General features: G+C 37.6%; 1 protein-coding gene across 1 annotated transcript; it reads right to left on the bottom strand.

The window, feature by feature from the left end:
• Positions 1 to 57,110: 57,110 nt before the first annotated feature.
• Positions 57,111 to 61,465, bottom strand: LOC149172155 (uncharacterized). Its single transcript, XM_089424217.1, has one exon. It carries the CDS (start codon positions 60,912 to 60,914, stop codon positions 57,465 to 57,467), a length of 3,450 nt encoding a protein of 1,149 aa, XP_089280343.1. The 5' UTR covers positions 60,915 to 61,465; the 3' UTR covers positions 57,111 to 57,464.
• Between the last annotated feature and the right edge of the window lie 10,624 nt (positions 61,466 to 72,089).

Raw genomic sequence — 72,089 nt, 5'->3', positions numbered from 1 at the left:
TAAAGGAAGCTTTGACAAAGTTGCTACAAGAAATGCTTCATAATGGAGAAAAGGTATTAGATGAAACTCATGATGAGAAAAAAATAAATGGTAATCATATAGACTCCAACGTTGGATTGAAGACCCACCATATTAGAAAGATCGATATGAGGAAGTTTGATGGTAAAGACCCGGTAACATGGATACTACAGATGGAGCAATATTTTGATCTCCATAATGTGAAACACACACAAAATGTATGCATTGCAACTTTATATTTAGAGCCTAATCATTTTGAATGGTATCGATGGATTTTTTATTGTAAACCACTTTTCACTTGGTCAATTTTTACAGAGGAAATGATATAAAAATATGACGATACAAAGAGAAACAACTTATTTAGCCAATTGATAAATCTCAAACAAAAGGGTTCAATGGTGGAGAACATTGAGGACTTCCAAAAACTGAATATAAGGGTAAATGATATTCTAGAGGGGCATGTGATTGATGTCTTCATAGGGACTTTAAAGGAGAACATCCAACATGAGGTTCACCTTTAGGAACCTGATTCATTAGAGAATTCATTTAGGTTGGCAAGAAAAATTGAAAGAAAAATTATGGCAACAAGGAAGCCTACCACTTTGTTGTAGCAGTTACAACCACCTTCCAAAATTTTTCCTATGCTTCGTTTTGGAGCCTCCCTTCTAAACCACAAAACCTCATCTTTCTTTGATTATGGTACTTGTGCTTCGATTGAGCTTTATTCTTTTCATCCTAGCTAGTGTTTCTCACTTAGTTAATTTTCTAACCCACAATCTGATCCCTTAACTTGGTCCTTTGCCAACTCTGGGCTTGCCTTAGAGAAATCCACAATTCTCGAGGGTAGTTGGCCTTGCTCTAGGTAATTACACAATCCTAACTTCCAGTGAACCTTATGCTTAGGAATATGTAGTATTGGATTCTCATCAACCTTGATCTGGGAAATTGCGCAGACATGAGAGGCAACCCAGAGCCACTCAACCTAGAAATTGTGTAGAACTCATTGTGCTCAGAAACTGCATAGTGAATGAGCCAGAGAGTTGCCCAGTCATTCCCAGAACTATGCAATATTTTTGGGCAATGCATGGAATTTTTCCCTAAAAAAAGAAAAAAACAAAAAAGACAAAAAGAATCCCTAAAAAATAGGGATCTATTTTTGGCAACCTGAAGGAGGCACTTGAGTTATTTTGGAAATTTCTGCCAAGTTTCACTTTTTCAATGATTTTTGGCATGAGCATCATAAACCCTAACTTGAAAAAATCTATTTAATTGATGTTGCTAGAGCTCATTTGAGCATTCAACCTTGGAGCTATGGAATTCCCGAGGAGATCAAGCAACCTTCGGTGCGATCATCGTTGCTTTTCTTGGTGAGTTTTATTTTTCTAGTCTTTTCTTATTTTTTATGTCTATTTTTTTTTAGCTTATGAGAGCGTTGTTTCACTTATTTCTTTAAAAGGTTGTTGTAAATTTAACTTGGTTTAGCTTGTATAAGTGTTGTTTCGAGTTTTAGATTTCCTTTCCCAAGTGTCGCATGTTTTTCCTATTTTTGCACCAACAGTCATTGTTGCGACTACTCCCTTCACATGCTTCATTTTCCTTCACTTTGGTTTATTCGTGCACTTATTTCACATGCATGCATCAACACTTAGTCAGATTTTCACTCAACATCACACCATCCCTTAGATCTGCTTGTTTTCACACTCCCCATGGGAAGATCTGAGCTCCCCTTGTACGGATCTAACGCTTCACTTCATGCACTGCATTATTTGGTAGATCAAGGCCTCTACCTTGGCTTATGGAATTTCGTAGAGACTGTCTTGGGTTGGCTCCAACTACGTACTGTGTATTTCCAAGAGCTATCCTCCAAGCTTGGCCACCGAGACTGCATTATGTGCAGTCTCTCTCGGCCTTGGCCCAAGATTGAATTGCTCATTGCACAGTTCCAGTCATCAAGCTTCCCAACTGACTACTGAGACAACGCAATGTGAATTTCCCACAGTTAGCCAGTGGCCTCTGTCGGCCAGAATTATGCAATTCTTCCCATCATGAGCCTAGATTTTTGCTTGATCCTGTCTTGAAGTTTCTTTTGTTTTTGAGCTGACATTTTCTCGCCATGAGGGTCCTCTCTATCCCACAGTCACATCAATTGTTGAGCATCTCTCTAGCAGTTACAGTTAACATGGCATCCAAGAGAGTTGCATCAAAGGAAAATTTTGAGAGCAATCTTGGGGAAGCAGTTGAGAAAATATCAGTTGATCTACTAGTTTATGCAGATACTCATTTGTTCATTGAGAAGGGTACAACACTGACATGGCAACAAATAAAAGATACTTTCGAAATAACTTTAAGGAAGACTTGGAGGACCGACAGGTTTATCTTAGTATCCATTGGTTAGTATTATAAAAGGTTTCCTGTAGGTACCCAACCTTCCCATGTTCATACATTTCCAGTCCGATTGTCTCACACACATATGAACAGACTATGACACTAAGCAGTGCTAGTGAGAGAGAGCTTACCACCTTCAGGGAAGAGAACTTTCAACAGATGTATCATTTACTCGAGTTGGTGGAGCACATGGACTCATTTTTTTATGCCACCCATAGCTTTGTGAAAACTATAGATATAGTTAAGCATTGGGTGAAAGAGACGTGAAAGTTTAGACAAACACCCACTCATGTTTACAAGACAAAGTCCCTTGGGAAGGCTTATCAATTCTTGATCATCTTTTCCTGTAGAATATATGGTCAAGACAACACAAAAAAGTTTCCTGAAGGGTGGCTAGTCATACTATACTAGCTGGTGAGTGATGGGAAGCCATTCAACTGGTCATATTTGTTGGCTCATCAGTTTAAGATCCATGTGACTAATGCTTGGAATCAACTAAAGAATGAGAAAGAAAGGTTTTACATGTCTGCATACTTACTGGATGCAATTTGTGCCCAACATCAGTTCCCTGGCATGAGCTAGACATGGACACCGAAAGAAATTATCGTCAACATCTATTGAAAGTTTCTTTCCAACTACAACTATCAAGGAGTGATGGAAAGGCTAAATGATCATTTTATCATCCCATTGTACAAGCTTATCTTTGAGCAGGATCCACCTTGCATGTATTGAGAAGCTCTGAATGATCAAGCATCACTTGCATTCATCAAGTAAAGGGTAATAGTGTCAAACACCAGGAAGCATCAGACTACCCTTGCTGAAGCCAGTTTGGCCTATGTAGGAGAAACAAGTTCAAATGTTAAGTACCTAATGATTGAGAATGAACAACTGGAAAATAAATTGCAGGCTACCGAGAAAGAGGCATAACAACTTTTAGCTCAACGCAGAATGAAATTTATGTATTGGGGGAGATGAGGAAAGCGATACTCAGTAAAGTATCAACACTTGAGGGTACCATGCAGAAGCTCTATGACAGATTTGTCACCGTGTATAAAGAAATTTTCCATGTGCATCGCCTACAATACCAGAGCAAAGGGTTTGCTCAAACTCTCAAGAGCATACATGTTCTCAATGCCCATGTACAAGAGTTAAAAATGCAGTACATAAGGGCCTCACTTGACTTAATAAACAAGATGAAGCCACAGGAAGAGCTAGAGAAAGAAAAGGTCCAGATGTTGATCCAAATCTATGACCAACTCACCTCGTTCACCAAAAACATAAAGCCGCATATGCAGGGTTGTACAATAGTTTGGATGTCATGGTGAGAAAGAATAGGATCCCATCAATCAGTTCCCTCATTGATGCTAGACCCAAGAACCATGTATGGCTAGAGATCAATGAGTACATGGAGCAGCTAAGATGAGAGGCCACTAATTAAGACTTGGAGTTGAATGCACACAACATGTAGAAGTACATTAGTGGTCCTTTCAAGGTCAAAACCATGCTGCACATGATTCAGAATGAGTTGGATACAGGTTCCAAGACCATATACCTGGATTCCATGGAGGCAAGAGTCTGCTTTCAGAAAGACACCATCAAACAGTTTGGGGACACCATCATGCAGTACCAAGCTTGGAATCAATATGTGACCGAGAAGCACCAAGCAGAGGTTGTCGAGTTGGTAGTTCCCCAAACTTTGGAATCATAGTGTTTTGTCTTGTTAGGCCATCTCTATCCTATTTTGTCTCACATGGGTACATGCGGAAAATGTAATATTATTTGTAAATATGTTGGAAGTGAAATTTCAAGTGTCATTAGTGGAATGTGAAAGGTCATCATGTTATGTAATGAGTTACTTATAAATAAGTTGAAGAGTCATGAGGGTAGTCAAAGAGTCACAAAGGGGAATGTCAAGGGCCACCCCACCCTTTGTTATAAATAGAACCTCATAACTCATAGAAGGGGCTTTTGGGAGACACGTTGTTTCCTAGGCTTAGGCTTAGAAAAGGCTTGGAAGTATTATGAAGAGCCTTGGCTTCTCCATAGCATAGAGCGAGTATACTCCTTTGGAGGAGCAAGTATTCTTGACTGTAATGTTCCACTATTGGTGCTTGTGGTCATCAATGGTGTATGTATGGATGGAAATTTCACTTATAATAATAATATCAGAGCCAACACGCTTTCATGCATATGTCGTTAATGTAGTTGGACTGTTGTGGTTTCTTTATCAATGTATGTTTTTTAAATTACTCCTTTGGAGGAGCAGGTGTTCTTAACTGTAATGTTCCACTATTGGGGCTAGTGGTCGTCGATGGTGTATGTATGGATGGAACTTTCACTTATAATAATAATATCAGAGACAACACGCTTTCATGCATATGTTGTTAATGTAGCTGGACTATTCTGGTTTCTTTATCAATGTATATTTTTTAACTTACGCATTTGCTTATGAAATATGTTGTATGCAATTGTATGAATCTTGTTGAATGTGTGTTGTTGGATTAACTCATCACTTTAATTTTTGGACCATTCTGCATTTTATACTGTGATTTCATTCCCCTCGTGTGTTCCTTTCAAGTTGTGTACTATTCTTGGCTTCTAAGGGGTGCACTTCCTTTCCCCATTCGTGTGTTAGAACCTTCATTCATTGCACTTGACACTCCATTGGGTCACACACTTTCTCTCACCCAAAGTTATCATACTTAACTTTGCATGCTACTGTGATCAAGGCATTACACTACCACCCATTGCTGAGACTCCTACTCCAAACAGTTTGAGGTCTAGTTGGGACTTCATATCAGGGAGATCCCCTGAATGTTGGCAGGTCCAACACCGTCAATATTTCTTACACTAGAAGGAGTTCCAGATGACAAGTTGATCCCTTGAATTATGTCTTGAATTCCTCTACATATTTCATGACTTCTGTCCAAATCATAACCTCGACATGTTTCTCTAACTTTTCTTATTTGAAGTGTTGGCAAGCACCACAGATGACTTGTCTAGATATAAGTTCAATGGCGAGGATGGAACAACCTTTTTTAGGCACATAGTTGTGTTTGTTGGCTTTTGTGACTGGTATGATGTACCTACTGATGATATTTCTTGTGGGTTGTTCACTTTCACGTTCAAAGGGAGCGCAAAACAATGGTTTCACACATTTCTCGCAGCCTCTATACACTCTTTTGATCGCTTGTTTAGAGAGTTTTGTCGTGCTTTCATTATTTATGACCATAAAAATGATATCTGACCATAAAGTACTTAATAAAAAAAAAGTTAAAATTACAAAAATCACTTGATGAATCTCTTAAAGATTTTCACTATCGTTTTCTTCACTACTGTTATGAATTTCCTTAATATGAAGTTGAGTAGGAATTTTTGGAGGAAATATTTCAATATCTTGTTCACGTTTATCAGAATTTATATCTTTAGACCCTATCCCAACATACCTTGGTGTTAGAGCTTCTAAATTTGAGATGGACACGGTTGTTGTCCCAAGTCACCCTATGTCCTCTTCTCATCAAACAACTCTAGCTCCACAGGTTGAGGTGGGAGAAGTTGAGAATCCACCTATTGATCTGTCACCATCTCCTCCTACCCCACCTTCTCAGGATTTCTGCGTAGATTTGGATTGTAACCCTAATGGTTTTCATGTGGTCTTATATCCTCATCCTCCATCCTTCAATCCCTTTGATCCTCCGAATTTGAAGGATGACCTCCTTTTGTTTGTACCTTGTCCACTTTATCCTAACATCTTCCACGATTCTACCATTTTTGTTCCATCTTATGAAAATTAATTTTCAGATGACTCTCTCTCTCTCTGATCATTGGTAGAACATGTGCGATGCCAGTTTTTAATTGGATAGCGAAGAAGACAAATTTATCTTCCCTGGTCCTCCTAATCTCTCATCTTACCTTGCTAGAAACATAGAGGGTGAAATTTCTCATTTTCCATCATCCCCTCCGTACGATTCGTCAGACCATGAGGATACCATTATCCATCATCTTGAATTTTCTAATCCTGTTTGTCGTGATATTTTCATTCATTCATCTAATCACAATGCTGATTTTCCTACTGTTGATCTTTCTAAGCCACTAGTACTTGATGATCCATCTTCTGATGAATTGGAAAGTCCTCAAGCTATCGAGGCACTTTAACCCAAATTGATGGTTATGTCAGGTTCTTGTTAGCCTTGAGGTTAGTTCCACTTATGATAAAAAATATGTTGAATCTCTCCATGATCCTCATCACTTTGTTGACCACACTGAAAATCAATCTATTTCACATTTTTTGCATCCTCCACTAGAATCACACGATCCTATTGCTCAAGCATTGGAGGAGGCATACATAGCAACCATTGTTGCGAAATAGAAGTTCTCTTCTTTCTTTATGTTTGCACATTTTTCAAGTTCAAAGGTGTGTACATGCTTGTCTTCCACGCGTAATGTGATAGGACACCATGATACATCCATAGAGTGCCTTTCATGTGGTTTTCGTCTTTACTTTTATGTGGATTCATTAAATCTTTGAACATATTGGTTTATATTGTTGTATCTTTCTTGTATGTTGGTTTGATTCCATATCTTTCTTGTCAACCATGATCTTACCTACATGGGCCAACCAATGTGCTGATGGTTGCATTGGAAGTATCACTTTATGTGAGTTGGACTATGCTCATCTTAGGTTAGGAGTAGGAGTAGTGTTTGCTTTTCTAGTTTGTTTCCTGATTTGCTTACTTTATTTTTCTTTGTCTTTCTTCTTCCCTTTGTTTGTTTGGTTTTGGACCTGTAGGTTAGTTTTCGCGTGAAACCGTGTTTGGCTTCTTCGACAAGCAAGGTGAAATCTAAGAGTAACTTGTACAACTATAAACACTAGGTTATCTATCTATTTCCTCTCTTTATGTGAATCTTGCATTTCTTCTAGCTGATGATAGCCTGATGGAAAAAACATTCCTTTCAGAGAGATTCATGGTGAAATCACGATGTTTTCACTCTTAAATAGTACCACCTACTCTAATTGGTTTTCTATTTTCGGTTAAGCCTTGTCAACTCATTCAAGTAGAGTAAGGAGAGTGGGAAAACCTTAACAAGTATGTCAAAGGTATGTATAAATATCCTTCTCTGAAGGGACAACCTCTTCTTCTGTCAATATGTCAGGATCCATCTTTTGCCTCATGAAATAAATAAGTGCCTATGCACAGTTCTTTGAACAAATAAAAAAATGAAAAATAAAATAAAAGGAAAAAAAGAGAAAGGCTTCCTACATAGAGAGGTGAAGCAAGTAACTCTTCCCAAATACTGTCCAGGCTTGCTTCCAGTGGAGAAATGCTTGTATTCCTAAAGTGACTCCGTCAGGGTATTGTCCATGCCTAGTGGAAGTAGAGAAACTCCAGAGATAAAACTAAAACTCTAGCGGTCTATATTACTTGTGCATCTATATACCCCTCATTCCCAATCAAAACAACTTGGTTTGACTTGGCTTGGTATGTGTGCTTCTGATAAAGAGAATTGTAGGGGATACATATTTAACTCAAGCTAAGTGAAGAAGCTATGACAATCGAAAAATTGAACAATACTTTCAGAAGAGTTAGACTTGCTTTCCATGAGACAAGGTGCATACAAAGAGATGGAGTTATACCAATTTGTTTCCAATGTTGTAGTGGCTATAACCAACCTCCAAAAAAAATTCTATGCTTCATTTTGGCGCCTCCCTTCTAAACCACAATAGCTCACTTACACTAATCCAGGTACTTATGCTTCGATTGAGCTTTATTCTTTTCATCCTAGCTTGTGTTTCTCACTTAGTTCATTTTATAACCCACAAGTCAATCTATTGACTTGGTCCTTTGACAATTTTAGTCTTGCCTTAGAGAACTACGCAATTCTTGAGGGTAACTGGCCTTGATTTTGGGAATAACCTGACTGCTAGTGAGCCTTGTGATCAAGAAATACGCATTATTGGATGGAAACTAGCCTTGAGCTGGGAAATGGCACAAACATAAGAGGCGTCCCAGACCCACTCAGCCAAAAATTACATAGAACCCACTGTGCTCACAAACTGCGCAATACATGAGTTAGAGAGTCATCCAGTCCTGTCCCAAAATGGACAATCTTCCTGGGCAATGCATGGTAGTTTTTCCTGAAAAAAAAGAAAAAAAAATCCATAAAAATAAGGGATCTATTTTTTAGCAACCCAAAGGAGGAACTTGAGTTATTTTGGAAGTTTCCGCCAAGTGTCACTTTTTCCTTGATTTTTGGCATGCGCATCATCAACCCTAACTTGACCAAATCTATTTAATCAATGCTGGTAGATCTCATTTGCACATTCGGACTTGGAGCTATGGAATTCCTGAGGAGATCAAGTAACCTTCGGTGCGATCGTCGTTGTTTTTCTAGGTGAGTTTTTCTTTTCTAGCCTTTTTCCGCTTTTTCTGTCGCTTTTTGTTGTTTAGCTTATGAGAGTGTTGTTTCACTTGTTTCTTTGAATGAATTTTGGCATTTTAACTTGTTTTAGCTTGTAGAAGTGTTGTTTCAAGTTTTAGATTTCCTTTCCCAAGTGTCGCATGTGTTTTCCTGTATTTGCACCAGCGGTCGCCATTGCAACTACTCTCTTCACATGATTCATTTTCCTTCAATTTGGTTTATTCATGCACTTGTTTCACATGCATGCATTAACACTTAGTCATATATGCACTCAGCATCACACCATTCCTCAGATAAGCTTGTTTTCACACTCCCCATGGGCAGATTTTGGCTCCCCTTGCCCAGATCTCACACTTCACTGCATGCACTATGCAGTCTAGGAGCTCAAGGCCTCTACCTTGGCTTATGGAATTACACATAGCCTATCCTAGGCTAGCTACAACTACGCACTACGCAGTTCCAGGAGCTAGCTTCCCAACTTGGCCACTGAGACTGCGCAATGCAGAGTCTCTCCCAGCCTTGGTCCAAGACTAAACTTCCGATTGCGCAGTTCCAATCATCAATATTCCCAACTGACTATTGGGACTACGCAATGTGCAGTTCCCATAGTTAACCAGTGGCCTCTGTCAACCATAATTGCACAAGTATTCACATCATGAGTCTGACTTGTTGCTTGATCTTGTCTTGAAGTTGCTTTGCTTTTTAAGCTGACATTTTCTTGCCATGAGTGTCCTCTTTGTCCCACAGGTACAACAGTTGTTGAGCATCTCTCTAGCAGTTACAGTTAACATGGCATCCAAGAGAGTTGCATCAAAGGAAACCATCGAGAGCAGTACTGGGGAAGCCTTTTATAAGATATCAGTTGATCTACTAGTTTATGCAGATACTTAGTTTTTCATTGAGAAGGGTAGAACTCTGACATGGCAACAAATCAAAGATACCTTCACAGAGAACTTCAAGGAATATTTAGAGGACCAACTGATTTATCTTAGTATTTAGTGGTCATGCTTATACAAGGTTGCATGTAGGGGCTCGACCTTCCCATGTGCAGACATTATCGGCTAGATTATGTCACACACAAATGAAAATACTATGACATTGAGCAGTGCCAGAGGGAGAGAGATTTCAACCTTTAGGGCAGAGAAATTTTAGTAGATGTATCACTTACCTGAGTTGGTGAAGCGCCTGGACTCATTTTTCTATGCCACCCATAGCTTTCTGAACACTAGACATATCTTCAAGCACTGGGTGAAAGAGTCATCAAAGTTTATACAAACACCCACTCATGTTTACAAGAAAAAATTCCTCAGGAAGGCTTATCAATTCTCGTTCAACTTTTTCCTGCAGAATATATGGTCAATAGAACACAAAAACCTTTCCTGAAGGGTGGGTAGTCATACTGGAATAGTTAGTGAGTGATGGGAGGCTATTCAACTGGTTAAATTTGTTGGCTCAATGGTTGAATATCCACGTGACTGACACTCAGAATCCACCCAATAATAAGCAAGCAAGGTTTTACATGTCTGCATACTTACTGGATTCAATATGTGCCCAGCAACGGTTCCCTGGCATGAGCTAGACATGGACACCGAAAGAGACTGACGTCAACATCTATTGCAAGTTTCTTTCTGACTACAGCTATAGAGGAGTGATGGCAAGGATAATTGACCATTTTATCATCCCATTGTACAAGATTATCTTTGAGCAGGATCCACCTTGCATGTCCCGAGAAGCAATGGAGGAAATAGTAAACATTGCATATTGGTATTCCTCACTAGGTGGAACCTTCATCAGAGTGTTTGTAAGAGAGAAGCCTTTACATGATCTACCAAGGTATGTCACTGACAAGATGATCATGCAAGAGGTTTCATATCACCTCTCCACAGGGTTGTCAGTAGGACTACATAGGAAGAATAAAGCACCATGGCCCGCTCTTCCTTTTCGGATGAGATTATACGAGATTAAGATATTGAAGGATGCAGATGTTGAGGCTAAGGAGATAGTGAAATTTGATTTGGGCACTAAAGACTTTAATCCATATTATCCATATGGTATTTGAAAGGACCACTGTGCGAGGGTTTATTTTCCATTGATCCATGGGGCATGTTATTGGCCAAAGGAGGACCCTTGGAGGTACTGTTACAATGACTCTAAACTCCAGGATCCGGTTAGTATAGAAAAAACTTGGAAGGTTTCTCTGTAGACAGAAGCAGCCCAATGTTGAAAAATGTGCAACAAGAAATGTAAAAATAGAACTTGCTAAAAATAGCAGTTTGGCCAATGGGGTCATTGGCCACCTTGGGTCCCTGGTCTATCTATAGGAAGTAAAAACGAATTTGGTCTTACCAGTAGTTTTAAATATTAATTAATTAATCTCCATGAGTTAAATAGTTATGGAAAATTAAACTTGAAGTCTTTGTGAGATCATGCAATTATTTTCTCTCATGATTTAGGAATTTATCCCTTGATTAAAGGAGATAAGGTTCAGCTCTATATTGAGAGGATCGGTTGACTTAGTTTAACTTAGTCAAGTCAGTTAGATTAATTTAACAAGTTGTTAAATTAATGAGATATAGTTTGTTGATGCTTGCATGCATGTGACAACTATTATTTTCATATAACTGAGTGTTCTCTCATGAATAACTAATGCATGGTAGTTCAGACAAAGACCTAGTTGATATCAGATGAGGGACAGTGTACTATCAGATGCTAGGATATTTCTAGTAAGTATTCCTTGCATGAGGACGGAATCTATTTTCTTCTATGACTATGTAGTTGGACCTGAGGTGACAACAAGTATGATCAGGCCAACTTACAGCCTATATATTCAAGCCTAGGTAGTCCATGATTTTCATCTTCTAATTACAGAGAGAGCGGGATAGCTATTGAGCTGATTCTTTTTGTATGTTGTTGAGGATCTCCACTTGATTGATAATACAGCGTTGGGGTTTTATGCTGGTGTTTTTCCCAGTGATATATTATGTGTTATGTGTGATTGATTCCTTCTTATCAGTTATATGTGTTCATGCTTGATGTTGCTCATGGTTGATTAGCTTCTGAAAAGTTTATGGTAGATGTAGATCTAGTATTATGCTTTAGTACATTGCATATATCAGTTTGATCTACAAGTAAAATTTCTACATGATATCAGTGAGCTAGCTAATTTTTAGAGAAAATTATACATGGTATCAGAGTACAGGTGATCAAGGAAGAATAGTATACAAGAAGGAATTCAAAGTTTATTATTTGGGATATAGATCTCAAGTTCTTATCACATCTATTTCACCAATGGTGTTCTATGGTTTGAGGCTTGAGTATGCCCTTGATGGCAGCTCAAACTATATAGCTTGGAAGAATCGCATGGAGGCAGTATTGGAAGATAACGGCCTTAAGGACTTCATTGATCAAGAAGTCCCTAAGCCTACTGATAATACTCAACTGGTGGAATGGAAGAAGTGTGTGGCTAGAGCTAGGATAATTCTCTTGGAGGGAGTGCGAGATCACATTGTCTTGAGCCTCCATGGGAAGGAGACTCCACATGCAATGTGGAAAACATTGAAGGATTTATATCAGAATAGCAGTGATCATAGGAAGCTAGCACTGAAGGACAAACTTCAAAAGATCAAGTGTGAAAAGGATGAGACAATCTCTACGTATCTGACCAAGGTCATCACATGCAAGGATGAGCTTGCAAATGTAGGGGTCGTGATAGTTGATGATGATATGGTGAGTCTAGCACTCCTTGGCCTTCCTAAGAGCTAGCATAGCTACCATGACTCAGTTAATGGAAGGGAGAAACTGCCAGATTAGGAATGACTATGGTCAGATTTGATGCAGGAGGAGATCAGACGAAGCACCAGAGACGGTTCTTCATCCTTAGAGGATGAGGAGAACTGTGCCTTAGCAAGTAAGGCAAAGAATGGGAAGGAGAAGGCTTCTCTTTCTGAATCTAGTTCTTCCAATGGTGGGAAGAAGGTTGAAAAATCGTAAGTGTGATGCTTTCTTTGTCATGAGGTGGGCCATTATGTTGCAAATTGTCCATAGAGGAAATCCAAGAAGGGATCCAGGGAAGGATCTGAAGGTGAGGCACTTGATTCACAGTTTGAGTTGGATTTCACACTCTTCACATGCATGGTTTCATCCATGGTGCGAAGTGGTTGGTTTCTTGATAGTGGAGCTTCTTTCCATGTGACTAGTGACAAGAGTTTGTTCAGTACTTTGGAGGAGAAATATCTCCAGATACTCATTACAATGGATAATGATGAGAAGTATAGTGTCTCAGGTGTAGGCACCGTTATTTTTCAGAGGGAGCATGGAGCTCGCCTTACCTTGACCGATGTCAAGTATGTACCAGGACTGAAGAGAAACTTGGTGTCGATCGCAATGCTGGAAGACAGAGGCTATGATGTAGTCTTCAGTAAGGGAAAAGTTTTCCTTAGACACATCATCACTAGACAGGTGAAGCAGATTGGTTCATGGGTCAAGAACCCGTATGCTCTTGAGGTTCAAGATGCATGCAAAGCCTTGAGTAGCAAGGCAACTAGTGGAGACTTGGTGGTTGAGAGGGAGGGTATATTACCTCTCAACATGCAATGCCAAAAGAAGTCTCAGACGATTGTGGAGGAGCCACAATTGGTGCAACAGCTTCAGGAGGTTGTGGAGCAGCCACAATAGGAGAAGTTGAGAAGAGATTGAGTAGAGACATCTACTCATGCAGAGAGCTCCAGTAGGGGGAAACTTCGAGCCAGGTGGGAAGAGGGATCACATGCAGCCATACCTCCAGGTAGGAGGTGGGGCAATATAGAGTGATCGTCCCAAGGAGGAGGGGTAGGATCCTTGAGGTACCCAACCTCTTGGATGAGACCTTGCTATGGAAACCCCAATGTGGAGTAGCAAGAACCGACTGATTGGGTAGAGACAGATGCGGATGGAGCGGCAGAGAGAACTACAGTGCAGGGAATCCTAGGACAACACATAGCATGCAGGCTGCAGCAATGCGAGAGGCACAAGTGTGTTGCACAGTGCTAGGTGGCACAGAGAGGTGTGCAATGGTGCAAGATGCATGGAGATGTTGCAGTAGCGCAGATGTTAGAGAGGGAGCACTTGTCAGCAACAGGTAGAGCTTTAGCATCAGAGTATGTTTCTAGCCCAACAGAGAGGTCAGTTGGGAGTGTTTTTATTCCGAGAGTTTCAGGAGCAATCGGACTGGGTAGATGTGTTGCATGCAGAACATTCCAGAGGTACAGGATCGGGTTCGAGAGGAAGCCTTTCTTGTTGAGAGGGAGTGTTGAAAAATGTGCAACAAGAAATGTAAAAATAGAACTTGCTAAAAATAGTAGTTTGGCTAGTGAGGTCATTGGCCACCTTGGGTGAGAGGTGAAACTGCTAAAAATAGCATCTTCTAAAAATAGAATTTCTGGGTCCCTTCCTATTTATAGTAGTCCCTGGTCTATCTATAGGAAGTAAAAACGAATTTTGTCTTACTAGTAGTTTAAAATATTAATTAGTTAATCTCCATGAGTTAATTAGTTATGGAAAATTAAACTTGAAGTCTTTGTGAGATCATGCAATTATTTTCTCTCTAATTTAGGAATTTATCCCTTGATTAAAGGAGATAAGGTTCAGTTCTATATTGAGAGGATCAGTGGACTTAGTTTAACTTATTAAAGTCCAATTAGATTAATTTAACAAGTTGTTAAATTAATGAGATATAGTTTGTTGATGCTTGCATGCATGTGACAACTATTATTTTCAGATAACTAATTATTCCCTCATGAATAACTGATGCATGGCAGTTCAGACAAATACCCAATTGAGATCAGGTGAGGGATAGTGTACTATCATATGCTAGGATATTTCTAGTAAGTGTTCCTTGCATGAGGAAGGAAGAGGGTGACTAGATGTAGAGCTTGCTTAGTAGATTGAGCAATTGATTGAAGTGACAAACTTGGAGTTGGAACAGGAGCCATAGAATGAATATATTGACCTTATGCCGAGAGCGATAGAGGTTATCTCTTAGTATCCACCACCTCCAGTATCAGAACCAATCTCGAGTGAGCAAGGAAATACCATTCTCCTTGATGATGTTCTGGTCATGGATGTGTACAATCTATCATTTGACAAGTTGTAGAAAACGATTGTACATGCATGGAAGAATCACTTTCAGGATGATCACGCATCACCTGCATTCATCAAGGAAAGGGTGATAGTTTCAGACACCAGGAAGCATCCAACTGCCCTTGCTAAAGTTCATATTGGCCTATGCAGGAGCAACAAGCTCAAATTTTAAGTACCTAGCAATCGAGAATGAAAAACTAACAAAGAACTTGCAGCCTTCCAGGTAAGAGGTAGAACAACTTCGAGAATCAACGGATAATGCATTTTCCGCATTGGGGGAGATGAGGAAAGCGATACTCACTGAAGTATTAACATTTGAGGTTACCATGCAGAAGCTCTCTGATGGATTTTTCATTGTGCATAAAATAATTGTATGTGTACATGGCCTACAGTAGTGGAGCAAAGAGTTTGTTCAAACTCTCAAGAACATACATGCTGCCATCCCCCATGTACAGGAGTGGAAAATGAGGTACAAAGGGGCCCCACTTGACTTAGTAAAGAAGATGAAGCCACAAGCAGAGCTGGAGAAAGAAAAGGTATGGATGTTAATCTAGAACTATGAGCAGCTCACCCCATTCATCAAAAGCATATAGGCCTCATATGCATTGTTGTACAATAGTTTGGATTTCTTGGTGAGGAAGCACAGGATTCCATCAATCGATTCCCTCACCCATGCTAGACCCAAGAATGAAGTCTAGCTAGAGATCGATGAGTACATGGAGAAGATAAGATGAGAGGCCACCCAGGAAGACTTGGAGATGAACGCACACAATAGGCAGAAGTACATTAGTGGTCCTTTCAAGGTCAATGCCATGACACACATGCTTTAGAACAAACTAGATATGGGTTCTAAGACCATATACTCGGATGCCATGGAGGCAAGTGTCCACTTTCAAAAAGACACTACTAAACAGTTTGGGGACACCATCACGTAGTGCCAAGCTTGGGATCAATATGTGAATGAGAAGCACCAAGTGGAGGTTATCGATTTGGTCTTTCCCTGAACTTTGGAATCGTAGTGTTTTGTCTTGTTATGCTTTCTCTAGCCTATTTTTTCTCACATGGGTACATGTGGAAAACGTAATATTATTTGTAAATATGTTGTAAGTGAAATTCCAAGTGTCATTAGTGGAATGTGAAAGGTCATCATGCTATGTAATGAGTTACTTGTAAATAAGTTGAAGAGTCATGAGGGTAGTCAAAGAGTCACAAAGGGGAATTTCAAGGGTCACCCCACTCTTTGTTATAAATAGAACCTCATAACTCATAGATGGGGCTTTTGGGAGCCAATATTTCAGCTAGGCTTAGGCTTAGAAAAGGCTTGGGAGTAATGTGAAGAGCCTTGGCTTCTCCATAGCCTAGAGCGAGTATACTCCTTTGGAGGAGCAGGTGTTCTTGACTGTAATGTTCCACTATTGGAGCTATTGGTCGTCAATGGTGTATGTATGGATGGAAATTTCACTTATAATAATAATATCAGAGCCAACATGCTTTCATGCATATGTTGTTAATGTAGTTGGACTATTATAGTTGCTTTAGCAATGTATGTTGTTTAACTTACACATTTTCTTATGAACTACTTTGTATGCAATTACAAAAATCTTATTGAATGTGTTTTGTTGGATTAAATCATCACTATAATTTATGTACTTTTCTGCATTTTATCCTATGATGTCATTCCACTTGTGTGTTCCTTTCAAGTTGCGTACTTGTAGGTTTTAACCCCGTACAGAAATTACCTACATATGAATTCTAAAACATAGAAAATAAACAATAGCGAAAGCATAACACATAAAACAAATATACACAGATTTTTTCCCCTGGATCCCAAAATTGGGACTACCAAATTGATTTTTCATTATGTTCCTTTCAATGTTACAATACATATATATACATGCTGAAACATCCAATACCATGGACTAAAAACCATCGCACCCAAAACCATGTGCGAAAACCATGCACAAAACCATAGGTAGGTCCACCCACTTAATATAGGGTCCAAAAAAAAATTCCCAGAGGTGTTGCCCTAGATCTCGTAGAGGGGGACTAACCGCCCCCCTCAAAACCCCCCTCCCCCACCCACTACGCAATCGGCGCAACGAAGGGGGGGCTCTAACCCCCTAGTTTAACTAGGGAAGCTAGTTGTGGAAGAATATAACACAACCCAATATTCTCCCACTTGGTGTTTTCTTTCCACAGGAGACCACAAGAGAGCTTAGTCATTTATCCAGCCCTATAACACCCATTGTTTCTCTACACCAAGAGAACTTCTCAGAGCTCACAGATTTTGTCAATGAATCTGCAGTATTCTTCAAAGTGTCCACCTTTACCAGCAACACCTTTTTGCCTTCTATCATATCCCTCACAAAGTGATACTGAACATCAATGTGATTTGTCTTCGAATGATAAGTAGGGTTCTTTGCCAAGAAAATTGCACTTTGGCTTTCACAGTTTATCCTTATAGCTCCCTGTACTAACCCTATACTTGAACAAAATCTCTACAACCAAATTTCTTCCTTGCTTCCATGAGTGGCTGCCATGTATTCTGCCTCTATACCCCATACTTGAACACAATCTCTACAACCAAATTGCTTCCTTGCTTACATGAGTGGCTGCCATGTATTCTGCCTCTATAGTTGATAGTGCCACTACAGATTGTTTCTTACTCATCCAACTGACTGCACCTCCAAATAGATTAAACACATACCCACTTGTAGATCTTCTTTGATTTAAATCTCCAGCCCAGTCTGCATCAACAAAGCCATGAATATCCAACACTCTGTCCAATCCTGGTCTTCCTTGGTAGCACAAACCATAATCACTAGTGCCATGCAAATACCTGAAAACCCGCTTCACTGTTGTCCAGTGCTCCTTCCTTGTCTTGACATAAACTTGCTCAATACTCCCACTGCATATGCAATGTCTGGTCTAGTACAGACCATTGCATACATCAAGCTACCGACTGTACTTGCATATGGAACACGAGACATGTGTTCTTCCTATTCTTTTGCCTTGGGACACTATTCAGTAGATAACTTCACACCTGCAGGAATAAGAACCTTCACCGGTTTACTATCCTTTATATTAAACCTCTGCAGTATTATCTCAACATACTTCCTCTGGTTTAACCAGAGCTTCCTCTTTGCCCGATCTCTTTTAATTTCCATGCCCAAAATATAGTTTGCAGCACCAAGATATTTCATGTCGAATTTGGAGAACAATTGGGTCTTCAAATCCTGGATAATTTATTTTTCATTTCCAACCAACAACATATCATCCACATACAAGACCAGATAAATAACACGGTCACCAATTAATTTAAAATACACATAGGGATCTGCTTTGCTTCTGGTGAAGCCAAGTCCTCGTATAAATGTATCAAATTTATGATACCACATTCTTGGTGACTGTTTTAACCCATACAGAGACTTTTTTAACTTGCATACCAGTTCTTTCTTACCCTTCACCGCAAAGCCTTCAGGTTGCTTCATGTAGATCTCCTCTTCTAGATCCTCGTGAAGAAATTTTGTCTTCACATCCATCTGTTCTACCTCAAAAACAAAATCAGCAACAACAAATAAAAGTAATATAATAGAAGCCACCTTGGCAACTCGAGAAAAAATACCACCAAAATCAATTCCCGACACCTGGGAATAACCTTTTGCTACCAACCAATATTTGTATTTCTCCACCTTTTCTTCTGCATTTTTCTTCTTCTTAAACACCAATTTTCTACCAATGGGTTTCCTTCCAGCCAGCAACTCCACCAGATCCCAAGCCTCATTTTTTTGCAAAGATGCCATTTCATCAACCATGGCCTCTTTTCAAAGTTTTTCATCCTTTGAATCTACTGCTTCCTTCACAGTTCTGGGATCATCATCAGTAATAGATAAAGCAAAATTTGAACAGAAAGCAGATGGACTATACCTATCTGGATGCCTTCTTTCTCGAACTGATCTTCTCACAACCAGAGTTTGTGGATGTTCATCTTCTGATTCCTCTTCTGTTGTAGAGTCTGATTCTTCCTCCTTTAGCTCAAACTCTATTTTCTCAGGTTCCTTTGGTTTGAATTCATGTTTAATAACATATTTCACCTCTCTGAACACAACATCTCGGATGTACACAAACTTCCTTGCTATTGGGTTCCAATGTTTATAGCCCTTTAAACCATCCTTATACCTAATAAAGATGTGCTTTTCATATTTACTATCCAACTTTGTTCTTTTCTCCTTTGGAATATGTACATATGCATCACATCTAAATACCCTCAGATGTGAAAGAAATGGTTTATTACCAGTCCATACCTCTTGTGGATTCTTATTCTCCAACACTGATGAAGGTGATCAGTTGACCAGGTAACACGCAGTCTCCACTGCCTCTGTCCAAAATTCTTGTCCTAACCCGGCACCAATGAGCATGCTTCTTTCCCTTTCCATAAACATCTTGCTCATTCTTTCTACAACTCCATTTTGCTCAGGTGTGTATGGAGTAGTCTTTTGTCGTGCTATAACACACTTCTTACAGAATTCTTCAAATTCCTTCTTGCAAAAATCTCCACCATTATCTATCCTCAGCACCTTTATCTTCTTCTCTGTCTGGTTTTCCACCAGAACCTTAAATTATTTAAACCTATCAAAGACTTCAAATTTCTTCTTAAGGAAATATATCCATGTATTCATTGAGAAGTCATCTATAAATATACATAGTACATAGACTTACCCAGTGATGGAACCTTCATAGGTCCAAACACATCACTGTGCACAAGCTCTAATATTTGTTTCATCCTCTTACCACCAGAGGAGAAAATCACAAAAATCAAAATCCAGAGAGATATTAGTCATACCTTTACCATGAAATATTTAAAGACCCTTCTCTCCAATATGTCCAAGCCTTTTATGGCATAGCATGGTCCTTTCTCTGGAGACTACTATATTCTCTGCTCCACTTTCAGGAACCACAGAACTATTGCACCCATCAACAACAATGCTACCTTGCAGCTTGTACAGAGTTCCAACCCGAACTCCCCACATCAATACCAGTGCTCCCTGAATCATCTTGCCGGTATCCTTCTCGAACACTATTTTTACACCTGCATCATCCAGCTTGCTTAAGAAATCAGATTTCTGGCCAATGCAGGAATATGCAGAACACCCAGAAGTGTTCTAATCCTTCCACCTTACAAATTCAACTTAACTTTTCTATGACCAATGATTTTAGCCTTCCTTTTATCCCCCAACAAGACATCACCATCATCATATTTCTCATAGTCGTAGAACCACTCTCTATGGGGAGTGAAGTGAAAGGGTGCACCTGAGTCAATAAACCATGTCTCATGATCTACATGTGTACTTGAAGAAGCCAAGTACACATCCCTACCTTCATCTGAGGTGGTTTTTTCCTCTACAAAAAGAGCATCATCAAATCCCTTTCCTTCGTCGGGAGCTTTAGATTTATAGTCCCTTTTGTAGTGCCCTTCCTTTCTGCATTTCTAGCACACCTTTACAGGTTTTCCTGGAGATTTAGATCTCCCACTCGATGACCTATTTTTGTTTCTGTTATGGAACCTTCCTCATACAAACAAGGCATCACCAATATGGTTCTCCATATTTTTCCGTCTCATCTCCTCTATCAGTAAGGATGAGACTATTTCATCAAACTACAAGGCAGTTGCATCGCTACCTATTGCAATAACCAAACTATCCCACAAATCTTGTAGAGAACAAAAAAAACTGATGCACTTATCTTCATCTGAAATTTAATATCAACAGATAATAACTGACTTACCACAGTATTAAATGCATTCAGATGTTGTGTCACCGAGTATCCATCTTTCATCCTCAGGTTATACAACTTTTTCCGTAGGAACAATTTATTCACCAGAGAGTTAGATTGGTACAAAGTCCCTAATTTGTCCCACAAAGCCTTATTCGTAGCTTCCCCTGATACATTCAACAATAATGAATTTGAAATACACAATCGTATTATGATCTTTACCTTTTGATCCAACTTCTTCCATTCTTCATCGGACACTCTCGTTGGTTTAGTACCTAGATCTACTGTGATCCACTGTACTTTATCTACCAACAGATCTTCCATATTGAGTTTCCATAACTCAAAACTCTGATCAAATTTCTTGGTCTCTATCTTTCCACTTCTCGCCATCTTCTTTTAGCACCAAAATAGATCCCACAAATCTCCCACTAAATAGGGTCTACCACAGGCCCGAGCAAAACCCCTTAGCAACAAAGGCATCCCCTTGAAGCCAAAACAGCTCTGATACCAAATGTAGATTTTAACCCCGTACAGAAATTACTTGCATACGAATTCTAAAACACAGAAAATAAACAATAGCAAAAGCATAACACATAAAATAAATATACATAGAGATTTTCCCCTGGATCCAAAAACCAGGACTACCATATTGATTTTTCATTATGTTCCTTTCAATGTTACTGTTATCTCAAAATCAGGCTCTGGAAGGCTGCAGACCAGGAAGACTTCAAGTAACTATTTCAAACCGACTTTAGGCTAAGGCTTAGCCTCCTCAACCTGAGAGGGCTCTCTCTTTATGGGTTAATGATTTTGATTAAAGATAAGATGGCTAACTCTTATAGAACAACTGTGAAAAATATGAATAGTGGAAACACATTAAACAAAACTATCCATTGGGCTTATGGAGTCAACAACACCTTAATATAACAATGAACTCAACCTTACATGGAAGTCAGGGCATTCAGCATTTAAACATTCAGAACATAAACTCATATGGGACCACACAGTTTATAAATGTATACAGGAAGTTAGAGCACATTCAGTGAATTCTGAGTGATTATACATCCATACCACTGTAAAAATTAAGAAAAGGACAACATCACATATTCTGAACATAAAAAATCCTTCATGAATCCTGAGAAGTAAAGTTCAGCATGTATATTCCTGAAAATGAGTTTTACATAAGCCAAATACCAGTTTTTTTCATAAAATTTTCCAACCCTGATTACATTGTTGTTTCAGCTATATATAGAGCTCTTATTCTAACTGATCGAGATTCCTCCTCCAGCATGAGGGGAATTCGAAAACTACTTCTATTACTGACACCTATTTAGCTTTTAACCGCCTATTAAATGTAACAAACTTCCACTAGACCTTCCAGATATCTAAATCAAGTAGGACTCTAATTCCATAACAGTCTTGGTCTACAATCATCCTCGTTCTTTGACATCTGGTCCCCTTCTAGTTTGGCTGTGATGGGTCTTCAAGGCTCCATGTTTGTCTTCAATGTCACATGTTTTCCAATACCCTGAATCATAGGAAACTGCCCCTGTGTACCGGTCTTTAGTTTGCCTTAACATGTCCGGATCCAACGAAGTATATCCTTTATCTTTTAATTACCCAAAATGGAGCAGACTGCCACGTCCTTGATGTGTTGTCCACCGTTTTCATGCGTGAAAGCCAAAATTCTTGCAAACTGTTTCACATATCCTGAAGTGTGGTAAATATGCTCACTTTATGATAAAAATCTAAAGTTGGATTCGAATGCATATTATCTCCACGTGTCTTGATCTGGTTGAATCTTAATAGCTTCAGCTGATGCCCTACATACCTTGTATACATTCCCCTTTCAAAATTCCCGCTTATAGTTCAAAATTGTTTGATTTACGTTGAAATCATCACTTTCAGCAGTCTCGTAGCGCGCTACGAAACTGCTGAGTTATTTAAAACAGCTTGTTTTTAACCTGAGACCTTTATTAAGCGAGTGCTTGATTGCCAAAAACTTCTTTAGACTTTCCAAAGGCCGAATAGGGATTTAGATTTCTTCAGAAAGATAAGATCAAGCAAACTTATCAAAATTTTGAAATGGAATCTTACTTGAAATGAAAACTCATTTAGCAGGTCCTTTAAGCTGGCTTAGCTATGCCTTCAGATCTTCAATTTGTTTCTTCATAACCTTATTCCCAGCTCTCAGTTGCATATTGATTCTTCTGATGTACTTGGCTTCTTTGATTGTTGGTACTGTCTAGGTGTGAAATTGTGAATGGCCATCAACCACTGAATTCAACTGGGCTTCTACAGTTTCATTCCCTTTCCATAGAGCTTTATAATATTTTGCGTGTATGACTGCATGTCTTCTAGCAGCTTTCTTCAATTTGGAGATCTCATGCTTAGCTGATTCTAATTGGCTCTTTATGGCTGCTATATTATCTTCTTTAGATGTGATGACTATTTTGCCTGTGTTTTTCTTTTGCCAACATTGTGACCCTTCCCCTGTTTCCTCTGTTCTTGACAGTGTTTCCTGTACTCGCTGGAATCTCCTTGTCATAGGTATTCTAGGTTTAAAAACAAACTCTTCAGTTGGCTCATCAAATTTAAGCCTTTTTTAGGCCTTGGCTTTCTTGGTGCTTTCTTGTTTTGACTGTATCAACTCAATTTGGACTGGTAGAGACTGCTCAATGTCAATAGCCTGTAATAAGGCATTTAAACTTCCCTTGGACACTGGACTTTCTTCGACTGCTACAGCTTTACCTTTTTCCTTATTCATCTGGCTTCTTGTCCTTATCCTTGAGACTACTTCAGATGTGCTTGTTTCAGGTACAGTCTTTTTACCATGAGCTTTTTCCTTAGTTGATTGCTGAGGTTGATCTTGGATGATGAGTGGCTTCACTTGTTTTCTTACTTGTGAATTTGGAACTCTTTTAGCTCTTGCTTCTATTTGGAGCTCAGCTATTGTAGAATCTCTAACAGGTAGAGGAGTGAGGCCAGTCTGGCTTTTGAAGCCAGCCGTAAAAATGAATGAATTCCAATCTCTGTCTATCTTTTGGAGCCCATTTAAAACCAGTAGTTTGATCAAACCATGATGAAACAAAGAGGTTTCACAATCCTCTTTCCTCAGCTATACCTTATCACACATATTACTCAAACTACGGAAAACATAAAAAGGTAAGTCTATGGAGACCTTCCCGGTGAAATGCAAAAGGAGTTTAAAATGGTAAGAGTAAACCTTGTTATATCTTCCTTCACAAGTCAGATATTTCTGTATGCAGGTGAGTAAATGTGCATAATATTCTTTGACATAACTCCTGGGCACTGCCTTACTTAAATCTTCATTTACAAATTCATCCTTCAAAAACTCCTTGCAAGGATTCATGTCAAACTTGAAATTTTTAAACCATTGCTCTTGTCCTCGTGGGATCTCTGTCACAGTAGATATCACTTCTGGCGAAACCTGCAATTCTATCATGGCTACCTTTGAATTCAAGCCTGTGAAGTTAAGTGCAAATTCTTTGGTTACCTGTGCGTGCCCTCCTTGTAACATTTTGCAAGACTTCCAGCACCCGGCCTTTTTAAATGCTTTCTCCGCCTCTTTATTTCTCAGCGTTATATCTAAGCCTTCAGGCTCAGTCCTTAGACATTTGCCGGATGTGTGCTCCTTTTTCTCCATTGATTCTTCCAAATCTTCGCAAACAATGACTACCAGCTCCGGTTGGAATTGCGATTCAGCTTCTATTTGAATTCAGCCTCGCTTGATTATCAGCCTCGCTTGATTATCTTTGCAGTTGAATTTTAAAATTTGCCGTTTAAAATCTTTCAAATTTTAATCTTGCAGATTTTTCATTTCATGCAAGACTTACGACCATCATTAAGTTTTATGCACGATGGTCTTTCTTGGAAATGATGATTCATGCGTATCAACAGATCTAGTGGTGGTGATAGTGGCAATGAGTGGTGAAATGTGATAAAAGGGGTACATGAGCTGACATGAGAGGACACGGCCTATGACTCACCTAACGGATTTGACATTTCGGGAAAGATTCACTACGAAATGTACGAATCCATGATTTCGCAGCGCGGTCAGTTTTAAATTTGAATGATGCGCTGCGAAACTGCCTAATCATGATTGCGCTGCGAAATTGCCTAATCATGATTTCGCTGCGAAATTAAAAAAAGACACGGTGGCTGACATAAGATAACAGGTGGCTATAAAACAATGGTAGATGGAGGGGAACCAATGGGAGCTGAGAATAACTTGACTCAAAAACTCTTCAAAACTTCAGATTCTAAGGGAAGAAACTTAAAACAAAAATAAACTAGCACTGACCTTGTCATCGGGCTAGGATGAAAAGTTACATATATCAATTTTAATTCTAAGTGATAATAGTGGCTCCACTTGGGATAGTGTGCTCCTGTAGTACACTAAGAAATCTTATGTCCAGTGCTTTGTCCAATTTATGGAGTTGACAAGCATCCTTTTCTAGCTTTGTGAGCCTTCACCTCGGGCTTGAGCTTCCTGTTCAGCTTGTCATTTATTTGCAACAAAGAAAGACTAATAAAACGGTTATGTACAATGTTGTGAGAAACTTGGCAGAGATTTAATCAATTGTAATGCTTTAGGAACCTGCCATTAACAGGTCCTCCAGCATACAGTGTTCCATCAATCTCTTGTAGAATGTAGGTGTTATTCCCATGGAAAGCAGAAATTTGATATGGCCCTTTCCACAAATTTTCAAATTTACCATGTTTACCTTTCTCTTCAATTCTAGCTTCCCATTTCAAGACCTTATCATGGATCTGGAATGTAACTTCTTTGATCTTTTTGTCAAATGCTCTCTTCATCCTGTTCTGGTTTTGTTGATGACTGTCAAACACCTCATTTCTTTTCTCTTGCAAAGCTATTAGCCGATTGATCCTTCGTTGTATAGCATTTGGTTCCTCTTCTAGTCCTTGAATCAACTTCATTACTAGTACTCCAAGGGATGTTGGAAATATAGCCTCTGCCCCATATACTAGCTCATATGGTGATGTTCCAATGGACCCCTTTGTGCAAATCCGGTCAGCCCACAAAGCATATCTCAGTTTCAAATGCCAAGCTTTTTTATTTTCTTGCAGCAGCTTCTTAATGATTCTCACAAGGCTCTTGTTTGATGATTCAGCAAAACCATTTCCTTGTGGATAATAAGCAGTGGAATGTCCAAGGGAGATGTGATACTGATGACAAAAATTAATCATCCTTTTAGACTTGAAAGCTTGAGCATTGTCTGTAATGATCTTCATTGGGCAACCAAACCTTGATAATATATTATTTTCTAAGAAAGAAATAATCACTAAATCATTTGCTTGCCTTGTGGGTATTGCTTCTATCCATTTTGTAAAGTAATCGGTGGCTGTGAGAATCCAGCGATGTTGTCCTGATGAAGGAGGATGGATTTCCCCTATAAAGTCTAATCCCCACTGCTGGAAAGGTGCTTCAACATAAATAGGAACCAAGGGCAGTGGCATAAACTTTCTCTTTCCTTCAAACACTTGACATTCATGACATGTGGCTATATTTTTATAGATATCTCTAAACATAGTTGGCCAAAAATAGCCAGCTCTCAAGACCTTGTTTGCAGTGGCTTTCCAATAGTGATGTCCTCCACAATCCCCTTTATGAAACTCATCAATTACTTTATCAGCTTCTTCTTCAATGAGGCAGTTTAATAATATTCCTCCTGCATCTTTCCAAAAAAAAATTGGTCATACACAAAATATCTGAGAGATTTCAATTTGGTAAACCGAGCTTTGGATTTTGAAAGGTTATTAGGAGCTCTATTATGCTGCAAAACAAATTCTATATCCTTATACCATTCTGAGATCAAGAATTTCTCATTTATTTGGACCAATTCCTCTTCATTTTCATAAATTTCTGAGATTTCTGTGCTTAAATTAATATCAATACAGTCCAAATTTGATTGAGTCAACAATTGGGCTAGGCCTTGACCCTTTACCAACTTTGTGGGTTTGATCTCAATGTCATACTCCAACAGTTTTGCTATCCACTTTCCCCTTTTCCATCTGGATCAGCTTGTGTAAGAATATCTTTTATAACAACATTTGGGACGTAGGCAACAATGTGAGAGTGCAAAACATAGATTCTGAAATCCTTAATTGCTTTCACCAATGCATAGGCTTGTTTCTCTAAGATATTATATTTCAATTCAGGATTGGCTAATGTCTTGCTAAAGAAAGAAATGGGTTTGTCAGTACCTTGACTTCCTTTTTGCAGTAAAACTCCAGCAATTGTGTCTTCAGAAGCGAATGTGAAGATAAGGAACTCCTTGGTAAAATCTGGGCTGATAAGTACTGGTGCTTGAGTAAGTGCCTTCTTGATCTCTTCAAATGATTTCTTTGCTTCCACTGTCCATTTAAAATCTGCTCCTTTCTTTAACATCTTTGTTATGTTCTTGACAACTTCAGCAAAATTAGGGATGAACCTTCTAACAAAGTTAACTTTCCCAAGAAAGGATTGAATCTCCTTCTTACTCCTTGGTAGATCTAATTTTTGAATTGCACTAACTCTATTAGGATCAATCCTAATTCCTTCTTCAGAAATAATATGACCAAGCATTTTGCCAGAAGTTAAAGCAAAAATACTTTTGGTTGGGTTTAGACAAATACCAAACCTCCTACACTTCAGTAGGATCTTTTCAAGGTGCTTTAAGTGGTCTTCTTCCCTTTTTGAAAAAACTGTGATGTCATCAAGATAAACCACCACTGATTTGTCCTTTTCTTCAGCAAAAGCAATATACATTGCTCTCTGGAAAGTGGCTCCCGCGTTCATGAAGCCAAATGGCATTTTTGCATACATGAATGTTCCCCATGGTGTAGTGAAGACCGTTTTCTCCTGATCATCTGGGTGAACAAGAATCTGATTGTACCCTGAGAAACCATCAAGCATAGACATCCTTTGTGAACCAACAATGTTCTGCAGAATGAAATCCATTTTGGGGAGGGGGTAATTATCTTTCAATGAAGCTTTGTTTAAGTTTCTGAAGTCTATACAAATTCTGATCTCTCCATTCTTTTTTCTGACTGGTACCAAATTAGCAAGCCAATTTGAGAATCTGATTGGAACAATAATTTTAGCATCAAAGAGCTTTTTCACTTCTTTTTCAATCAGTGGCATTAGAAGAGGATTAATTCTTCTTAACTTCTGCTTAAAAGGCTTTTCATTCTGCTTTATAGGAATGGTATGCTGTATGATTGAAGAGTCATATTGTTTCAAGTCAGCATAACTCCATGCAAAAACATCAATGAATTTTTTCATCATCTCAACATATTTAGTCTTCATATCAGCTGAAAGGAATTTTGAAATCTTGACTATCTTAGACACAATCGAGTCTCCTAAATTGCAGATTTCTACTTCTTCTTCATTAGCTTGTAGCCTTGGTGCTTTGAACACATCATTTTGATCAAATAATTTCTCAAGGGGAATGAGGCCTTTAGGAATTAAGTTGTTTTGTAATTGTAAGACTTCATAACTTTCCTTTGACTCTATTAACATATTCTGCTGATCTATCTGATTATGTTCAAACTCTTCTTTTAATTCAATGAAGTTCCTTATATGTTGATCATCCTCAAAAACTTGCCAATTTTTTATATTATCTAGTATGACTGGTCTATGGCGAACCTCCACTTCATAATTTTCAGAAGAGTGTTTAGGAATGATAAAGAGACTGGCAGAAACAGCAAGAGAATCTGCAATAGAGTTTTGATCTCTAGTTTTGATGCTAAAAGAATAGGATTGAAATTTTTCCAACATTTCCAACACTAAGTTTCTGTATGCTCTCATCCTTGCATCCTTAGTTTGATATGCACCTTCTACTTGTTTAATTACCAATTCAGAATCTCCACAAACAGCAATGTTTTTAGCTTTCAATTTTATCAACGCTTCCAAACCTAAAATCAGAGATTCGTACTCAGCCATATTGTTGGTACAATCAAAGTTTAGTTTGTATGAGAGAAACTTACTTTCTTCAGTTGGACTAGTGATCCAAATCCCAGCTCCTGCCCATTCTTTTCCTGCTGATCCATCAAAGTATAATGACCAGCAGCCCATGATGTCTCTTTCATCTCCTTGCTGACCTTCTTGACACTGATTTTCCACAGGTTCATCTTGTGATTCTCTACCAACTGATTCATTGAAAAGGATAGCTGATCCAAGACCAGTATCACATGAATAAATAGGAAAATTATGAGGCTTGTCCTTGCTGCTTACCATGTAGGCCATCCTTGTCTCGCGATACAACCTCCTTTTTTCACCAAACACTGGGATTGTAGCATATGTAAGATCCATCTGCATTGTGCCCTTGATTTTTGCTGCCCATGACCTTGAAAGAAGCATTCCAAACTTCGGTGGAATGTCTGCAACAACAATGTCCATAACAATTGTTTTTGCTGGAATTTGTGTGAGCCCCACAACAACATCCTTTATCAAACCAATGCATTGGACTCTTTTTGAATCAAAGGAAAATAAATCCTTATATGGCCTAGTTACCTCTAATCCCAGTCTTTCCATGATTACCTTAGGCATGAGATTATGTGATGCCCCCGAATCTAACATAGCATTATGTAGAGTCATATCATGAATGCTAATGCTTATGTAGAAAGGGGGAAACTCTTCATTTTGTTCATCCTCAAGTCTTGGACCCAAACAGATAACAGGATTATCTTCTTGTACATTTAGGATATCAGCCACTCCTGGTTGTGAATTAAGCATTTCAACAATTTTGCTTCTGTATTTGTCTACCTTGAGAATTTCATTAAAAGGGATTGATATCTTAATTTTTGCAATCTCGTTCTCAAGATTAAAAACAGAAGTAGTCTTGTCAATTTCTTTAGGAGGAGAAAGAATTTGAATGTCATTTTTGACAAGGGGAGAATCATCCTTACCTTCAACCACCTTTGAGTTTTCCTTTTTATCTTCAACTGTCATTGAGGTATTCTTCTTAGGCTGTGCTTTGTTTGCTGTAATAGGAACATCTCTATTCCTAAGATTGTACTGCTTTTACATCTCAAAGATAGCGTGCTGATAGCCCTTTAAAAAATCTGAAGGCTCTTCTCCTGATTTTATCATACTGGACTCATCATGTTCCTCCTTAGTCAAGAAAATCCCTGACACTTCTTCATCAAAACAATGGATTGATTCCTCAGGGACTTCATGCTCATCTTCTTCATCTACCAAATTTTGTTAGAAGGGAGGTCTCACTGGAGGATCTGAATGCTAATTTATGTTGTCTCTTGGCCTTTGCTGATTCTGAGGTCTTCTGTACTGAGGGTTCCTGAATTGAGGTTCCTGCTGTGCTGGAGGGGCAGAAGTATTCCCAAGAGCTAGTCGATCCATCAATTTTTCCATGGTTTTCATCATTGTTTCAAACTTGTCTTCTGAAGCAGAGGTAGAAGGTTTCTCTTCTTCCTTCAGCTTAGCCTTTGCCATCTTTGATTTCTTAGCAGCCATCATATTCACCTCCACCTTAATTGCATCATTTTGCATGTCAGCAAGAGAGGCAGACTCCCTTTCTCTGAGTAAAAGAGAGAAATCTGAATCAAATGATTCAGCATATCTCAACTGTGCCAAAGCTCCAGGAGGTTTCAAATGAGCTGGAATAGAATTGTATATTTTATTAAACCTCTTAGAGAAGTTTTGGACAGTTTCCTCTGGAGCTCTTCTAAGATTGTTATATTCAGTAAGGGCTTGGATAGGGTTGGTTCTGTTTCCCCATTTCCTTAGAAAGCTATCTTCAAATTCTACCCAACTATGAATGCTTCCGGCTCCAAGGGTTTTAAACCATTTTCTGACTTCCCCAATGAAAGTTTGAGCAAACAATCTTAGTTTTACATCTTCATCATCCACTTCTTCCCTGTCAACAAAATCATTGAACCTATCCACATGTTCCTCTGCTGTAATATCTTCATCTCCTCCCCATGTTGGAATTCTGGCAACATATTTCCTAGGAAGATCATGTAAAACAGCAGGGAGAGCTAGTGGAGCATACCTAGCAGGTATAGCCATAATGAATGGAGGAGCAGTGATAACAGGTATTGTATGAACGGTGGGACCAGAACTAGTATGAGATAGTGTCTGAGGACTATTTGGGCTAGCAGAGGCAGAGGATAAAGTATTAGTACGAAAAGGACTATTTGGACTTTGCAAACCACTGACAAAGGAACTCCAATTTGGGAGGGGTAAACCAGTTTTGGATTTGAGCAGAACTTCAAAAGGATCAAGCTCTTCGAGTTTATTCAAATCTTCTTCTTCTAACAGTAATTATGAAGTAACAACCTCCCAAAACTCTTCCTTATCTTTTTGTGACACTAATGATGAAGTATCAATGCCTCTTTTTTGTAAATCTAAAATAATTCCAATAAGTTCTTCTTCGTTCTCAGACCTCAACAATACCTCATGAATTTTATCATCTACAATTTTATCTTCAGGACTTCTAGAAAATTCAGGGAACAAAGATTTCGAAAAAGATGAAGTACCTGGTATATCAGGAAATCTTTGCCTGCTCCTTGAGATGGTGTTTGGATTATCCACAGGAGTAGGTGGATCTGGGTCAGGACTACTCCTTGTATATCTTCCTCTCGAAGCCACCTTTTCAACTTTAAGATTGTATGGAGTCACCAAGGTAGAATGCAGTCTCGAAAACCTTCTGAGCTCCTGCTACCTTCAGAAGTTCAGCTTCATGATTTCGGGAATGAATAATCTTCAGACTCCCGGCAGACGCACCAAAATGTTATCTCAAAATCAGGCCCTGGAAGGCTGCAAACTAGGAAGACTTCAAGTAACTATTTCAAACCGACTTTAAGCTAAGGCTTAGCCTCCTCAACCTGAGAGGGCTCTCTCTTGATGGGTTAATGATTTTGATTAAAGATAAGATGGCTAACTCTTATAGAACAACTGTGAAAAATATGAATGGTGGAAACACATTAAACAAAACTATCCATTGGGCTTATGGAGTTAACAACACCTCAATATAACAATGAACTCAACCTTACATGGAAGTCAGGGCATTCAGCATTTAAACATTCAGAACATAAACTCATATGGGACCACACAGTTTATAAATGTATACAGGAAGTCAGAGCACATTCAGTGAATTCTGAGTGATTATACATCCATACCACTGTAAAAATTAAGAAAAGGACAACATCACATATTCTGAACATAAAAAATCCTTCATGAATCCTGAGAAGTAAAGTTCAGCATGTATATTACTGAAAATGAGTTTTACATAAGCCAAATACCAGTTTTTTTCATAAAATTTTCCAACCCTGATTACATTGTTGTTTCAGCTATATATAGAGCTCTTATTCTAACTGATCGAGATTCCTCCTCCAGCATGAGGGGAATTCGAAAACTACTTCTATTACTGACACCTATTTAGCTTTTAACTGCCTATTAAATGTAACAAACTTCCACTAGACCTTCTAGATATCTAAATCAAGTAGGACTCTAATTCCATAATAGTCTTGGTCTACAATCATCCTCGTTCTTTGACATCTGGTCCCCTTCTAGTTTGGTTGTGATGGGTCTTCAAGGCTCCATGTTTGTCTTCAATGTCACATGTTTTCCAATACCCTGAATCATAGAAAACTGCCCCTGTGTACTAGTCTTTACTTTGCCTTAACATGTCCGGATCCAACGAAGTATATCCTTTATCTTTTAATTACCCAAAATGGAGCAGACTGCCACATCCTTGATGTGTTGTCCACCGTTTTCATGCGTGAAAGCCAAAATTCTTGCAAACTGTTTCACATATCCTGAAGTGTGGTAAATATGCTCACTTTATGATAAAAATCTAAAGTTGGATTCGAATGCATATTATCTCCACGTGTCTTGACCTGTTTGAATCTTAATAGCTTCAGCTGATGCCTTGCATACCTTGTATACATTCCCCTTTCAAAATTCCCTCTTATAGTTCAAAATTGTTTGATTTACGTTGAAATCATCACTTTCAGCAGTTTCGTAGCACGCTACGAAACTGCTGAGTTATTTAAAACAGCTTGTTTTTAACCTGAGACCTTTATTAAGAAAGTTCTTGATTGCCAAAAACTTCTTTAGACTTTCCAAAGGCCGAATAGGGATTTAGATTTCTTCAGAAAGATAAGATCAAGCAAACTTATCAAAATTTTGAAATGGAATCTTACTTGAAATGAAAACTCGTTTAGCAGGTCCTTTAAGTTGGCTTAGCTGTGCCTTCAGATCTTCAATTTGTTTCTTCATAACCTTATTCCCAACTCTCAGTTGCATATTGATCCTTCTGATGTACTTGTCTTCTTTGATTGTTGGTACTGTCCAGGTGTGAAATTGTGAATGGCCATCAACCACTGAATTCAACTGGGCTTCTACAGTTTCATTCCCTTTCCATATAGCTTCATAATAGTTTGCGTGTATGACTGCATGTCTTCTAGAAGCTTTCTTCAATTTGGCGATCTCATGCTTAGCTGATTCTAATTGGCTCTTTATGGCTGCTATATTATCTTCTTTAGATGTGATGACTGTTTTGCCTGTGTTTTTCTTTTGCCAACATTGTGACCCTTCCCCTGTTTCCTCTGTTCTTGACAGTGTTTCCTGTACTTGCTGGAATCTCCTTGTCATAGGTCTTCTAGGTTTAAAAACAAACTCTTCAGCTGGCTCATCAAATTTAAGCCTTTTTGAGGCCTTGGCTTTCTTGGTGCTTTCTTGTTTTGACTGTATCAACTCAATTTGGACTGGTAGAGACTGCTCAATGTCAATAGCCTGTAATAAGGCATTTAAACTTCCCTTGGACACTGGACTTTCTTCGACTGCTACAGCTTTACCTTTTTCCTTATTCATCTGGCTTCTTGTCCTTATCCTTGAGACTACTTCAGATGTGCTTGTTTCAGGTACAGTCTTTTTACCATGAGCTTTTTCCTTAGTTGATTGCTGAGGTTGATCTTGGATGATGAGTGGCTTCACTTGTTTTCTTACTTGTGAATTTGGAACTCTTTTAGCTCTTGCTTCTGTTTGGAGCTCAGCTATTGTAGAATCTCTAACAGGTAGAGGAGTGAGGCCAGTCTGGCTTTTGAAGCCCGCCATAAAAATGAATGAATTCCAATCTCTGTCTATCTTTTGGAGCCCATTTAAAACCAGTAGTTTGATCAAACCATGATGAAACAAAGAGGTTTAACAATCCTCTTTCCTCAGCTGTACCTTATCACACTTCTTACTCAAACTACGAAAAAGATAAAAAGGTAAGTCTATGGAGACCTTCCCGGTGAAATGCAAAAGGAGTTTAAAATGGTAAGAGTAAACCTTGTTATATCTTCCTTCATAAGTCAGATATTTCTGTATGCAGGTGAGTAAATGTGCATAATATTCTTTGACATAACTCTTGGGCACTGCCTTACTTAAATCTTCATTTACAAATTCATCCTTCAAAAACTCCTTGCAAGGATTCATGTCAAACTTGAAATTTTTAAACCATTTCTCTTGTCCTCGTGGGATCTCTGTCACAGTAGATATCACTTCTGGCGAAACCTGCAATTCTATCATGGCTACCTTTGAATTCAAGCCTGTGAAGTTAAGTGCAAATTCTTTGGTTACCTGTGCGTGCCCTCCTTGTAACTTTTTGCAAAAATTCCAGCACCCGGCCTTTTTAAATGCTTTCTCCACCTCTTTATTTCTCAGCGTTATATCTAAGCCTTCAGGCTCATTCCTTAGACATTTGCCGGATGTGTGCTCCTTTTTCTCCATTGATTCTTCCAAATCTTCGCAAACAATGACTACCAGCTCCGGTTGGAATTGTGATTCAGCTTCTATTTGAATTCAGCCTCGCTTGATTACTAGCCTCACTTGATTATCTTTGCAGTTGAATTTTAAAATTTGCCGTTTAAAATCTTTCAAATTGTAATCTTGCATATTTGTCATTTCATGCAAGACTTACGACCATCATTAAGTTTTATGCACGGTGGTCTTTCTTGGAAATGATGATTCATGCGTATCAACAGATCTAGTGGTGGTGATAGTGGCAATGAGTGGTGAAATGTGATAAGAGGGGTACATGAGCTGACATGAGAGGACACGACCTATGACTCACCTAACGGATTTGACATTTCGGGAAAGATTCGCTGCGAAATGTACGAATCCATGATTTCGCAGCGCGGTCAGTTTTAAATTTGAATGATGCGCTGTGAAACTGCCTAATCATGATTGCGCTGCGAAATTGCCTAATCATTATTTCGCTGCGAAATTACAAAAAGACACGGTGGCTGACATAAGATAACAGTAGGCTATAAAACAATGGTAGATGGAGGGGAACCAATGGGAGCTGAGAATAACTTGACTCAAAAACTCTTCAAGACTTCAGATTCTAAGGGAAGAAACTTAAAACAAAAATAAACTAGCACTGACCTTGTCATCGGGCTAGGATGAAAAGTTACATATATCAATTTTAGTTCTAAGTGATAACAGTTACGATACATATATATACATGTCGAGACATCTAATAACATGGACCAAAAACCATCGCACCCAAAACCATGTGCCAAAACCATGCACAAAACCATAGGTAGGTCTGCCCACCTAATATAGGGTCCAAAAAACAATTTCCTCGAGGCACTACCCTTGACCCTGTAGAGGTGGGCTAACCGCCCCCCCTCAAACCCTTCCCCCCCCCCTGCTACGCAGTCGACGCAACAAATGGGGGGCTCTTCCCCCCCTCTATCCCCCCAATTTAACTAGGGAAGCTAATCATGGAAATAATATAACACAACCCAACAGTACTATTACAGGCTTCTAAGGGGCGCAATTCCTCTCCCCCTCCGTGTGTTAGAACCTGCATGCATCACACTTGATTCTCTTCAAGGTCACACTCTTTCTCTCACCCAAAGTATTCATACTTACCTCTAAGAACCATCATGGTCAAGGCATTACACTACCACCCACTACTGGGACTCCTACTCCAAACTGTTTGAGATCTAGTTGGGACTTCATATCAGGGAGATCCCCTGCATGTTGATGGGCCCATCACTATCAACACACTCACAACTATAAAGATGGAAGTGTTTCTACTCCTAGCCTTCCACAACCTATAAGGTTGACACCACAACAATTGAAAGAAAAAAGAGAAAAAGGGTGTTGTTACAGTTTTGATAGAAAATACACTAAAGGTCATAAGTGTGATGAGAATAAATTATTTTACATAGATTTTGAAGAGGAGGAAGAAAAGGAACAAGAAACTTCAAAATAATAGGAATCAACCCTAGATAAAGAAGAAATGAGTCTGACCATATCTTGTAATGCATTGACAAGAATTACCACTCCTCAAACTCTCAAGAGAGAAGGACATATCAAGAAGAAAAATTTAATAGTGTTGATTGATTCGGGTAGTACCCATAATTTTATTCATTGTAAGATAGCCAAGGAATTTAATTTCTTCCTATACCTAGCACCAGAGCGTCAAGTGATGGTTGCAAATGGATAAACTATAAATTACTTTGGAAAGTGCCATAATATCAATATAACCATGAAGAATACGTGTTGAATAGTCCAATGCTCTCTATCCCAATGAGTGGTGTTGATGTTGTACTAGGAGTCCAATGGCTACAATCTTTGGGTATGATAGCTTTTAATTTTCAAGAACTTTCCTTGAAAACTTTTTGGGAAGGAAAGGAAGTTGAATTTAGGGGTATCACAGGGAAACTAGGAAAGATGATTAGCTCTAATGGCATGAAAAATATTCTAAAGAAAGAACAATGGGGCGTAATTTCACAATTATGCTCACCAGAGGTTCAAACATCGAAATCATCTATTTCTCCATATTTCCAAAAAGTCTTGGACAATTATTCTAAGGTATTTGAGACTCCCAAATTCCTCCCACCTGTTCGTGATCATGATCATGCTATTCATTTGATTCCAGGAAGTGTTCCTCCAAACATCTGGTCTTACAGATATCCCTATGTCCAAAAGAGTGAAATTGAACAAATGGTTGTAGAAATGTTAGAGGTCGGTATAATTCAACCTAGTCAGAGTTCTTTTTCCACTCCAGTAGTATTGGTGCACAAGAAGGATGGATGATAGTGCATGTGTCCGGATTATAGTGAGCTGAACAAGCTCACTATTAAATATAAATTCCCCATTTTTGTCATTGATGAATTATTCGATGAATTACATGGAGCAATTTACTTCACCAAGTTGGATCTTCATTTAGGATATCATCAAATTAGAATAAATACTGAAGACATTTTGAAAACAACATTTAGAACTCATGAGGGTCATTATGAATTTTTGGTCATGCCTTTTAGCCCTACCAATGCACCATCTACATTTCAAGGTTTGATGAATTCCATTTTCAAACCCTTCCTTAGAAAATTTGTGTTAATATTTTTTGATGATATACTAATCTACAACAAGCCTTGGAAGGATCATGTTGACTTGGTTCTCAAATTGTTGGAGGAGAAAGAATTATATGCAAAAACCTCCAAATGTTGCTTTGGAGTATAGGAGGTGTGTTATGAAACTAGCTCAAGAAAAGATAGAAAAGATAGATCAATGCCTTAGAATTCAGCCTCTTCGAGGGGGCAACCTCCTTTACATTACATAAATGAACAATTCTTCGATGATACAAATGACAAAACCTTCTTTCTATATATAGGAGTCTAAGGAGTCACAATATAATCTAGCCGACCTAACAATAATAATATAAAGCCACAAAAATAACAATAGAGGGATTCTATGGGGCACAGAAGTAACAATATGGGGGTAATAGGGGCACAACAATATAAATAAGGGGTATAACTACAATAGTAATGGGGTAATCACTAGTATTATAGGGGCCTAACATGCCCCTCTCCTTCAAAAAGCGTTGTCCTCAACGCTTGAGTAGTTCTTGATGCTTCTGTATAAAATTCTTGTCCTCCCATGTGGAATCTTCAATGGGTAAGTTCTTCCACTTGATGAGATACTCTGAAATTGATCGATTTCGTAGCTGTCGGGTTCTTGTTTTTGTGACTGCTCCAGGTTCCAATATGATTTTTCCTGCCTTTTCAATATCTGGCAATATTGTTTGAATTGGGATCTTTTGCAAGTTTTGAATAAGTGGCCATACTTCTTTGTCCTTCTTCCATTCATCCCTTGCTTCATTTATCCAATCTGGTTGGATAATAGAAATAGCACAAAACAATGCTTCCACATGCTCATCCTTGAAGAGTCTTCCCATTCGGTAAGGTTGCCATTTTTTAAGTGCATGTAGTATTGCCAACGTTTCCTTCTCATAAATAGCTTGCTTTAGATGTAGCAGTAAAAATACTCAATCGCTTACATCAAAACATTTTTCACTGTGATGTTGATCTACCTGTTGTTTCATTTGATTTTGCACCGAAGTGGCGCTATCCTTTAAAAGTTGGAGAACTTGTTGTTGATGCTCGATGTGATCTTTCACTACTTGAACCTTTTTCTTCTTGATATGTCCTTCTATCTTTAGATTTCTAGGAGTGGTAATTTCTTCCAATCCTTTACAAGATATGGTCGGATTCATTTCTTGACGCTTGATGTGATCTTTCACTTCTTGAACATTTTTCTTCTTGATATGTCCTTCTGTCTCGCTAGTTTGAGGAGTGGTAATTCCGACCAGTGAATTACAAGATATGGTTGGATTCATTTCTTCTTTCTTGATGTGATCTTTCACTTCTTGCACCTTTTTCTTCTTGATATTTCCTTCTATCTTGAGAGTTTGAGGAGTGGTCATTCTTGCCAATAGTTTACAAGATATGTTCTGATTCATTTCTTCTTTCTCTGGGGTCGGGTCCTGGCATATATCCTCTTCTTTTGATGTTTTTTGATCATTTTCTTCCTCCTCTTCATAATCTATGTAAAATAATTTCTTCTCAACACACTTATGACCTTTAGTGCATTTGCTATCACAACTATAACAAAGCCATTTTTCTCTTTTTTCTTCCAATTGTTGTGGTGTAACCCTTGTAGGTTGTGGAAGGCTAGGAGGAACAACACGTCCATCTTTATAGTTGTGATGGGTAGACTTCCTTGTTGCCATAATTTTACTTTCAAATATGTCACAAATCCCTTTTACTCTTTCCAATTGTTGTGGTGTTGCTCTAAAGAAGGTGTTTCTCTTTGTATCCTCATAATGTGCTATCATTTCCTCTGTGAGAATTGACCACGTAACACGTTTTTTTATGAGAACAAAGCCCTTTATACCATAAAAACTAATCTGGTTCTAAATATGAAGATGCAATACATACCTTTTGTAACGGTGGTACACCATTTAGATCAAAATATTGCTCCATCTGAAGTATCCAATTTACCGGATCCTTGCCATCAAACTTCCTCATCTTGCTTTTTCTTGATTTTAGGACCTCAAACTTGAAATGACTGTAACTCTGTACTTGCGGATATTTAAGTTCTGAAATTGGTACCTGTAGTAGCCCTCTGTGTCCTCTTTCCAATGCCACCAGTCTGATCCAAATTGGATTCCCCAAAAAAGAGTTATGCACAATCTCCCAAGATGACCTAATTATAGACCTTTCCAGAAGAGCGAACTTGTATGAAGTGCCACGTGTCAATTTGTCGACCTATGGATCTGAAAAATGCATACAAGAAACTACGGTCCGTCCTCTTTCTGTACCTTCTTACGAAATTTCAATCTGATCCTCAGAGAGAAAGTTATGACGATTTTGCCCAGGTCACCTGTTTTGAATGTAATTCAGGAGTCTGCAAAAAGACCAACTTCCGCAGATCATATCTCCAAAAATATCATGCGAAAAGCTCTGAAATTCGGACACAAGGTTCTGCGCGATTTCTTCTCAAATGGGTTTTTTTGCGACTTCTGAAACGTCATAGAAAAAAAGTTATAGTGAAAATGCCACGATGACCGGTTTGGAATAGCGAAACCCTAGAATCCAAAGCTCTGATACCAAATGTTATGAAACCAGCTCAAGAAAAGATAGAAAAGATAGCTCAACGCCTTAGAATTCAGCCTCTTCGAGGGGGAAACCTCCTTTACATTACATAAATGAACAATTCTTCGATGATACAAATGACAAAACCTCCTTTCTATATATAGGACTCTAAGGAGTCACAATATAATCTAGCCGACCTAACAATAATAATATAAAGCCACAAAAATAACAATAGAGGGATTCTATGGGGCACAGAAGTAACAATATGGGGGTAGTAGGGGAACAACAATATAAATAAGGGGTATAACTACAATAGTAATGGGGTAATCACTAGTAGTATAGGGGCCTAACAAGGTGGAATATCTAGGTCATGTTTTATCTCATGAGGGTGTTAAGGTAGACACTAACAAAATTAAATCCATTAAGGAATGGAAAATCCATTCCTATAATACTAGTGTATTTTTTTAAATTTGCATAAGTTTTGTTTACAAAATCAATATGAAGTAATTCAAAGTGCATAGTAAAGCATATGTATCATGATTTGGTTTCAATATTCCTTGAAACAAAAAATGGATACTTCCAAAAAGCAACCATAAATCGCTACTATGACACATGAAGAAGAGGAAGAAATGCAACATGATATATCAAAATTATGGGACCAAGTGCAACAAATTCGCTCTCGTAAAGAGTAAAAAAAATGAAACGAAAGCTAATATGGATGGTTTAAAAGAAGAAATTGAAGGTTTAAATGATGGATTAAAAGAAGACATGGAAGGATTGAAGGAAGGTTTGACAAAGTTGTTACAAGAAATGCTTCCTAATGACGAAAATGTATTCCATGAAACTCATGATGAGAACAAAATGAATGTTAATCATGGTTTTAGAGACTCTAACTTTGTATTGAAGACCAACCACATTCCAAAGATCGATATGAAGAAGTTTGATGGCAAGGATCCGATAACATGGATACTATAGATGGAGCAATATTTTGATGTACATAATGTGCAACACACACAAAAGGTACATATTACATCTTTATATTTAGAACCCAATCAGTTTGTATGGTGTCAATGGAATTGTTCCCGTAAACTGCTTGTCACTTGGTCAATTTTTACGGAGGAAATGATATCACATTATGAAAATACAAAGAGAAACACCTTTTTATCCAATTGATAAATCTCAAACAAAAGGGTTCAATAGTAGAGTACATTGAGGATTTCCAAAAAATAAATATCTGGGTAACTGATGTTCCAGAGGAGCATAGGATTGTTGTCTTCATAAGGACTTTAAATGATAACATCCAGCATGAGGTTTTCCTTTGGGAACTTGATTCATTAGAGAAGGCATTTAGGGTGTGTTGTAGCAGTTGCAACACCCTCCAAAATTTTGGCCTGCATCAAATTTTGGAGCCTTCCTTGGGTTTTTCCTTGATTTTTGCAAGCACTCGGGCTCATGCCATGAGCTCGTGTTGAGTATTTTCACCTCCTCTCTTGATTGTTCAACAGACATCTTTTTGCATGTTGGTCACAATGTCATGCTTACAGTCATGTTCTAGCCATACAAAAGGTCTGCCTTCATGTGTTCAAGTTGTGTCCACTATGTAAACATTCATCGCACTCACACATGAAGTTGTATGCATTGTCACACAAGTGTCATCACAGTCATTCAATGATCTATCACAAGTGTCGCGCTTGTCGCTCACATCGTCGGTTAGTGACACTGAGTGTATGTTGTCTTATTGGTTCAAGGTGTCATGTGGTCAAGTCATGTTGAGTGTGTGTTCACGAGGTCATGCATGTACAAAGTCAATCATTCACACACTTGGTCATTTTGTTGAAGCTTTGTTGACTGGGCCATCCTCCAACAGTTGGACATCCATTGAGCTGCATTGTGCAGTTTCATCTCTCAATGATTATCTACTTATACCTAGACTTGCGCAGAGATTGAGGTTGCCTCTTAGGCAGTCTGCACTGCGCAACCCTAGAATCGACTTGACCGACTGTCACCCAGAATAGCACAGAAGTTTCCCAGCAAGCCATTTCAATCTATGTTTCCCACAAGCACATCAACCGAGCCTCTAGCTGGTCAACCAGAGAGTTTGACTGGGCAGTGACCCCAAGACTCACTCCCCCAAAATATTACGCAAAAGCTACAAAGCATGCCCACTTTGTTGACTGAAGAAACTGTGCAGACATGCCAGACAGACACCCTATGGCCGTCACTATCTCCCTAAAAAAGTTACATAGATTTTCCAGCCAGTCACCAAGTCATTTGGCCTACTACTAGCCCTGAAAACTGTGTAGTGTTCATGAGCAATTCCCCAACTTCCCAGCATCCCACTCAGCTTAGAAATTACACAAGGATGTCCAATAGGCCAGCCTCCCAGCATTGCACAATATTTTCCAGTAGCACTCATGCAGCCTGCTACCAACTCCCCAGAAAAATTACGCAGATTTTTTCAACATCACTCCTACAACCCCCAGCCAACTCCCTAGAAAAATTGCGCAATTTTTCCAAGAAACCTCCTACAACCCACTGCATAAATTGTGTTGTTTTTGCTGCCAGTCCCCCTCTGTTGCCTACATTACTTCCCTAAAAAAATTGCATAGATTTTCCCTCCAGCTGAGCTAGATCCCCCCGGATAGTCACTGCTAATCCGAATTGTCCATCTCAGTCTCCTAGTGACCTTTGCACAATTTTCACTAGCAGTGCCTAGAGCCCACATCCCGGCTTGAAATATGCCTTGCACAGTTTCAGAGCCTTGTCCTCTCTCACATTCACCTACATCCGAAAGTGAACAAGATTGCATCATGATAGACTAGGATATTTCTAGATTTGAAGTTGTCTCGTCATGAGTGACTGCACATACAGGTACATGGATGATACATGACGTGACAACGAATGGGATGAACAAGGAGAGCATGCGAGGAGATTCATTCATGAATGGATGAACAAGGAATGCATACGAGGAGATTGTTTCACGAACAGATGAACCAGGAATGCATGTGAGGAGATTCGTTCGCGAACAAACGAACAAGGAATGCATGCGAGGAGATTGTTTTGTGAACAAACAAACCAAGAAAGCATGCGAGGAGATTTGTTCATGAACGGACAAACACATGAAGCTACCAAAGTACAAGCGAAGGAGCGACATGCATATGCAACATCAAGTGAACACCAAGACCATCGAAGACTCCGCACACCTTGCCATGTGGAGGTGAAGCTATGATACACCAAGAGGACATCCATCACTTAGTAGCATTGTAGCTTGACATGCACGCCACCAACAACATGAACATATTAGCACTATCATGTTGAATCATGTCATGAGTCATCTCGGCCACATCACTATTGTGGGCCACACTGTTGTAATCAATGTAATGTAGCGTGGAAGTCCAAGAGACCCACATGTAAATATGAAGAGTCATGTAAAGTTGAAGAGTCATGTAAGTCAAACAGTCATGAGGGAAGTTGAACGGACACAAGGGCCATTTTTACCTTTTTCTATAAATACCCCTCATTTGTACATGCAAAAGACTTTTTCACCTTGGCTCCTCCCATATAGCCTTAAGAGTCTGTAATATTTCCTTTGAAGAGTGAGCAGTGGCTATACGCCCCGCTATCAGGGTTAGTGATGTAATGGTGTATGGATGTGTCTTAGAAATTTTACTTAATTCAGAAGCTGTTAAAAGGCCATCACGTTTTCACACATGTATTGTATTCATTTGTAAGTGAAACTATTCTTTGGATGCTTGTAATGCATGTTGTTTTAACCTGTATTAAGACAGTTGAACTATTTCGGTTGTTTTAGTAGATATGCTATTGGAAATGTGTTGTACCAGTTGTTAATGATGTCTCGCCCGTGTGGGCTATCCCGCTGGACACTCGATAAAATTTTTATAATGCCCATCACACTCGTGTGGACTATTATGTTGGGTGTTATACGTGCTATCTTTTCACCCTGTGTTTATGACTACCACATCCATGAGGACTACTCCACCGGAAGTTGCGCATTTCCTATTGTGTTGTGTGCCTCTAGCAGAGTTGGGACTATTCCCTTTCAACCTGAGACTCACTTCCACCCTCTCCCTATGCAATGATAGAAATTTTACACAAGCGGCACTAAGCACTCACCAGGCACGCGAACCTCATTGTTCGAAGACAAATTACTACTCTCACATGTTGACAAGCAAGAGCTAAGGCATATCTTTAAGATAATGGAAACCAATCCATCATACCAGATGTGACTCCTACACCAAACGGTGTAAGGTCTAGTTGGGACTTCATACCGGGGAGATCCCCTAAATGTTGGTGGGTCCATCACCGTCAATATGGTGGAAAGAAAAGTTGAAAGAAAAATTATGGCAATAAGGAAGTCTACCACTCACAACTATAAAGAGGGACGTGTTGTTTCTCCTAGTCTTCCACAACCTACAAGGTTGACACCACAACAATTAGAGGAAAAAAGAAAAAAAAAAGGGCTTTGTTACAACTATGATAGAAAATACACTAAAGGTCATAAGTGTGCCGAGAAGAAATTAATTTACATAGATTGTGAAGAGGAGGAATAAAAGGAATAAGAAATATCAAAAGAAGAGGATATACACCAAAAACCAAACCCAAAGAAAGAAGAAATGAATTCGACCATATCTTGTAATGCATTGGTGGGAATTACCACTCCTCAAACTCTCAAGATAGAAGGATATATCAAGAAGAAAAAGGTAATATTGTTGATTGATTCAGTTAGTACCCATAATTTTATTCATTGTAACATAGCCAAGGAATTGAATTGCTTTCTATATCCCGTGCTAGAGTGTGAATTGATGGTTGCAAATGGAGGAACTATAAATTTCTCTGGAAAGTGTCATAATATCAAGCTAACCATGGGGGAATATGTATTGAATATTCCAATGCTTTCCATTCCAATGGGTAGGGTTGATGTTGTACTAGGAGTCCAATGGTTACAATCTTTGGGGTCAATATCTTTTAATTTTCAAGAACTTTTCTTGAAATTTTTTTGGGAAGGAAAGGAAATTGAATTAAGGTGTAATGCAGGGAAACCAAGGAAGATAATCAACTCTAATGGAATGACAAATATTTTGGAGAAAAACAATGGGTTGTAATTGCACAATTATGCTCACTAGAGGTTCAAACATTGATTTCATCTATTTCTCCATATCTCCAAAAAGTATTGGACAATCATTCCAATGTATTTGAGACTCCCAAAGGCCTCCCACCTATTCGTGATTATGATCATGTTATTCGCTTGATTTCGGGAAGTGTTCCTCCAAACATCAGGCCTTACAAATATCCCTATGCCCAAAAGAGATAAATTGAACGTATGGTTGCAGAAATACTAGAGGTGGGTATAATTCAACCTAGTCAAAGTTCTTTCTCCGCTCAAGTATTATTGGTGCACAAGAAGGATGGATCATGGTGTATGTGTTCAGATAATAAGGAGCAACACAAGCTCACTATTAAATATAACTTTCCCACTCCTATCATTGATGAATCATTGTATGAATTACATGGATAAATTTACTTCACCAAGTTGGATCTTCATTCAGGATATCATCAAATTAGAATCAAGACTGAAGACATTCCAAAAAAAACATTCAGAACTCATGAAATTCATTATGATTTTTTGGTCATGCCTTTTGGCCTTACTGATGCACCTTCCAAATTTCAAGGTTTGATGAATGTCATTTTCAAGCCCTTTCTTAGAAAATTTGTGTTAGTATTTTTTGATGATATACTAATCTACAAAAATTCTTGGAAGGATCATGTTCAACATGTTGAGAGGGTGCTCAATCTATTGGAGGAGAAATAAAAAACCTCCAAATGTTTATTTGGAGCAAAGGAGGTGCAATATTTGGGTCATATTGTATCTCATGAGGGCGTTAAAGTAGACCCTAAAAAAAATTAAAGTCATTAAGGAATGGAAAATCCCCACAAACCTAAAGCATCTTTGAGGATTTCTCAGGTTGACAGGGTAATATCACAAGTTTGTTAAGAATTATGGGAGAATAATAGTGTCTCTAACAACATTACTGAAAAAAAAAAAAAAATGCATTTTCTTGGACTCTAGAAGGAACTAAGGCCTTTGAACATATTAAAAATGCAATGTGCCAAGCACCGGTCTTAGCTACACCAGACTTCACAAAAACCTTTATTGTGGAATGTGATGCCTTAGGAAATGGAGTTGGTGTTGTTTTAATGCAAGAAGGAAAACCCATTGCTTTTGAAAGTTGCCCAATCAAGGGAAAGTATTTACACAAACCTATTTATGAGAAGGAAGTGTTGGCAATACTACACCCACTAAAGCAATATTGACCTTAGCTAATGGGAAGACACTTAAAGGTAAAAACAAATCACAAAAGTCTTAAATACTTTTTGGAACATAAATTATTTTTAAAAGAGTAGTAAAAAGAGTGATCACAAAGATGTTGGGTTATGATTTTGAAATCATCTACAAAAAAGGGAAGCAAAATGTTGTTGTAGATGCACTCTCAAGAAAGGATGAGGATGTGGAAGCATTGCTCTGTGCCATTTCTATTATCCAACTTGATTAGATAATTGAAGCAAGCGATGAATGGAAGAATGGCGAAGAGGTGTTGACACTCATTCAAAAGTTGCATCAAGATCCCAACACATATGATACATTTATTTGGAAAAATGATTCATTATGGTACAAAGATCGCTTATACTTTGTAAGAATTCCCAACTTAAATCAAATGTTTTTTTGGAATTGCACACCTTCCCTTAGGAGGACACTCAGGATTTTTAAAAACTTACATGATCCGGATCTCGGAAGGAGTCCCCCAAGATCTAAAATAAATTGAAATGTCAAAAGAAAAGAGGAGAACACACAATAACAAGACCAAAAAGATTTTTTTTTTTATTAAAACAAATAATAACTCTAAAGACTACATTGTGGTGGATAATCTGTCCTTTTACAAAATGTGACTTGTTACTTATACAATTTTTTGGTTACAACACCAAAGGTAAATTCCATGGGTGGATGTCACTCATAATACCATGGGTAAATTCCATGAGTTGATAAATACCATGGGAAGACGAATCTAAGGTGGATGCCACTTAAAATACCATGGGAAAATATCATGGGTGAATGAATACTATGGGTGGATGTCATTTTCTATTCGAATAATTCCTCCCTCCTTAAGAAAAATGGTCCCCATTGCGTGAAGTTCCCTCCTAAGAAGCCTATGTTGAATATGAAGAGCCACTAAAGAGAAGGGTTTTGTGTGGTTAACCCATAACTGTGATGAACGAAGATCCGAGGATAGAGATACCTTGTAATTCTTATGACCAATTGTGATACTGACATTGTGCGGCCTAGCAAATGGACTTCCCTGAAGTGGGGGTTTGTGGATGACCCATAACCATGACAAACGAAGATCCGAGAATAGAGATAACCTGTAATGCTTATGACCAACTGTAATACTAACAGTGTGCGGCCTAGCAAATGGACTTCGATGACAAAGATTTTGTGCAGTTGACCCATAACCGTGATGTTGAATGTTGATGAAGTAGCAGGTGCCTACATAACCTAGGGTGGGAGGGCACGTCTCCAAAGAACCCAAGTCGGATGTTGTTATACTGAAACTAATGAATGTGAAGCAGGTGCCTACTAAAGCAGGGTGGGAGGGCACATCTCCAACGGGAGCCCACTCTGAATGCTGCTCCAGATATAAGAACTAATTTAAAATGGGCATAACTTAGTGAATGTAACTCAAAATATTTATTATAACTTGTTTTTGGAAATAGAATGATCATTTTGCATCGTCTCGTGCGATTGAAATCCCTATCTGAACACTCTAGAAACTCATATTTGTGTTGCAATTGTCTCGCCATCACAAAAATTCTAAAAAAATAGTTGATTTTAAATCAGCGATATCTCCTTCATCCGAACTCCGATTAGACCAAATTTTTATTTTAAGTTGGGTGATTTTCAATAGGAGCTCAGATATACACTAATGTTTTTGAAATTCTGCACAAAAAATGCAAAAAATGATAGGAGAGTCATCGTCCACGAATTGTCGTCCGAAAAGTTTCTGCAACACAACTGATTTTAAATCGTCGATATCTCCCTCATCTGGACTCCGATTTGGCTGATTTCTTTTTTGAATTTGGGTATTTTTTTGCAAGGAATCTAGATCTATCACATTTTTGTTTGTAAATTTTGCACCAAAAGTTTCAAATATGATCTGCAAACTTGTTGCCCAAAAAAATCCTGCAAAAAAATGAAAAAAAAAAACTTCCTGCTTTGCCCAAGAAAGTGCTTTGCGGAGGTCGTAGCATGTGCATGAAGTGTTTTGAAGATTCCTACAAAACTTTGAAACTAAAATATGTGTCAAACCCTCATTCCTATGGATTTATAACCTGAATCTGATACCATTGATCCATATCTTGGGGGGAGGCACCCAAGATCTAAAAAAAAAAAAAAATGTCAAAATAAAGGAGGAGAGCACACAATAACAAAAGCACAAAGAGACTTTTTTTTTGTATTAAAACAAATAATAACCATAAAGTCTACATTGTGGTGGATAATTTGTCCTTTTACAAAATGTGACTTGTTACTTATATCATTTTTTAGTTACAATACCATAAGTAAATTCCATGGGTGGGTAAATACCATGGGTGGATATCACTTATAATACCATAGGTAAATTCCATGAGTGGATAAATACCATGGGAGAATGAATACTAAGGGTGGATGCCACTTACAATACCATGGGTGGATGTCACTTACAATACCATGAGTAAATTCCATGCCTGGATGCCATTTTCTATTTAGATCATTACCACAAAGTAAGTTTTTGGGATGACCTTAAATCTGATATTCAAGATTTTGTGGCAAAATGTTTGATTTGCAACCAAAATAAAGTTAAGACAATTAATACCACGAGTATATTACAACCTTTAGTCATTCCAAGTCAATGTTAAGAGGAGGTCTCAATGGATTTTATCACAGATTTACCCAAGTCTGAAGGAAAAAGTGTCATCATGGTGATCATTGATAGACTTAATAAATATGCACACTTTTGTGCATTATCTCATCCTTTTAAAGCCAACATAATTGCTACTGCATTTGTGGAAATAATTCAAAAGCTACATGGAAAACCAAAGATTATTGTAAGTGAAATAGATCCCATTTTCACTGGAAATTTTTGGACAAAATTATTTTCTTGTCATGGTACTCAATTGGCTCATAGCTCATCTTATCAACCTCAATTTGACGAGCAAATTGAGATAGAGAACAATTGTTTGGAATGATATATTCGTTGCTTTTTATCTTATAAACAAACACAATGGGTCAAATGGTTACCTCTGGCTGAATGGTGGTATAACACTTCCTTCCACACTGTAGCAAAAATGACCCCATTTATGACACTTTATGGATATCATACACCGTCCATCACATCATCTTTAAGAGAAAATTATAAGGTTCAAGCAGTGGAAGATCACATTGAGCATCAACAACAAGTTCTCCAATTCTTAAAGGATAACCTCACTCTGGCGCAGAATCAAATTAAAAAACAAGAAAATCAACATCGCAGTGAAAGAAGTTTTGATGTAGGCGTTTGGGTATTTTTAAGGCTACAATCATACAAACAAATATCCCTCAAGCAAGCTAAGAAGGATAATAAATTATCACCCAATTATTATGGTCCTTACAAAGTGTTGCAAAAGATTGGTACTATGGCATGCAAATTAGCGCTACATGCATCTTCCCAGGTACACCAAGTTTTCCATGTTTCATGCTTAAAGAAGGTTATTGGTGACAAGCTCTAATTCAAACAGTATTGCCAGAACTTGATGAAGAAGGGAAAATCATATTAAAGCCTGAAATAGTCACAGAAAGAAAAACCCAATATCTACGAAAATTGATCAATTTCAGAGTATCTCATTAAGTGGAAGGACTTATTCGCTGAAGATTCCACATGGGAGGATGAAAATTTTACACATAAGCATCCATAACTACTCAAGCATTGAGGAAAATGCTTTTTTGAAGGAGGGGCATGTTAGGTCCCTATAATACTAGTGTACCCCCCTTATTGTTATTGTTGTGCCCATGTAGCCCCCATATTGTTATTGGTTTGCCCTGTAGAAGCCCATTATTGTTATTGTTGTGCCCTTACATTATTATTGTTATGTAAGCTCTGATTATATTGTGACCCCTTAGACTTATATATATATCAAGGAGGTCTTGTCATTTGTGTTATCCAATAATTGTTCATTTATGTGATATAAAGGAGGTTCCCCCCTCTAAGAGACTAATTTTCAAGTCGTTGATATATCTTTTCTTCTGTTTTGTGATTTGGTTGCATTACAACTACTCCAAATTACCAACCATATCACTCATAAACAAACTTTAACAAATGTGTCTTCCTTCATATATCTACTTGACCTTCTCTTGGAGATACTACAACTTCTTTAGATGGACTAATCATGCTCACACGACACACACTTGCTCTTGCAAATGACGTCCATGGTCTCTCCAATATATAGGGTCTCTAATGTTTCCTTAGGAGCTCCTTTTCTCCATCAAAGGTGTCCACAACAATTAGAATAAACAAATGATATATTTGGGTTCTAAGCCCACGACTTTGGGTCCAAAACCCACGGTTTGGATACTTTGCCCACAAAGTGAGTTTTCTCCACACAAACCTAGTACCCAAGTCTTGTGGGAATACCTCCCATGTTACACTATTTAAAACATCATGAAGTAAGTGTTTTGATGCTTATTATGGATTGATGTTATCCATGTTTATTAACCATTTAATTTATATGGTTGCATAATTAATCAATTTAATTAAAAGCCAAAAATGACATAACTATTTTTGAGATAAATAGCAACCTTAAATATGTGACAACTACTAAAAATATTCTATAGAAATTAAATCTTTATCATCTACTTAATAATTAGTGATAATTTCCCCGGATGCGGGTGATGAGGTGGAGGGCATGGAGCCACACGCCGGGAGGCCGACGCCACTTGCCGCGCGAAGGGAGCCACGTGATGGAGGGGACGGAAGCTTAAATAACATAAGCCTCTGCCCAAGAAGTCTTAATGACCATTAATGCTGGTTGCAGGGGAGAGTGTAGAGCATTCATGGCGCTCTGGTGCCGAGGGAAGGAGGAGGAATTTAAGAATGAAGTGGGAATGTGGCAGAGACATTCTGGGCAAGTTCAGGTTCTGCGGAAGAGTGGGAACATTCTCTGTGCTTGGACGCTTCTGGAGATTTTGTTTTGGGTTTGTAGTGTGGACAGCTTCTCTGCTCCCATGGCGAGAACCAGAGAGAGGCAGCCATGTCGAAGGGGACCTGGACGTGGGGCACCTTCTCGCTCCCCAGCAATGGCAGAAAGGCAGCATCAGTGTTGCTGCTGTTGCAGTCTTCGTCGGGCAGGAATTCCCCATTTGCAAGTTTCTCAATTCCTGGACACAGAGGATCCGCATGAGAAATCGCCAAGGCAGACTGAGAGCCCAGCATTTGGCTCTGCAGTATTCAAGTTGGGCAATTTCAATGCCCACGTTTCCATCTTCTTTGTCAGAGATGAAACGATGGACCTTGAAGGGGCAGATAAGCATGTATTGCCCTCAGAGAACCAGAGGGACCAAAACAAGGTTCAGGGGGAAGAAACAAAAGGCAAGGAGCCTCTCCAGAACATGGCGCAGGAGGCGTCATCCTCCAAAGAGGCAGCGGACGAGGACCTGGACTTTCCCTTTGGCTTCGGGTATCCAATTGTGGAGATGGACCCGGCTGACCTGGACGACCTGGACGACCTGGGGCCAGGCGCATAACTGCATCACTCGCTTGCCGTTCAGGTCAGATTTTGTTGTTTGGTCTCTTGGTCTCTGTCGCTTGGTCTCTGTCTGGTTGGTTGCTCATGTTTGTTTTGGTCAATGTCTCTTTGTTTGGGTCGAGCGGGCAAGCTCTGGTTTATTACGTAATCTTGTTAAGGTGCAGGGTCGCCCCTGCGTGGGCAAGGTCTTCCGGGTCTTCGCCCCTGCGTGGGTGGTGGTTTTTGAGTTTCTGCCCCTGCGTGGGTATGGTTTTGGGTCTCTACCCCAGCGTGGGTATTGTTTTTGCATCTCAACCCCTGCGTGGGCTATGTCTCTGATTAATCTCGGGTTTTTCTGGAGGAGGATATTGGCACTCAGAGCTCAAAGCAAGCCACAGTTGGCTACATTGTCTCAGTGCCATAGCTGGACTGAAAACGTGCTACACTGTTTGTAATTTCTCCTTGTAAATAATATAATTTCTTAGAGTAGTTTTATCGATAAAAAAAAATAATTAGTGATAATTAAAATAAAATTACATAAACCTTATTTCAAATAAACACACCTATCAAAATAATTAAAAATTTTAATTAAATAATAATTTAAATAATTAAATATTAAAAAAAAAATATATATATATATATATATATATATATATATATATATTCCAAATAAAATATTTTAGTACATATTTCATTGGATATATCTACTAAATTAATTGTAATCCATGTTGACCCATTTATATTAAATATCGTAATACAAAATACCATTCACTAATGTGACAAAATGCCAAAAAAATAATAAAAAATTTACAAATTTTTTTGTTCCTAACAAATTAGGATAAAATTTCACTCATTTACCACCATACAACTACTATATGTAGTAATATGTAACCTTACTATCAAATTATTGGTGCACTTTTGGTAATGATTACATAAATAGTCCTATGCAATGTTGTATTCTGATTGAAGTGACTTGTGACAAACCATTTCACTTGTGAAGTGAGAGTAGGGCCATGCACTTTCAAAAGATGTGCTTTTACAACTAAAGAACTCCGCACTGCAGAAATTCTCCTGTATCAGACAATGCCTATTATGTCCTTTTGGGGTCATAAAATAATCCAAAATGTAATTCATTTACTTATACTGTACCCAAATTCTCTCCTACTCAAGTTCAGTCAGGGTCATGGTGGCAAGGAATGTAATTTTTATTAGGCAATCATGTTTAACTTTGTTGTTTGAAAAGTTTGTGTATATACATTTTTGTATTTGAAAAGTTTGTGTATATACACTTTTGTAAGTTGAGATATTTTATTGGGTGTAATTTAAATGTTTTTTTAATATATTTTTCTGATGAGTTTTTGTTTAATTGTTTAATAATAACTGGAATGACAAATTAGTTAACATATTTTATTGAGTGTAATTCAAATGTTTTTTAATATATTTGTCTGATGAGTGTTTGTTCACTTGTTTAATAATAAGTGGAATGGAAAATTTGAATTCTTAAATCTGTATAAATTAAGAATTTCAAAATTTATTAAGTGTTTAAAAAATTTTAGGGTTTTGAATTTATTAGTTTCTTAAAAGATTTTTAATATATATATATATATATATATATAACAAAAAAAAATTCACTAAAAATTATATCACCTCACCTCACCCTAATGATAAACATAAAATTAACTACACCTGATTATATGTTTGGCCCTATAAAATTTAATTTTATTGATGTTTTTTTAAAACGTTAAGAGAAGAAGTTTAATTATTTTTTTAAAATCAAAATTTCATAGATGAAATTATTATTTTTATGAGTTTGAAATATTTTTTAAATACATAAACAATTTTTATTTATTTTTATTAATGACAATAAAATGCATTGAAATTTTAACTTTTATTTTATATTAAAATAGTATTATTAAGCAAAATATTTTGTGGAAACTAATTTTTTATTTAAATATTATCAATATTTTATAGTTTTTTTAATGGTGGAAATAGATTCAACATCATTAGTTTCTTCATTTAAATCTTGTCAATATTTTATAGTTTTTTTGATGGTGGAAATTGATTCAACACCATCAACATTGTTTTTCATTTAAATCTTGTCAATATTTTATATTTTTTTAATTGTTTTTTCATTTAAATCTTGTCAATATTTTATAGTTTTTTAATGGTGTAAATTGATTCAACACTATCAACACTGTGTTTCATTTAAATCTTGTCAATATTTTATATTTTTTTAATGGTGGAAATGGATTCAACTCCATCAAAACTCAACCCACTTAAAATGACCCAAAATTCTGAAAATTCTGGCCACATTCCAAATTCCGAAGATTAACAACTATAACCTAGATTTCTAAAATTTTGGCCGGATTTAATCAAAATTACACCTGAATTTTCAGAATTTTCATTGTTTTCCGGGAGAAAACATCTCCCGGCAGAATTGAATTTTGAATCTTCATCCGTGTCTCTTCCCGTGTCTCTTCCCTTGAGTGCTCTTTTTTGGGAATTCGCTGAAATACAGAGACCCCATGCAGCAATGACTACCTCGTGAATAACCTGCCTCCATTGGTTTTGGGTATTTGACTAAGACTAGTTGGACCCATGGTAGTTGGTGCTTAACTACTCAGACTGTCCACTTTGACTGACATTGGTTTCATTATTCTGTCCAAAATGGACATGTTCTCAAAATCAAGTACACTCACCTGATTTGTGTGGGTCCTCTACCTTGCATGATTCCTCGAACATGGGAACACTGACATGGGCTCCAGAGGCCAGAGCCAACAAATCATAGAAGACTGCACCTTTTTGGTCATAATGCCGAAGTTTGAATCTGGTTGGATATCCGATATCCTGCTCCTCACCTTAGCCTTTCAAGCCTGGTCCTAAATTCTTTTCTGGGGCATCACATGAAATTATATTGTAGACAATGACCTTAAACCACAGGCTGTTTTCGTTGCAATATCTGATGATTATTTGAAAATGACTTTCTCTGGTACAGGTCCCGAAATGGTATTGTGAAGCCTGAACAGTCCCTGTTCCCTGTTCCCTGTTTGCAGATAAATGTCATTGTTTGGATCTGAAATTCTTTTCAGTTTCCAAGAATAGGTGATCCTTTTCATATCAGCCCTCCTTGCCACTCCCCGTTCCTCTCGTCCTAGAAATGCCTCAAGAAACGTGCCCAGAGGGTTTCCATTGCAAAGAGCATACTTCCTTAGCTTAAGTGTTAGGTATTACACACCAAAATTTCCTGGGACTTGTACCAACCCTTATCAGCCTTTTTCCTTTAAAACCATGCCACATGGATGACGTACACAACAGAGACTCAGAGAAAATAATAACTAGTGGACAACTTAACATTTTGTCAACCTCAACAGTGGAACTTCATTGATTGTCTTGGCCTATGCCTTCTTCTTCAATGACATAATGCAAATTCAAGGTATGCAGGAAAGTAGAGAAACAAAATGGGCACCTACGAAAATGCCAAAGATTAAATATACTTATTATGTACCATCTTTCCAGCAATGCAATTTTAGCCATTGGACACAGTTGATCCTTTGCTATGGAGATGTGGATTTATGGAGCATGCTTCCTTTGGCTTAAAGGAAAGGTATCTATTCCACCAAAATTTCTGTGGTACCTAAATTTCCCCAGGAGTTAGACCCATTCTCACTGACCTCGTTCCTTTGAAACTTATACCATGCTGATGAGACAAGCCACAGCTAAGTGGACAGATTAACGCTCTGTACCTCAACAGTGAAACAAAATGCCAGGTTAGCATTGCCAGATTTCATATTTTTCAATAAACATATTGCAAATCCAATGTCGGCAGAGAAGTCAAATGGGTAATGTCTGAAAAGGCCAAAGATAAAGATATTTATTATGTACCATTTACGTGACTAATTTTACTCACTGGAAGCAGTTGATCCATTCGTATACAGTCTGGGCATATGGAGTGACCCCGATACTCATGCTCAAACCAACTTACTGCTTTATCTTAAATTGCCTTACACATTTCATTCATAGACCCATAATACCAGAATGAAATCATCTCATGACGTGAAAAGCTCTTCAAATAAGGTTTAAGGTCTATTTCTGTTCTTTGTTGAATGTCAAATTCTTACCATACTCATGTTCTAAATTGCAATTCTATCATTATCTTAAATTCATCTCAATCTTAGTTTTATAGCAGGATCAAAAGAAACTGGAGCTTTAAACTTTTTAATGCTTAATAGATTGGGTTAAGATGAATTTACAATAGTTTATTTTGTTCCTATATTATTTTAATTATTATAGTATACTTTTTTAATGTTTTCATTTCTATTATTACAATAGGATTTTGTTTGTTCACCTTTACATGGCAGATTTCAACTTTCATTTCGATCAAAGTCATATTATATATATCCATATTAAAATGTTGAATGCAGCTGGCTTATATTGATGCAATTATTAAATATTACAATTTCTAACAAGAGGTGGATGCCCCTTTGGCATGGTGTTGCAAGTTATTAACAGTCATTTGAGAGCTTTCTAACAAGTAACAGAAAACAATTTGAAATACCCCCAGTTTGATGGAAAAGCCTGGAACTTTATAGATCGAGTTAGCTTGTTTATATGGTAGATATCGTCTTCTCTGGCCACAGAGGGGAGACATTTGTGGGTTAGGTCTTTACTATGTTATGCAAATAATAGTACCACATGTACATTTAATATGCATGGGGTAGCTGCTTGAATGGGCACAAGAAACCTGAATTTCCTGACAGGATGTACCTTGAACTTTAACTGTCAATGAATTGGTGCCATTATCACTGCAAGGCAAATACCTAAACTTGACACTGCTCTAGAATTTTCAGATTGCTGAACACCATTTCCACAGATTTTATTGAGTTGTTGAGGTTCGGAGTTCAAACATAACTCCATGCTTATTAAGCACCCACAGCCTCACAGTGGTTTGGGAAGTCTTCATTAGTCGGTTACCCTGGTAGGTCCACACAGACTGGTTACAAAGATGTTAATTGTTGAGTCCATCTGTGCGGGATGCCTCACCTCCAGCACAATATATGATTGTGGGACGCAATTCCTGATGTTAAGACGTGGTTCAGGTGTGACCATGCTAATCGAGTAAACAATTTCAGTTGATGCCATAGGTGATATTTTGTCCAAGCATGTTGGATAAACATCATACGCGAGTTCAAGTGAACAGGTCTACCTATTACATGCACAGGTCAGGTGCCACAAAATGATATGCACTTTCTTAAGCGTAATGGTATTTGAAGAATGCATCCATTTCAAACGAGGGAATAAGCCCATTCAAAAGTGTGAACTGCAATACATGCTAATTGATAGAATTGAGCACAGAAGAGAGGTAGACAACAATGTTAACTTCCAAGAACATTTTTGTGAAACAGATGAACATAGGATCATGAACAAAGAAACAGAAGACTCTGGTCACCCCTAGCTGAGGAAATCACATGAGATCACAGAAGGATGATCACAAATTCATGCCAAACCATGGATGAAAACAATTGAATTAATCTTTAGCACTTTAACTTACAGAGTTACAAGTGATATGGATACCATGTCAACAATGAAATGAACTAAAGCAATCAACAGTTAAAACATATCGTCAAATTAGCAAGACTTGGTCAATTGCTCTGTATCTTCATGGCGTTTTCTTGGTAACACGTGAATACTTTGCCTATACAAGAACTAATTTTTGACAGAACAGAACAATGATACATGGAAGGTTTACACTGTAGAACTTTTCTCAACAGCAGATCCGAGACATTGAATAAAATACCTTCAGTTCGTGACTTGAAAAGTTATCTGAAACCTCTCAATAGCCACAACAGGTTATTCAATAGGTAAGGATGCTGTATGACCACATTGGAAAAACATTTGAACCATGTGGCTGCTGATGCATCAAGCACTCTCAAAAAATTAACAAAGTTACAGTTACGTAGGTCTAGAAGAAACTACTCAACAAATGTGTACAATATCGAGTGAAGTAATCAGTGTGGCTATTCTTAAATTTTACTTCTGTACCTCACTACCTTGGCCAGTGTCTCTTGGGCTGCAAGTGTTTGGGGATGATCATGTCCCAACATCACTGTCCTGATACTGATACAGGTCCTGCATAATTCTTCACCCGCATCAAATTGTCCTCCCCTTAGCATTAACTTTGCTCGGGTTTCCAGAAGTAAGGCCTTCAACAACGTGACATCCTGCCAGACATACTCATCCACATGATAACCAGAATTAGCCCCTTTTTTACAACACAAAGATCTGTCACACCAACCCTCAATCTGTGACACAAAGGTTTTCTCCACTTCCTCCAGTGCACTGGTGCACAGCTTTAGGAGTTCCATGGAAGCATGGCATCGAGAAAATACTGTAAAGGCACGAACTGCAAGTGGAAGAACTCCTCTCTTTATGAACAAAATCAAGTCCATCACTTTGAATTCTACAATCACTGGATCATTCCCAAAAGAAAATAAAAGGAAGCAGGCTGCCCAAAAATGTTCGGGGTGAACAGAAACAATTGCCTTCTTCCTGATTCCTTGGACCATAGCTTTGGCAGCTGGAACACCTCCTTTCTTCCGAGCATATAGCTGAATTATTTCATGAAAATGAATCCATCCCTGCCTGCTTGTTTTCTTTGCAATGCCAAATCGAAGTAACAAAGCAACAGCATCTGCCTCCCATCTCTTAGTTTGAGAAGCTAAAAAGCAGCAACACAAGAGTCTGAGGCATTTCTTTGGCAAATACATCCCACTTCCGTTGGCAGAAACCTTGTGGGCTGCAGAGGCTAGTAGGGAGACTGGAATTGGAGCAGGTGCAAACCACCCAGCAACCCAAACCATTCTAGAAGCCAGACTCCGTGGTCTATTTGCATGGTTAAGAATAGAGAGAATCACCCCTAAAAGTTGCACAAGGAATGGATTATTCTTCAATGTTGGATCATCCCTCACGGTCCATGTTAGTTCTCGTAAGGGTACCTTGTTGATAGCCTCCAACAGTGCAGAGGGAGTAATTGAAAGCTCTGAAATGAGTGTTCCAACAACCCCCAAACCAAAAGTCAACCGACCCAACTTCTCCTCTATGGTTCTCAATGCATCCAACTCCTGAGAAGGAAAATCCTTTTTCCCCTTCATCAGAAGCATTGCCTGAACTCCAGAGAGAGACGATAACTCTAGAGGCTTAAAATTCATTACATGTGGAAGCCGAGTAGTGATTATCACATGGGTAGCTGCATTAATACGAGGAAGCAACTCCAAAATGTCTCTGCCATCCCACCAATCCATCTCACTTTCCAAATTGTCAATAATAAGCAAATAAGGTACATCTCTTAACAATTCCCTCCTGATTCTCTGTAAGGCCTCGTGTTCCTGTTCCTCAAAAGTCCTAATCCGGCCTTTTTCAGGACACATTTGGGTCTCTGTACTAACATCCAAGCCTAAAAGCAAAGACAAATTCAGAAAATTTTGCCGAATGTACCTGGCTTCTCCCCCCACCCATAACACCATTCTGTACCGCTGTGAGTTCCTGTAAGCAAATTCCAGAGCCAGTTCAGTCTTTCCTATTCCCGAAAGTCCATGGATGCAGGCAATCCCACTGCCATAAGACAGATTTCGAGATTCTGCTCTAGTATTGTCATCCTTGTGCTTATGACAATGTCTTGACCTGTGTGCTGACTTTGCTTTAATACGTGATTTCTGGGGACTTCTTCCTCTGTTTACTAGCTCTAGAGGTGGCTCAATCCAAGCTTCTAAGGTGGGCTCTTTGCATCTTTTTGTTTCCAAATGCCCTCTACTTTTATGTTTGAACGTATCTGCCTCCTTCTTTCCTTCCAGCCAAGCACATCGATCTGCATCACTTTTTCTCCGCTCCACAAAACCCTCTGTAAAGCCCAGTCCCTTCATATTAGTCCACATATCCACATCACTTTTTCTTCTTGGCATGAAGCATTCCACACTTTCTTGCCCTCTATCCTTCTCGTATCCTCCAAAACAGGACAACTGAAAGTCCTCTTCATCATCAGCATCTCTTCCAAACAAAATGTTCTCAATCTCAATCAGTTCCTTCTCCCTTCCTACAAACCCAGTATTTCGCAGGAAAGGAAATTCTTCCCCGTCTACACTTTCCTTCTTCACCCTCTCTCTCTCTGCAACTGATCTCCTCCCTAGCCTACTACCCAACAAACTAACAGCTCTCAAAATGCAGTTCCTCCAATTGACCTTATTAGCCTCCAATTTCCATTCCTGGATTCTCCCAAGTCCTTCAATAGCTTCCCTCCATTCCTTTTCCTGCACTCCACAAATCCTCCATAGTTCACCTCCGTGCTTCTCCCAAAACTCCCCCTTCTTCTCAATGATATCATTTGCGGAGCAATCTGACTGTGCAAGGTCAAAAAATATTGGGACTAGGTTCTTCCTCTGCAAAAACACCCTGATTTCCTCAATTCCAAAAGGATTGAAGAATGTACTCCTGGTTACAATCACAACACCAAAAGTTGCAGATGAGATGATTCTATCGGTGATGTCATGGCTCTGACTGTCAGAATACCGGGCCCTGTCTGCTGCAAAGCAGGCTATGCCTTGAAGCTCGAGTTCGGCATGAAGCCATTTTGAAAACCGAAGCAACTTCGAGTTCTGCCCATGAATTCCAATGTAAACATCACAGCTTCTTAGCTTGCTTGATGAAGGAGGAGACATGGGCCCTTTGGCAAAGGACATCCGAGGCACAGGGAATGAAAATGACAAACGGGCAGGGGCATGATCAGAGGCTGCCTGTGCTTTAGACCTCTGGATGTCGTCCGAGAAATCCTCAGAGACATAGTTTGTTAGATGGATACTGTGATTTTGAACACAGCTTGCCAGATGGATACTATCATTTTCTACTGGGGGGGTATAAGAAGAACTTGGGATATCATCTGAATGTGAACCGGACTGTGAAAATGGGGAATACTCTAGTTCTTGCTGATGCTGCTGTTGTTGCTGCATCTGCTGTTGCTGCTCAACATCATTGCGCAACTGCAGAAAGCCTGATGAATTAGGGGACAAATAGGGGGACTCAGAGGCAGAACCATGGGGAAATTGCAATAATAGGCCTGCTGCATTTGGTGATAGCAAGGGTGACTGAGAATCATTGGGCAATTGCAGAAGCCTTGGGGATAAGAATGGGGACTGTGAGGCCGAAACGAAGGCTGATGAGGCAGGGGAGAAGTTTGTGGGGGAGTTGTATAGGGATGAATCTGATAAGTTTGGAGGCAATGGAGATGAAGCCGTGGGTGGGGAGATTGATGAATTCTTGGGATGGAAATCTGAGAATCTCACTGTTAATGGCTTCAATCTAGGCTTGGTTTTAGAAGGAGAACAAATTTGAACACCGCCAAGTACAACAGCAGGAGAAGTGTCAAGACCAATATGAATAGCAGAGGATGGTGCCTGTGACTGGGACTTTTCTGCACTGTCCATGTAGAAAAAGCCTGAATGGATCTATTACAGATGATAGATCAATCAATACCTCTGAACCAGTGAATAATTACATGCCTCGTACTATATTCTACATACCAGACCATACTCAATACTCACTTTTTTCACAATACCCAAATCAGTTCTTATTGTTTATGAATATCTTAATACTCAAATCTGGTTCTCCTTACCTCATGAGCTTCCTTGCAGCATTGCCCGATCCTGAAAATGCTCACCAAGCTGAACCTTGCAGACCTATGTTCAAAAACAGTTATATGAAGATGATGATTTCGCGTTATTCAAAATAATTCTACTACTATTTGAATGGGCTCGCAGGCCTGAAACTGCTCTCCCTCCCATCCTTTCAATATAATAGAAAAAACAAGCTGCTCAGAACCAGTCCTCGGGAGCAGGGCCTTTTACAGATACATTGTTCAATTCCCCATGCTCAAGCTCCAAAATCCCATGTAAAAACAAAATATTAGTCCGGACACCCCGCTCCTGTCATTGCCATCTCGTAGGTTGGGCCTTTAAGGGAAAGGCCACGACCAAATATCCGCCAAATTTGGCGTTTTTTCGAGGCCAATCTCTCTGCTAAAGTATCATTTTCCAGGAACCATGTCCAAATTCAAATTAATTTTTGAGCTGGCCAAACAAATTTGGACCTGCCCAAACAAAGTTTGAGCTGGCGAAGTTGCGTGGTCCTATTTGTTTGTTCTGCAACCACGTGGTTATAGTTCCATAGCTCAATCTTGTGATTTGAGTAAAGGAATCTCCCTCCAATCTGAGAGGTGCATAAATTGTTTATAATTTTTCTCGATCATTATAATAATGTATTTATGTTTTATTTAAAATAAAATAACATAATCAAATATGTATTAACTTTTTTATTTTGCACATGCAATTTTTATTAAATTAGTATTTTCTGATATTTATTTATTTGGCCAACTATAGTAGTTTAAACGGATTGTTTTTATGTGAAGATCATAAAAAATTTAGCAAGATTTCGATAAAATCTGGCAGGGGTTTTTGTAAATTCAGATTATAATTGTTAAATTTCAAGATTTTGTGTGTTTAGCAGTTTCTGATTGTGGTAAATCTATTTTCACTATAAAAGCATAATTCAGACATTGTTGTAGAAATTTCAGCAAGATTTAAATCTAGGTTACAACTGTCAAACTTCAAGATTTTGGGTGCCCAGAAATTTTTGATGGTGCTGAATCCATTTTCACCATAAAAAATGATTCAAACACTATCACTGCAAGTTTTTTTGAAGTTTTTTTACCTAAATTCTGACCACTTTTGACAGAACTATTCCTCCACCTCCATATCTTTCTTCAAATTCATATCAGTATTAAATGTTTAAATTGACTAAATAAATTTGGAATTACTATCACTGCAAGTTTTTTTGAAGTTTTTTTACCTAAATTCTGACCACTTTTGACAGAACAATTCCTCCACCTCCATATCTTTCTTCAAATTCATATCAGTATTAAATATTTAAATTGACTAAATAAATTTTGAATTACTATCACTACAAGTTTTTTTTTGAAGTTTTTTAACCTAAATTCTGACCACTTTTAACAGAACAATTCCTCCACCTCCATATCTTTCTTCAAATTCATATCAATATTAAATGTTTAAATTAACTAAATAAATTTTAAATTAAATGTTTGAATTGATTGAGAAAATTTTGAATTGGCTTTGACCCATTCTTATATGTTTATTTAAGAAAAAAAAAACACAAAAAAAAACAACAAACAAACAAACTTAAATAACCAGATAAGAAGTTATCCTTTATAATTTTGGAAATAGAGTTTGTGTTATTTATATTAATAATTTATAAATTTTAATTTGATTTTACTTTTATGAGAAGAAATTAAATATTAAAAAAAAAATATTATATAATTTTTCTTTAAATTATATATTTAAAATTAATAAAATTATTTAAATATATAAATTTTCACAATTAATTATTCTATTATTTAAATTTTTATATTATTTACTTTTAAAAAATTAAATAACTTAATAAATTTGTGTTTTTCCTTAATATATTTATTTTCCTTGAATTAACTTGATCGCAATTATGTTATACTATTTTTTAGTTATTACATTTGCATGATTAGGACTGTGTTATACTAGTTTTTAATTATTACATTTACATGAATAAGATTGTGTTTTTAATATTAATATCATTATAATGTTAATTTAGAAATTTTATTTGATGTTAATTTAGAAATTTTATTTGATATTAATGTGATTATAATGTTATAAATTATTAATTTTATATATAAATCTACTTATGTAGAAAGTTTAGACTAAGTTCACTTTTGTTTTTGGCATTAATTTCATTCTACCATTGACGTGCATGTTTAAATTAGGCTTAATCCTTTTGTAAAGTATTTTAATTTCAAGTTCACCGTTGACGTGAACATGGAAAATATTCAACTAAATATAAAAATGTATTTTGAATTTAGCATTTTAGTCTCTAAAACGTCGTTTTTTAAATAATGGGTATTATTAGGACTAAAGTTTGAATGTTTAATGTATAAACTAAATATAAAAATGTATTTTGAATTTAGCATTTTAGTCTCTAAAACGTCGTTTTTTAAATAATGGGTATTATTAGGACTAAAGTTTGATTAATGTATAACTATTTATTTTGTTTTGTTTTGCATTTATTTATTTATTTATTATAAAATAAATTTAACAATGTGGTGTAATTTTCAATTTTTATTTAGAACAATAAATTGTTGTTCAAAAGTTTGAATGGACATTTTAAATATGTTTATATATATATATATACATATACATATATATATATATAAGTTTGGTGGGACTATATCTTAATCATGTTTAATATATTATTCGATTTTTTGTGAGCGTGGTGGGTCTATATCTTAATCATGTCCAATATATCACTTGAATGAGGTGGAAAATTGAAGAACCAGTGACTTCACATCATGGAGTGTTTTAAAAAAGCAACCAATCACCGTCTATCCAAAACTTCATAGACAATATATAAAATTATTAATCTTATTATAATTTTTTCAATTTAAATTTAAAATATAAAAAACATATTTACAAAATTTAATATATATATATATATATATATATATATATAGGGACGAAAGTGTTCCCTCTAACTATAGAACCATTATGACTAGCCACATCCTAGCCAAGCTATATGGTCTCATTTTGGAAAAGAAAGTTAGTTTTTGGCTTGAAACCCATGGTAAAAGGGCTAAAGGGCAAGCTGGTTTTAGGAGACATCACTCAACTATCGACCATCTTGTTACTCTCAGGATCATTACAAAGGAATGTCACAATAGTAAATTCGATCTCTTCTGTTGTTTTGTGGACTTTAGAAAAGCTTTCGACATTGTTCCTCAAGATAAGCTCTGGGAGAGACTTGAAGAGATCATGGTTCCTCCTGAACTGAGGATTGTTGTGATTCGTCTCTACAAGACTGTCATTGCCAAGCTTAAGACCAACGAAGGGTGGTCTAAAGATATTAAATGCAATATCGGGGTTAAGCAAGGGTGTCCCCTATCCCCTACCCTTTTTGGCATTTACATCGATAAGCTTGAGGAGTGTCTGGAAACTGCAGGTTGCAAGGGCACCGAGCTTGGTGGTATAATCATTACTCTTCTCCTTTATGCTGATGATATCATTCTTCTTGCAAAAATCCATGATGACCTAGACAAGTAGCTTAAGACTCTTCATGTCTACTGCTCCAAGATGGGTATGATAGTTAATACCGACAAGACTAAAGTCATGATCATTAAATCAAAAAAGACCACCCATGTTAGTTTCGTCTATGATAACCATTGTTTAGAGCAGGTTTCTTCTTACAAATATTTGGGTATTGACTTTCCTCATTAGCTCAACTGGAATTATAGCATCGAGAAAATGATTATTGGAGGTTGGAAAGCTTATTATGAGCTTGAAAACAATTGTAAGTCAGTCGATCTTTGCATTTGGAGTAAAAAAAGGTTCCTCTTTGAGACTCCCATCACCCCTGTTGTCTTATACAGATGTAAATTTTGGGATTGCAGTATATCCAGAGAGTCATGGAGAAAAATTAGATGATTCAAAAGCAATTCATAACCTACAACCTAAAGATGAAGAGAAATGCTCCCTATCATGTCCTCTTGATCAAAGCTAGCATGTCCCCCATTGAAAGTACGACTATGTTTAGATATCTAATGTATAAGAAAAAGCATTACAACATGGAATCTAAGAGGCTCCCAAAAATTGCTTCTAACTTTAGTCAAATCCCCCACCTTCACCTCAAGCGCAGGTGGCATAAGGATGCCCAGTCTTGGCTCAACCATTGGGGAATTAAGGAGGAGATCATCATGGGAAGCAAAGATAGTGTCAAAGATACTATTACCTCCAATATTAAGGACAAGTTGTGTGATGATAAGGAGTTGGAGGGTAAAAGGAAGCTAAGATACTATAAGGAGGTGATCAACCCATAACTAGAATTATCTCTCTGTGTTGACTAGCACTAAGAAAAAAATGAACATCGCTAGGATAAGAACTAATTCTCATAAGCTTCGAAGTGAAACTGAGCGGTGGTCTACTCCCAAGACTCCCTAGGATGATAGAATCTGTCAGATTTGCGATACTAAGAAGGTGGAAGATGAAAAACACTTCATTTTAGATTGCTCGGCTCTTACTCACATCCACTCTCAATTCATTAACATCTGCCACACTTTCAATTTCCTTGACTTATTAAGCGAGCCCAACTATAGTGATCTTGGAGCGCTTCTTTCTCTTCATTTTGCTCAGAGAAACAAGATTTTAAAGAATCATAATTTGATTCTTTTTCTTTTCTTAAAGTCCAGTAAATTGCATTGGTCTTAATAGATGTTAATCATCATCATCATATTAAAATTTATTTGATTAAAATAAAAATAAAAATTAAAAACTCATATTTTATAATTAAATATTTTTTAATAAATTAAACATTTAATTTATGCCAACAATTATATATAAAAATAAAGATAATAATAACAAATTTTGTTTCTAGATTATTCAATCATACAAATTTACTGGAATTTAATATAACTAATTTAATAAAAAATATAATTAATTTAAATTTCAAATTTTAATATATTAAAATTAATCTTACTAATCTCTATAAAGTTATTATAAACATTAAATAAAGATAAATATACTCAACAAACATATCATAAAAATTCTTATTTGTAATTTTTTTAATATAACTAATTTAATAAGAAACCATAATTAATTTAAATTTCTAATTTTAATATATTAAAATTAATTTTACTAATTACTAATCTCTATAGAGTTATTATATGGGCACCTTGCAAAAAGAACAATATCATTAAGCAACTCAGGCTTCTTAAGGATTTCTGCTCTACCATGGGTATGATTGTTAACACTAACAAAACAAAAGTTATGATTGTCAAATCCAAGAAGGACACTTACGCTAATTTTATGTAGGACAATAATAACTTGGAGGAAGTGTATTCTTAAAAGTACCTAGGACTTGATATTCATCACAAGCTCAACTGGAACCATAGCATTGAGAAAAGGATTAACAGGGGGTGGAAAGCTTATTTTGGTCTTGAAAATAATTGTAAAACAACAAACCTCGTAATGTGGGATAAAAAGAAGTTCCTCTTTGAAACTTTAGTCACTCCTGTTATCTTATATGGCTGTGAGGTTTGGGGTTACAGCATCTCCAGAGAATCATGGAGAAAGATTGAGCAAATCCAGAAGTGTTTTATAACTTATAACCTGAAAATTAAAAGTAATACACCCTATCCTATTCTCCTTATAAAAGCAGGTCTTTCCCCTATTGAGAGCCTAGCTATGGTTAGGTTTCTACTGTACAAGCACAAACTCAATAACATAGACGATCAAAGACTTCCTAAGCTAGCTTTAAATTCCAACCAAAACCACCTAAGGCTCAATCGATGGTGGCATAAAGACACAAGGGCCTGGTTAAACTATTGGGAGATCAACGAGAATGATGCATTGCAAAATATTAATAACATTAAAGATATTGTTACTTGTAAGTTCAAAGAAAAAATGTGGTGTGAGAAAGATTTAGCGGCTAAAAGAAAATTAAGTTATTATAAGAATGTAATATCCCTATCATAAATAATCGTAACCCTGCGTAAAAGTAATTCAAGATTACGAATTAGTTATTAACTGATTCTTGGCTGTTATGGAACTGAACGAGAATGAAGGAACTCAACGATTCTTCTTGGTAGAAGCTCGCTTCTTCTTCGCCACTCGGAGTTGGATCATGGTAGAAACTCGCATGCTCACGAAGACCACGGGCAACTTTTCTCTGGCCTGATCGCGCTGGAATCCTCCGACGTTTGAGATCGAATCGGCTTGGCGGCACTGAAGAATGAAGGGCTGAGGATTCCAAGCCACCAGGGGTTAGTGGAAACAGATTTAAGAGCAGAGGAGGCCCATTTACATGTCTCTGAAAAGTAACTCCATACTTTTGATCTTACGCTGTGTTAGTTGCAGCGATACCAATACTTAGGTCCAGACTATTGAAATTATGGCCTTCATCCATTTCTTTCTGGAGGGTTTCCTGAATTATTCTAAGGCCAATCTTTGATCAATGAAAGCTTACAGATATGAAGTATGGTATCTGGATATATGAGTTTCGAGGTAGAAGGAGAGATGTATTTGAATAGCATCAAGTTTGGGCAGAAAACTCTTACGACTGTATCGCTGCCTCTCTTCACGCCGGTTGGAAGGAAGATTTGCCACGGAACCTTGTTTGTTGGAACACTGTGTTGTGTGGAAACCCGTGGAGACATTGTAGATGTCAAAACGCAAGAACCCATGATTGCTCGTTAGTGCCGCAGTAGAGACTCGTGTATTGGCATGAATCGTTGTTAAAGCCACAGACGAGTTGCTTCTCTCCGACCAAAGGAATAATGTGTTTGTTTTTCAGTCGATGGTACAACTGAAAAAGATAAGTATCCTGCTCTTTTTCTAGTAGGAAAAATATATATGTGCGTTGTTGACTAATGGAAACTGCAATTTCTTTCCTGTAGACACGTTTTACTGTTTTGCATTATTTTTCCAGCGAGAGCTGAGTTCAATGCTAGGTAATTAATATATGAAGCGAGCCTATTTGAATTCATATTATCAAATGCTCAAGTTTACATAGAAATCTGTTATACCATGGCTGCAGCTCACTTAGGTGCATTGAGTGTTATCTAGTTAGTCACAATGCATGCTGATCCTAAATTATATGGTAGAATACTAAGAAAGGGGATATGTGTTGCACACATCAAAGAAGGGTGAATACCTTATGCTAACGTAACTATTATCTTAGTTTCTTGTTGAACAAGATGTGTAAGTACATGAGATTTGTGCTGGCTTTCATTAGAAAGGGTATACATATGCATGCAGGAAGAGACAACAAGTTGTGTTAGTTTGCTTTACATGTTTGCAGACAACAAAAGTAATGGCTAAAAGACTAGCTATTTTGGTAAAAGTTTATGTAAATTTTTATGTAAGTAGATTATAACTGATGTTGTAGTTAGTCCCTTCAAGGGTATCCCTTAATGTTTTGTCCTCTCCGAATATGTGCTTGGGCGAAGGGAAAATGCTAAATAATATGATTATTTATAAATGAAATCATGATGTCAATGTTGATAATGATAACATGGACTTGTAAAAACTAATGGTTAGATCTCTTAGAGAGAAATATGCATTAGCGTGAATAAGCATTGTGAAAAGTAGAACAAGAATTTACTTGGATATATGTACTAGTTAATTAGTATGTTATGCTTGCTCATGCAGATGAGTAGATGATAAAAGATTGCCTTTAGAGGTTGCTTAATGAATGATTGATAATGTATCTAATACTGTTGCCAAAGCTTGTTGACAACTACATTGACAGGAAACGATGGCGGTTGGTGCCAAAGGAAAGTGATGTTTAAGGTTGTGCAGGAAGAGGATCAAGGGTCCATTGCAGATGAGTTCGAGTTGCAGGAACATGCATTGCTAGAACAATCATGCCACAAGGATTATTGCATGTGGCGGTATGTAAATAAAAGATTACATGAAAACTGTATTATCTTTTAGCTAGTTATGTGACAGCTTAATGATAATTCATTGTAATGATTTTAATAACAATGGTTAAGGGATGGAATCCCTTATGAGCCATTGAGTGAGGGGTGAAAACCCTCACGAGCGTTTAATAATAAGATTAAACGTTTGCTGGTTTTCACCCTACGGGGTTTCCAGGGTAAATTGGTGTTCAAATGGTGTGATTGCCTTTTGTGTCAGTTTGATAATGATGAGTCCTTGATGTTGATAGTTCTTTATTTAATGTGACAACCATAATGTCCTAGTACATGATTATTTAATAAGGCTGAGGATATCAAGAAATGGATGCAAGGATTCATGAGACAGTTTATGTCATTACACTACCACAGTAGGTTATGCAATGGTTATGCAACTTGCTGTCTTGATGGCAATTTACTTATTGTACTAAAGAATATTATCTCTAATGGTTAATGATGAATTGTGGAGCTGTGAATTGGTTAATTACTTGTGGTAATTTGTATAAAAAAATTCTAACTCCCTACTTTTACATGCGAGGTTACCGGGGTATGTGACAAGTGGTATCAAAGCTAAAGGTTGCAGTACTGGCACCTTTGGGAATTGGTAAGCGGAAAAGAAATTGAGGTACGCCGTTAGTGGGCATTAACTCAGGTATGATTTTAATCATTCAAATATTGTTTTACATAGTACACAATTTTGGCATGATATCTGTGATTCATATTTATTATTGCTTTGAGTAGTAAGTAATAAAGTTGTTGCATAACAACATTCATAACATTGGATTCCTGATGAGGGAAAAAGACAATGAAACTTTTGTCGCACTTACGAACAATATTAAACACTCATTACACGTAAGAACAATATTGAACAGTCATTGAGGAAAGTGGCAACGAACTACCAGCTTTTGATTTGCAAATATGGTAATAACAATGATATATTCATTAAACAAAATTGAAGTTACAATGAACGAAACTTAATGAGTCAATGCATGAATATAAATTATGGGGAACATCCTTGAATAGGATGAAAAATTGTTTAAAAAGGACATTAGAAGAACCCCTTAGATATTGAAAGCATGCAATGAGTCAAGCAGCGAGACTTGATTGTCATAACTAATTTTTGATTAAGTTTTGCCATGGTTTCATTATGATGATTGGTAGTTGAGATTGGTTAGTGTTGTATGACTAACCCATAGAACTTATATGCATTAATTCAATTGGACTAAGATTGTTACAATAGTGGTAAACAAGTGAAGGTTGATTGATGTCACATGCATGGAATGTGTGTATGAAGATTTTTACTCTCTCTGTGCTATAGTCCAGTTGTTCATGAGAAGAGTTCTTAATTTTATTCACCATGAGAATGCATGATGAATAGTATATGCTTATGTCTTAATAGATTTAATGATGATTACCCTCTAATTAATTGAAATCCATTAGCATGGTATGTGCTTATGTTAATCATTACTTGTTGGGAGATAAAAACCATTGGAGCCTCGATTTAATGATGGTTGAATTTATCTCTACTATGGGAATGATGGATTTCTTATGCATGTTGCACTCCAGTGTGAAGTTAATTGTAGAGGCATGTTCAGTGAGTAACATTTCTAGGACCCATTCCTGGTATAATTACATGCGATAATTATTCATAAATAGACTACCTGTGTTAATACAGTTGTCAGTAAACTCTAATTACCTTCCCCAACTATAGATGCTTCCAAAGGAAATGGAAGCAAGGAGAAGGAAGAAGACCGTGCTGTAGGGACAGACGGAGATAGGAAAAAGAAATCGCTAAGTCTGGTGGTGACCAGATAGCACAAGCTTTGAGTGTCAGAATCTTGCAGAAGACACTAAGTCTGGGATTGACTAGATAGCGCTCAATGTGCATATGAGTATTCCTTTGACCATGCTTAAGAAGTTGAAAAATGATAACCATAGTGTGTTGATGTTAATGATTTTCGTAATGTCTCCTTGAAGTCATTATTCTGAAAAGGTCACACAGTAGTGTTATGATAGTAGTTGCATCTAGCATCAAGTGGTAACTCTGGTGCATGTGCGACACTTAGGAGATTATGCCTCTAATTGCATAAGTAGAGAAATTGCTTCCGGTAAGGGTGGTTTAATTTGTTAGTTATGCATGTTGATCCAAGGATAAGATAAGTATCTTGCTCACTTTCTTGAAGAACATGTATGAATGTTTTATATGAGAAAGTATTTGAATGCATGCAGTAAAAGAATGGTTCTTTTATAGATTTTCTTGGCAAAGGAAATGTGTTAAGGCATGCAGTTAAAGATTGGTTATTTTATATGTTTTCTTAGTAAATAGAATAGGTAGTTCCTCCTAGTAAGACTACATGTGAGTCTTGTGAGAGAAATGTTTGTCTCTTGTTGTTTTTCTTGGAATAAAATCCTTGCTAAATATAGCCAAAGTATCTTCTTGAGAAAAGAAGATGAGGCATATCAACGCCCTGAGGACATAGCATGAAGGGTGGCCAAGTTTTCTTGAATTAAAATATGTATTTTTATTTGATAAAAGTTTCTTGGAAAATATATATATGCTAATTGCATTATGATACTAGTTAGTTTCTAAGTTCTAGTGAAATGATTATGCATTACATGCATGATAAAGATAGCTAAAGATGTGCTTCTAGGCACATAGATATTCACTTCTAACTTTTTGAAGAAAGAGTATATTATATATATATACATAAATATAGTTTCATTCTAAGAGTGTGCATACTTCATGCATGAAGATGAAGGATTTTGTGAGAGTTTTCTTGAAAATAAAATTAGAGGTTCTTTCCCTTAAAGACACATTAGAATAGTGTTCATGCAAGAAACAAAATCCTTACTTGTTTCATGAAAAGAACAATGTGCAATGAAGTAAAGTAATTGTGTCAGGAAAAGACATGTTGCATAATGGTAGCTATTGTGACTTTGGAATTATGACTCTGTGTGTACATAGAGGAAGTGATCATGTTAACTTTCTTGAAGACAATAATCTTTGAAGAGATTGTCTTGCTAGATAAGTTGTGTTGATTTCTTGATTTTGGATGGATAAGTAAATCTTGTTCTGTATCTTGATTTTTATGCATAAAGA

Source organism: Pinus tabuliformis, chromosome 4_2 (genome assembly GCF_031772625.1).
Source record: "Pinus tabuliformis cultivar Carrire ecotype Pingquan chromosome 4_2, CPIR1, whole genome shotgun sequence".
Taxonomy (NCBI): domain Eukaryota; kingdom Viridiplantae; phylum Streptophyta; class Pinopsida; order Pinales; family Pinaceae; genus Pinus; species Pinus tabuliformis.
This window is presented reverse-complemented; position numbering and strand designations above follow the sequence as displayed.

What these genes read in the sequence shown, in the direction of transcription:
- LOC149172155 (XM_089424217.1), bottom strand. Translation starts at nt 60,914, where the DNA reads ATGGACAGTGCAGAAAAGTCCCAGTCACAGGCACCATCCTCTGCTATT.